This window comes from Spermophilus citellus (assembly GCF_964194105.1).
Source record: "Spermophilus citellus genome assembly, chromosome: 1".
Lineage (NCBI taxonomy): Eukaryota > Metazoa > Chordata > Mammalia > Rodentia > Sciuridae > Spermophilus > Spermophilus citellus.
Genome location: NC_138182.1, coordinates 154,188,455 through 154,260,543, shown reverse-complemented (window position 1 = coordinate 154,260,543; position 72,089 = coordinate 154,188,455). Strand labels below are relative to the sequence as shown.

Below are 72,089 nucleotides of genomic sequence, written 5' to 3'. Positions count from 1 at the left end.
ATCAGCTCTATTATTTTGAATGTCTTGGATATGGTGATGAAGTTCCAGAATATCCAAGCTATTATTACTATTTTGCCAAATACCTAATAAATGGTTTTTAACCTTCTCCCAATCCCAGAGAGAAGCATTGTACTTGGCAGCTGTAACACATACATACTTATAATTAGCATGGCATTTAAGCCTTTCCTTAAATTTTAAGGCTGAAAGTTCATTACCAATGTTTATAACAGTTGCCTCTAAGGCGTTTAATTTAGTCTCAATCTTTTCATCAATATTTACTTGATTACGCAGAGCCTTGGAAGTATTTTGAGCTAAATTATTAAGAAATTTTGCATGCTGAATATTCTGAGACAATGTCAGAGATGCAGAGACAGTTGAGGCAATAAATGAGACCAGTGCTAAAACTCCAACAATTATGACTCCAATAGCATGTTTAGGTCTTGTTAGCTGGGCATGAATTTGCTGCAAGACTTGTAAACCAGCATCAGCATACCATGGCTCTGAAATATTAGGTAATAAAACAAAAGAGGGCTGATGAAGTATCAGCACTCCTTTTCCTCCATTATACCTAGAAACACAATTAGTTAGGTTGCACTTATTACAAGTAACAATATATCTGTCATCTATCCATTTAACTCTTACATTTCCAATAATTAAAACATAAGGAGATTGGACACAGGCTCTTAAGCCATAGCAAGATCCCTCTTTACAGTTCTTGCCGACAAATTTTGGTAAAGGTTTATCTGTAAAATGTAAATATTCTGAGGCAGCAATTAAACGCCAAATATCTCTTTGAACACCTCCTTCACTATAAGTTAAAATATTACTAACAAATCCTGCAGGTGTCATAGCAGAATTTCTTCGTAATTGTCTATTATCAATTTTTGGAGACCAGTCTAAAATATACCCACTAGCTTTAGACACCTTATGTTGTACAGGAAAGGTATTTACACAATCCATCCATTTAGGAAAGGTGCCAATTTCAATTATAGAACTATTTGGACAGTGGGGTACCGGTGGAGGTTTTGTAAAAATGACTGGCTTGTTATGGGAAAGTCCCATCTTAATTACTGATCTAGTATTAGGTTTTAAGTCCCCATAAATAGAATTATTTGTCAGTCTAGGTTTACCAATCGCTGTCTTTTCTTCAAATGATACTTTCAGACAGCCAGCATGTTTATCATGTGACCAACACAAAGGTAATTGGGCACTGTAGCCAGAATAATTAAATCTAGTCACATGATTGGGAGTAATATGAGTATCTGTAAATCCTCCCATCATGAATGAGTCATTAGTAAATACTGGAAAAGATTCTCCAGTCCACACAGCTGGGTGTACCAGGGGTGGATCTGGGAAATATGTCCAATAAGTGTCTACTTGATTCCCTTTTACCTGACAGCCCAGTAGGGCAATTACTGTTGCTACCATCAAGACTGGGGTCCTGTTCTTTCCTAGGCGTCGAAGTATTTGGGAAGCCTGGGTTGTCAATTTCTTCACATCTTTCCACAAAATCAGCTTCTCGGCTGGTTCAATCTGGTCTTTCTTCATCTTTTTCCGATATCTCCTCCTTCTGGGTTGTGGCTCCTCCGGGTCGATCCTCAGTCGCTTGAGTCTGGGTTCTATCTCCTCCATGTCTGATAGCACGTTCAGGCACCCAAATAGGACGGAAAGCACCTTCTGGAAAAATACAAGCATGCCTTTTCCCTGCATTATTATGGGGTCTGGACCCTTCCACTGACCAGTCTGTAAATCTTTCCACAGAACTCTGCCTAAGGGGCCTGTTACTGAGGGAGACATTTGCCTCTCAGCAGCAGTGTGACCTTCTGTGTCACAGTTTAAAAAAATTAAAACAAACAAGGCATGATTAAGGCTATTTTGGGGAGTCACTATCTTATTCCCCCTTTTCAATTTTTGTAATTGAAGCTTAATAGATAAATGAGCTCGTTTTACAATGGCTTGACCTTGGGGGTTATAAGGAATTCCTGTTTTATGATTAATTTGAAACTCTTGGCAAAATTGTTGAAAAGAAGAGCTTACATAAGCTGGAGCATTATCTGTTTTAATCTGCATAGGGCACCCTAAAACGGAAAAAGCTGCTAAGCAATGAGAAATTACATGTTGAATATTTTCCTTAGTACGTGCTGTGGCAAAAATAAATCTAGAATAAGTGTCCACTATGACATGCACATAACATTGCTTACCAAATTGAGGAATATGAGTTACATCCATTTGCCATATCTGATTTGGTTTTAATCCACGGGGATTTACCCCTGATGGCAGAGATGGAGTGTGAATAACACACTTAGGACATTGGCTTACAATCTGACGAGCTTGTTCTCTGGTAATATTAAATTTTTTACGTAAGCTAGAAGCATTTTAATGATGCAAGGAATGGGAACCTAGTGCACAGTCATATGAAGACATCTGTTGACAAAAAGCTACTAATTTATCAATTTTATCATTACCTGTAACTAAAGGTCCAGGAAGGTTAATATGGGCACGGATGTGTCCAATGAAACATGGGAACTTTCGCATTAGCACTGTCTTTTATAAATTATGAAATAATTCAAATAACTCCTGTGATGAAGTAAACCCAATAACTGAGGTTTCAATATTTTTGGTAACTCCGACTGCATATAAGCTGTCAGAATAAATATTAATAGGCTCATTTGAAAAATAATCTAAGGCACAAATCAGAGCTTGAATCTCTGCCCTTTGGGCAGAAGTATAAGAAGTTTGTATTACCTCTGTGTGAACACGGCTGAAGAAACCTGCCTTACCATTGTTGGAACCATCCATGAACACCGATAAGGCTTCCTCTATTGGATGAGAACATACAATCTTTGGAAAAATAAGTGATGTTAATGATGCAAATTGTACAATCTTATCATGAGGATAATGGCTATCTATTTGGCCAGGGAAATCTGCAAAAGCTATCTGCCAGGAGCTAGAAGTTTGAAAAAGCCAATTAGTCTGTTGAACAGAAAATGGAATAATTGTGATATCAGGCTCAGATCCAATTAATTGTAAAATCCTATTTCTACCTTTAATTACTAATTGAGCTATAGAATCATGAAAATGAATTAATGTTTTTTGAGGGGAGTGAGATAAATAAATCCATTCAATAACTCCTAATCTTTGCCATATGGCTCCTGTTGGGGTATGCTCAGTTGGAAATATTAATAAATACATTATTTCTTTAGGATCTATTCTAGTAAGCTGTGCATTTTTAATTGCAATTTCCACTTTCCTTAAGGCTGCCTTGGCCTCCAAAGTTAGTTGACGTGGAGAGGTTGGAGAAGGATTTCCTTGTAATATCTGAAATAAAGGACTTAACTCAGAAGTAGTTAGCTTTAAAGATGGTCTTAGCCAGTTAATATCTCCTAATAGTTTTTGAAAATCATTAAGGGTACGTAACTCCTTAACTCTTATCTGAAGATTTTGAGGACGGATTGTACTCCCTTGAATTATCTGACCTAGATATTGAAAAGGAGATACCTTTTGAATTTTTTGAGGAGCTATACATAAACCCATTGCTGTAAGTGAAGTCTCTAACTGAGTAAAAATTTCTGAAAGTACTTCTGGATTAGCATGAGCCAATAATATATCATCCATAAAATGAATAATATAGGCATCAGGGAAGCTATTTCTTATGGGATCTATCGCTTGATCAACATATTTTTTGGCACAGTGTAGGACTATTACGCATTCCCTGAGGAAGCACCCTCCAGCAGTATCTTTTAACAGGTTCCTTAAAATTAATTGCTGGGACAGTGAAAGCAAATCTTTCCCAATCTTCAGGATGTAACCTTATAGAGAAAAAACAGTCTTTTAAATCTATTACCATCAAGCTATAATCTGAAGGAATGGCTGTGGGGGAGGGAAGTCCTGGCTGTAATGATCCCATAGGCTGAATTGCCTGATTTATTGCCCTTAAATCCTGTAGCAATCTCCAATTTCCTGACTTTTTCTTAATAACAAAAATATGTGTATTCCAAGGGCTAAGTGTTGGTTCAATATGACCAGCCTGAAGTTGTTCCTCAACTAATCTATGAATTATTTTAAGCTTTTCCCCTGAGATGGGCCACTGAGAAATCCATATAGGCTCCTCTGTGAGCCACGTGATTTTTTCAGCTGTCTTAGGGATCAGGGAAGTACTCAGGGCCCCTAGTAAAAATTTTGGTCTGGAGTATTTACTAATCTTTGTCGTGGAGACTGGCTTGTAAACAGATATTCTTCCTGAAAGGTCTCCTTATCATCTCCAGGAAAATACTTCTGATTAACTTCCTCAACTGATCTTATAGAATTTGGAGTAACTAATAACAGTCCCATTTTGGCTAATATATCTCTCTTAAAAGCCTTGAAAATCATTAGGGGTTTGTACGGAAACTGTGGTTCCGCTCTGGTAAAATTAAAGATGGCGGCCCCCATGGTCGGCACGGAAACTGTTTGTTTTGCTCCGGTAAATCTAAAGATGGCGGCCCCCATGACCGGCATGATGATGTCACACTGTGCGACCTCCCCTGGAATTCCTGGGCTCCCGCTAGGAGGAAATGCCGGCGGCGGTGAGAAAGCGGGCTGATCCGCGCCATCTGAATTCTCCGCATGGGGATGCGAGTCTAAGTTCACATTTCTAACTTTGGTCTCTAAAAACATCGTTACTGGCGTTTCTATGCCCTGTCTTCTGTTTCTTTCTGCCTGTTCATTACAAAAATCAGTCCAATAAGTTTTCCAAAGCAAGTAATCTCCCCCGCTCAGACAAGATCTGTCTAAAAAAATCCAATCACTAGGAGGAAGGGGTTGTGAGCAAATATTTTCTATCAGACTCTGAACAAAAGGCGAATTTGGGCCGTAAGTTTCATATGCATTTTTCAATTCCTTGATAGTTTTAAAAGGGATTACAGCATGAACTCTAACTCTCTGATCTTGTTCATTAGTTTGCTCAAAAACTGGAAAGAGGTGAAAACCAGTAGTATCCTCTCCCATTTCTTGAGCCTTCCTAATACCTTGCTGAACTGGGGTAAGAAAAGTCATCTTTAATTCAGCATACCTGTTAATTTTGGTCCTTCTAGCAGGTACCGGCCGAATTTGAAAAGCTTGGGCAGGTGGTGCTAAATGCAGTCTATTAAAATTTCTCTCTAAGTCCTGAGTTTCCATGTCTAATTCTTCTTCCTCAGATTGTGAGCTGCAGTCAGACTCTGCACTATCGCCATTTGGAATTTGGGTTTCTAACCCTGAGCCCCTTTAGGAGTTTCTTCCGTATTTTCCTCTCCAGGAAGATTGTTTACCACTTCCGGAGGGCTCTCTAAGATTAGAGATGCTTCTTCTGTATCATGCTGTTCTGTACAATCTGTCTGCGGGCTAGCTTGCACAATTCTAACCTTTGTCTTGGCTTTTAGCGCTTTTGTTTTTAAACGGCTCAAAGGAAAGGGAATTAACTTAGCCTCAGGCTGATTTTCCATTTGAATAGACTTAATAGCTCTTTGAATGCCTTCTAAAAGGTCTTCAGGAGGCCACGAACTTTGGCCCATATATTCAAAAAGACAGACTTCTAGGGCTGTCCAAGTTTTCTGTATATTCTCTATACCTCCAGGTATTTCAGTAGAAAGACAGACTCTCTGTAACTTCCTTCCTAATTTTTCCCAAGTAAGTAAATTTGGAGACTCTTGGTCACAAAACCAAGGACAATATTCACCTACAATCTTTAAGAATTGTAATAACTGAGTTTTCTTTATCTGTTTTCCTTTCTGATTAATTATACTGTCTAAAATAGTCAGATACATTTCCTTATCCAAAGAAGTAGAATTTCCCATTTTAAGTAATTTAACGTCTCTTTCCTTCAATATCTCCCGGTACTTTTGTGACCCAAATGTCACCTCTTCCTTATCTTTATCTTTATTCCTTATCTTCCTTTATCTTTATTTCTTTTTCCTTATCTTCCTTTTTATTCTTTATTTCCTCTTTATTCTTTTCCTTATCTTTTTAGCGCGCGCTCCCACTCAATCTAACTAATTCAGAATGCCCCCCTCGTGGGCGCCAATTCTACCACGCAGCCTGCGCAGTGGTTTCATTAATGAGGTTCTAGGCATTAAGTTAGTTAGAAGAGATCAAAATAAAACACACAAACCAGTACCTTATTTTACATTGCTAGGTCCGAGACAGCTCGCCTCCCTGTTTCCCACCTCCAGCCGCCCAGCAGGGCAGCGAGGATTACTCTGGGCTAGCAGGAGAGAGAGAGAGCGAACATGCCGGGGAGTAGCCTTTTATTTGGGGGACAAGAGATTCAGGGGAGAATTCCATCCAATGAAGGTTGAGGGGGGGCTGCACTCCAAGGTCAGGGCCAGTGATTGGGTCTCCAGGGTCAGTGGTCACCCACACCCCCACACGGATGGGCTCTCTCATCAGGAAAGGGTCGGGATAGCTCCGACACAGCCAGAGCGCCTCAGGCCCTTAACGGGAGTCACCCAATCACGTGTCAGAATGGCTCCCCACAGTAAGATGCTGCCTAACTTTCTGCAACTATTTAACATTTGTTTTCTTAAACTGGTGACAAAATATGTGCATTTGAGACCAAGCTATTGCATATATATTCTTACTAAGTCACTTAACTGGCTCAAGAATATCTTAATGTGATTATTTTAATATGAAATCTTGATTGATGTTATGCAAAGTCTTCTCTACTTCTATGAATGTCTGAATCAATTATCATACCAGTTTATACCTTTTCCTACTCCTCAAAGGCAGAAGAATGAAACTAAGGGTTAATGATCTGGTGTCAGTGTGGGAGAGACAAAAGGGTACCTGGGTTGTAAAAGACTGGATGGCAATACCCAGGCCACAAAAGAAAGCACAGTTAGCTGTTATTACAAGGAAAGAAAGATCTATTTTAGATAGATTTTCAATTTTAAAATAAATTCTTGCAATTTGGAATTTCTTTTGAAATCTCACTATTTTTAAATGTTGTCATCAAATTTAATTTTTAGTTATGTGTTCCTAAGTAGGTCAGTAGACTTGAAATAAACTGTGAGTCATTAGTTTACGACTCCTATTCTATAATCAGAAATAGGAACGGAAATGGCAGTAGGGTGTCCTACAAGAGAAATGAGAGAAATCAGGGAATTTAAATAAGGACCAATGTTATATTACACAAAGTGGTAACATCAAATGGACATTGAATAATAGCATTATAAAAATCTGTCTTGTTCATAAGTAGTGTTCAATTTATACTTTTGTAACTAGGTCCATACATTAGTAAACTGATTAAAAAGAACATGCTATATTAAATATTAAAAGTTCAACACCACATGTATTTCCTTATTTATTAATGAGAATGCAATTCATTCAATCTGAATTTTTAAAATGAAGTCCCTTCTACCCCACCGTCTTGTGTTCCAGACAATCAACTCTCAACATTGTAGACACTTAGAATATAAATATATTCTCTGCTAGTTCTTCAAGTATATCCTTGACAATATCTGCTTTGAAAAGAATAATAAATATGTATAAGAAAAAAACAAAATTATCAATAGACAGTGTCAGTATGCCACAAAATTGTTTTGCTAACACCATGTGACCCACATTAAACCTTCTAGTAAAATAAAGTAAAACTGTTGACAAAGCATGCCCTAAAAACTAAAGTTTTTTTTTTCTTTCATTCCTATAACCCTTTACCAACTTTGAATGTGTACAACTTGATATTTAGTTCTAAAATGAATTCCATTTGTTCTTTGGCCAAATACATACATTAAGGTCTCTGATTTTGTTTCAAATTTCAATTAGCATAAAATATTTCAAATGTAGATGTTTTGAGTTTTACAAATAATATGGTGCACCATCAATTAATTTTCCAGAAGAGATCTTGATTTTGCTCTGCAGATGTCAGCTGAAAGCCTGAGTAGATAAATGAACTTAAATTAAATGAAATGCTTCCAAACCCAGCTATAGAATTTGTGCTATCTTTTTTAGAGTTGAAAAAAAAATTGGAATTCTATTTTAGAATTATTTAAAACTTAGACTTGCAGTTTGGGGTATAAATCCATAGCTAGATAAGCATTTTTTAAGTTTTTTTTTCCTCTTCTAGTCTGTGAAAAATAATCTTTCTTTTAAATTTGTCCAGGAAACACAAGCCAGAAACAGCTTCAGATATGTGATAACTTATAAACTGAAATGCATTCAGTTTCTAAGTATTATTTTGAAAGAGTAAAATGGTATATAAATTAATACTATTATATTGAAAAATCATATATGAAAAAGAATGATAAAATGGCACAGACATTGTTATCCCAATATAAAGCTGCACTGTTCTACAGAAGGATTGCTAGAAAGATAACCTGGAATCAGCAACTCTGGTTGTGCCACTAAATGAGTGTTTATTCTTGAATGAGTCTGGGCTTCAAAAGTGCCCTACATAAAATGAGAAAATTAATAGATTATATAAGATAGAACTGAATTATTTTCATACATATTTATTAGCTATGCATAATATATACCTATATTTGTATGATAGTTATATCATTTTACTATTATATATATATATATATATATATATATATATATATATATATATATATTATTAACTCCTCATCCTGAACTTCTATATCATATCATATCATATTTGGTCTCACCAGGGAGACAGAGTACACTTGCCTAATACCTGAAATGAAAATCTCCAATGCTTTCCAAGTGACTCATCTCAAGTGACTTAGATTGCTTTAAGAAGTCAGAAGTTTTTTTTCAACTTTTCAACATTTTTAAACATTTTCTACTTATTTTATGGAGTATTGTAGTGCTTTACTGCTCTCTGAAGTACAGTGCAGTTATTTAATCAAATACACACACACACACAACACACACACACACACAGGATCAATTCCAGACTTTTCTTTAGGGTGAAAATGGGGGAAGTTCTAAAAGACTATGAAACTAGTTTTCAATGTATTGTTATAATGGAATAAAGAACAAGCTCTTTAATTTTTTTCTAATATCATCAAACAACAGCTTGGCCAGAAAGTCCCCAGTCAACCATACATATTAACAATCGAAAGGTCCAGGGCATTCAGAGGCATCCAAAATTCCCCCAAGCAATTCATTTAGTCATGAGTCACAATGCTTGGATAATGCAAAGTCATTTTCAAATATGTGAACCACTGGAGAGGAAGCTGGATGTCAACATCATCTGTTTCTCAGTACAGACAAAATATCATTTTACTAGTTTTTCATTGGGAAAAATCTCTTTCTTATGTTTCATCTGGAAAAATCTCTTTCCTATTTCTTTCCTCAGCCTATGTTTGCTCATCTAACATTTCAGTCTCCTGGTTACTTAAGGATGGAGATAGATATATATATATATATATATATATATATATATATATATATATATATATATATATATATATATAATTATCAAAATTTTCTTGTTATGGATATCTTAAAGAATACAACAAATAAAGATAGTTCATTCTTTTTGTTTTTTGTTTCTTCTTAGTTTATCCTTTTAATTTGTTTTGTTTTGTTTTTGCTCTATTCTTCAGTAAGGGTCCCTTTCCCTGGCTCCCACTTAATCTTTGTGATCACAGTATGCTTCCTCATTATCACACAGGCTGTCACAGTGAGAAACCCAAGAACTTATTTCCTTTGTACACCAAGTTAAATGAGAAAACCAGAGTAAGGGAAATGCCAAATGTACAGTACTTCATAGTAGAGAGAGAAAAGACATTCATAAATCTATTTAAAGCATACTTTTGTCATATTGAATTATTTCTTAAAAGGTTAGTCACTACAGTCATCATATAACTATTTACTTTTATTTTCTTCTAACCTTTGTATCATAAATTTCAGCATGCAGGATTATATGAATTGGATCCTGAATCTTTTTTTTTTTCCAAAGGGACCTTGACAATAATACCTTTGTATTCAGGTCATAAGGTACTAGAATCATGTTTCATTCTTTCTAAAGAAGACTGTTATGTAATATACAGTTATGACCCAACACAGGGATGGACACCACTGTACATTCTTGGTGTATACTATTAGCTGACCATTAATGCTTCTTGGAATCTCTTCTGTGAATTTCTAATTGGTAACAGCAATATCTCACTGAAGATATGCCAAGTGCTTGCCAAATACCTTGGGATACCCATTCCTAAATTATCTTGTAGCTTCTTTATGGAAACCTTTGGAATATCAGGCTGGGAATTCTGTCACTTGAGGAAGCACAAGTTTTTGTTATTCTTCTAGGCAGCTCCTGGCTGAGCCCAGCTCCTGGCATTCTATAAATGTTCAGCAAAGGAATGAATGTGCTGTAGCAGAAGTGGGTCTATTCATGTTTCCAAATGTTGTATAATTATGTAATTTCAAGTATTTTTTGCTTCAATAAAAACGTTTTAATGAAAAAATCTGCATTTCATTTTTTATCCAATCTGATAAGCAAACCATATTTTGTGCACTACTGAACTATTTGTATGAATATATTCTGAGCTAATTATTTCCTGTAAAATAATCAGTTTACTAATTTTGATACTGACAACAATTCTGTTGTAGGCATATGATTCAGAAAAAATAAAGAAAATGAAAATATTTGCCAGCTGAACAAACTTAAAAATATTAGCAGCTCTTATTCTTCCTTATAGTGACAGTTATTAGTAGAGATTTTTGGTTGGATTATTTGATTATAGCATCTATAGGTGACTTCCACAAACTACTTTTTCCCTAAAAAAAAAAAAATTCTGACGACTAAGAAGCAAAAACAAAAATAAGATATCTGGTAAAAGTAAGTCATTTCTAATGACTATAGTATTTTCCCAAGTGGTGTTGAGAAACTGGTATTTTGGTGTAAGATTATTGTATCATATTGTAAATATTTTATATGTTGCTATAGGACCATTTTGATTAAATCTTTTAGAATTCTACTTTGAGCAATAAGGTTATCAGTGAAAAAAATGCAATTTCAGTTCTTTAGCTGCAAATGATAATCTTACTTTAAGATCCACCAGAGAAGATGAAAGAGAAAGAGAACAGTGGGTTCCTACTGGACTAAATTATCAAAAATATCAATAGCATAGCACAGAATTCCTGGCATTTTATATTTTGTTAATACATAAGAGGTATTTGCATGATTTCTGTACCTATTAAATGTCATTTGAATTTGTTATTGGTCAAAATATCATTATCTAAAGCTAGGAAGTTCTAAATCTAAACTCAGTTGCTTGTTGATGCAGATTAATTAATTTCTGGCAACTTTAACTAAAATTGGTCTTAAACTGTAAAAATGTGATGTGTAACCGATGAGATTCTGCAATCTGTATTTGGGGTAAAAATGGGAGTTCATAACCCACTTGATTCTAAAGTATGAAATATGATATGTCAAGAGCTTTGTAATGTTGTGAACAACCAATAAAAAAAAATTAAAAAAAAGACACAAACAAATATTGTCATTTGGTATATTTGTATGGAATGCAGAATAATCCTGGCTGTTGGGCACACACTAGATTAGGGCACTCTCACCAGGACGTCATATCAGACCTCAGAAGCATGTTTTCTTATCAATGAACCTGGTGTTGACCAAGGCTTCACATTGTGATTATTTTCTTGCCTTGCTGAATGCTTGTCTTCACTTAATTCATCCATGGATTGTGAAAACATAAGGGACTAAATTAAAATTAAAAATATTTTTGTAGCCAAATTCTTCAAACTTATTTTTGCTACAATGTATTTTTACCCAGTTTTTTTAATGGTTTCGAGTAAGGTTTTAGAGGAGAGAGAAAAAGGAGAAACAGAGGTATTTCCTACCTTTTCTCTTTCCAACAAGAAACATGATATGCTGGCATACTGGTCTTTGAAACAGGCAACAATAAATAGCTTGTTACCTACATGATAATTCTAGTGTTCTAGCCTCAAGTCTTTTCCCTTATTCTTTTATTTATTACTGGCCTATTGAGCTGGCATTACAACTATCAGTAGCCATAATTTGGAAGCTGTGGCCTGAGGCTATGACCATATTGTCAACCACATCAGGGGCTGATTGATTATGATCAATCACAAGGAAGCACCTAATCTAAACTATTTCTGTCAAGCTAAACTACATCTAAATTATTTCTAGGAGACAAGAAACTGTAACTTTTTAAAGATTTATGAGATTCCTGATTCAATAACCTTTCTCAGCAACTCAAGTATCTACTCATGCTTGCTGTCTAAAACTGCATTAAATATATTTGCCATTTACTTTAACTTCACAATTAATTATTTTAATATATGTGAAAAGTCTCTGAATAGCTGGACTTACAACTGTTTTATGCAGATTAACTCAATAGAAAATGTTCTTATTGATCAGTCTTCCCCTTTTTTCCTGAAAGGTCAAAGATATAAGGGGTTTTCTGAGGTTTACTATGTATTTTCTGCCATTCATTAGAAAAGTGAGTCTTAAAAGCATAAAGATCATAGAACAAAAGCATATAGTGAATATAACTCATGGTAAGAATTCATGATTTTTTCCTGTAGCTCTTGAATATAGCAGTATAAGCCTTTGTCCTACTTGCTGAATTTCAGCCTTGAAATTTTAAAAAAAAAGTAGTGAAAAATCAAGTTCTTTCCCTGGCTAGTGTGTTTGAAGTAATCACTTTCCTCTAGAAAGCATCATGTTAAATTAATATTGTTTAAAAACTGATTCTTAGATTAATTAAAAATTAATAGATCAAGTAGACTAACTCTGAGCTAAACATCACAGTCTTACTTTATCATAGCCTTGTTCTTTTGAACAACTCTAATCTCCATCCTTTGCACAGATTTCAACATAGCATATTCAGAAAATTTATGCTTTTTATTAGGTTTATGCAGATAGGAATAAATCGGTCTTTGCTCTCATGAAATTTACCCATGGGGAAGAATATGAGCAACAATGACATATTTTGATCACTGCTCTAAGAGAATCATGTATCACTTGTGAAAAGAATATAAGAACAGCCAAGTCAATCTAAGTGAAAATACAAAGAGTGAAAAATTGTGCCCAATTGGAAAATACTTTCAAACTGAAATTGAGGAGTGAATAAAAATGATATATGTAGAGAAGGAAGAAGCCAATATGCCAGTGTCACAGAAGTGCCCTAAGGCTTTATCATTCCTACAAAGAAATTCTGGGAGCTTTGCAAAGAGTTTTCAACTCAGTGGAGATAACCAACAATTGGAAGGTGTATTGGACAAAGACATCCTGCAAGCTGTTGTACAGGAATTCATGTAAAAGTCATATGTGTATGAATGTCTTCTCAGGTACAAGGTCCTTTACAGGATCACATTCTACAATGGAATTCAAACAAGAGGGATTAGCAAGAAATACTACTGTGTCTGAGGGTAACCAAGTTTGACCCTGTAGGTTAGAATGGCAGAGGGCCAGAGTGTACCTATAGGAGTCCTCTTGTTAGGGAAAGAAATACAGTAGCAGTGTTTCTGATGGCATAAAATACCTCCTATGTAGTGTCTCAATAGTCAAAAACATTTAACTAGGACACATGCTTTATGAAGAAGTTTTACAGCTGTGTTGCTCATAGGTCAAAATAGAAACTATACGGAAATGTTTTTAGCATAAGACTAATTTTAAAGCAAGTAAGCCATTTTCAGAAAACACTTGGAGTGAATATTTCCATTTTCAAAGTTGTTTTTAAAATTGCTTTTCCATATGTGTCTTTGAGTTGATTCAATACTCCAAAACAATCTATTTGAATGACTGTAATGAACTCAATTCCCTGAAGTCTACTGATGATATATGTTGGCTTATATTTTCACTGGGGACTCTACTGGGGAATAGTCTGATTCAAATTCTTCTGCAAGTCCATGGCATTCAATGAAGTTAGTTTGGCATAGGGAAAACATCTTACTTTAAAACAGAGTTTTACATTGAAAGATGAACTCAACTGAATTTCTGAGAAATGGTGTTTTTGTGTTAATCATAAAACTGCAAAGAGTTTAATGCTTTAATATCCAAAAACATAATGTATTTGTAAAAAATGACACAAAAATTAAATATTCTAATTATGTGCATGTATGTGGAATATGTAGTATGCAAGATATGTGCATGTAGGTGGAATATGTAGTATGCAAAAATATGAATTATTTGTAAAGAATTATATAAAAATTAAGTTTTCTGAGAATCTTCAAAATGTATATATGAACCCCAAATTAGAAAACACTGCTATAGGTAATTATGTGGTTAACAAGTATTTCAAATGAAAATTCTTAATTCCAAGAAAATATAAAAAAGTTATACAATTGATTTCATATACTTGAACATTTTTTTTTTGTAGTCATTCAGTTCAACTTGATAAGATTGTAAGATTTTTCAAAGAGTTACATATATTCTCCACAAAAAGATAAAGATATGTGAGCCTTGGGTTCTATCCCCAGCGCCGCATACACACACACACACACAGAATAAAGTCTGTATTGAATAAATAAAACTTATTTTGAATAAGTAAACTGTATTCAATAAATTTCTATAGAATAAAAATTTTAAAACTAGCTGTGAACTGAATTGAATATGCAGTGAATTATTATGTTTGTTGTAAATCTTTTTTCTTTTTTTTTTTTTTTTTTGGTACCTGGTATTGAACTCAGGGACTCTACCACAGAGCCACATGCCCAGTCCTATAATGTATTTTATTTAGAGACACGGTCTCAGTGAATTGCTCAGTGCCTCACTTTTCTGGAGGCTGGCATTGGACTTGGACTTGTGATCCTCCTGCCTCAACCTCTTGGAGCTGCTCAGCTTACCAGTGTGTGTCACTGTTCCCTGCTGGAAGTCATTCTGGTGAAGATGTTTGTTTGCAAAAATATTGGACATCTTTAAAATCATTATAATGGTCATGACATTTCAGGACATTGCATGCAGATAGGAATAGATGCTAATCACATGGAAGTTCTCATTCCAAGTGTTTATCCTGTTTAATACACAGCAGCAGTTTCTCTGTTCAATGATAACATAAGCCCTATTATATTAAAACAAATTAATATATATAATGTTGTTACAAAATAGGACAATTATATTAGTATTAAATGAACTAGGGGACATGCATGCTTAGGAAATAATTGAGTTAAATATTTCATTGTAATTTATATAATTAATAATAACTAAAATAATTGCCAGGAGCAAAAAGATTCAAATATAAATGTTTTAACATATTTTTTACAAAACTTATGACAAAGAGATCAAAGTTCAAACCAATTAATCTCCTAAAGTTAAATATTTGATTTTAGGCAAAAAATCTCCCTCTACATTTATTAAAGTCTTTTTATTTGTGAAATGAAAAAAAAAATACTGTAAATGTATTTGTAGATACATATGTGTAAAGGCATATGTGTACATAAGCACAGACAACAAGAATAGAAAAATATAGTGCAAATTTTAACTATCATTAGCTCAGGGAATTGTAATTGAAAAGGAATTATAACATATGACATTATATATATTATATGTTTATATATTATATTATATATACACGCACACACATATATATGTATACAGATATACATATATATGTATATATATTTTTGTTTAGAGTTATTATAATGAGTATACTTGAATTTTATTTTTTAAAAAATACTGTTATTGTATAAATTTGATAAAACCACAATTGTATATTTAAGCTCTCTTTCCCGTTAAATGTTTATTACAAAAAAAAAATAAATCATACTAAACAACAACAACAACAACAAAATAGGGTTTAATATAAAACAGCAGAATACATCAGTCACTAGAAAGGCAATTTGTAAATCAATGGAAATGTAACTGATGTGACACAGCAATCTGTATACGGGGTAAAAATGGGAGTTCATAACCCACTTGAATCAATCTGTGAAATATGGTATATTAAGAACTATGTAATGTTTTGAACAACCAACAATAAAATTAAAAAAAAAAAAAACTGGCTGGCTAAATACAGAAAAGTAAGCAATGGGGTAAACTTTCCATTGTAAAGATTGGGCTGTATCTTTAAGTGTTGAGAAAACAACAAATCAATTTATATAAACAAAGTGAGGAAGAGTACATATGAATATACTTGTGCAACTACTAGCATAACTACATGTTTACTTTTATAAATATAGAAATTTAAAATATTCTTATCAGTCTATCCATCTAACTGCTAGAAAAATCCTTAAGAAATTAATTCTGATTGTTTGGTAGTACAACTGAGGCTCCACTTTGTGTAATGCTTGCTTTTGTGTTTTGTTTTAACATGTTGAAAATTAGAAAACAAAGAATAATAATTCCACTTAAAAAACTCATAACTACTTGGATATTATAAATAAAATATAGGAATTACAAAAATATAACGAATTTTACATAATGAAGTATTTTTTAAAATATATTTTGACTTGAAGTATGTTTTCAATAGTAATTTAACATCATATAAAACTGTTTCTATGTTAAAAGTTTGTTGTTGTTTTGTTTTCTTTGTGATGCTGGGAATTGAACCTCAAGGCTTACCACTGAGCTACATCTGCAGACCCAGTTAAAAGTTTTTTAAAGGAGATTTTGAGTTGTACATTGATTATTTTATTATAAATGTACAACATATTCTTTTTGTTGCATGTAAGAGTAATTATGAAGTTTCAAAGTGCCCTCTGTATTCTTAAATCTTGTAATTATTCATTCTTCACAAAATGCTTTAAAAACCATAGACCACAGGGGGCTTTCAAAGAAGAAACTATAAAAAGGTCCCAATCCATCATGGATTTAATGTGTTCTCTTAAACTCATGAATATATATTTTATTTGTGTCCATTAAATTACCCTTTCACTATTTTGCAAGACTATTCTTAAATCACAAATTATCTATATAGTTTTCCTCCTATTTCCCTTAATATGACTTTCAAAGAATTATACATTTAATCTTAATCCAATAATGCCATTACACTTTATGGTTTCATTTTTAGAGCTTTAAAAAAATAAAATGAGTGTTTAAAGTTAGTAAGCATTTGCAATTCTCAGAGGAAAAAGTTGAAATAATGAAACTGGACCATGTGATAATAACCTAAATGATCCTTGTTGTGTTTGGGAATCTTGATGTTCATTATCACCTAAACTTTCCACTTGCAGTTGCAGTACTTGGAAAGGTCTTGACATTCAAGCACTGTCATCATGCCCACCCTGAAATGCATGAGTTGGTATTCTAACCTTTCATGAGAATCAAAAAAACTCCCAGTAATCAACAGAGGATATGAAACTTTTTCTTAACAGTATTAACCACAAGGCTTCAGAGTGATAAATCAAGAGATATGAAACAAATACTTAAAAAACAGTCTAATGGGAGTTCGCCCTTGCTTTCGTTTCATCTAAATTTTCTTTTACATTGGTGTTCACACGTCCTATGATTTTTTAGAGTTCTAATAGCTTTTTAGCATACACATATTACATTGAAATACTACCTTGTATGCATAAATATATTAGTTTCAATAATTTCATAAATAAAATAGCCTCTCACACGCACATAAGTACTTAATTCTATCTCATTTGAAAAGGGATAGGCCACTCTGGAGCTACTTTTAAACATTAGGCTATACTTCAGAACTCTATCCCTTCACTTCAAGGAAGGGTATGTATATATAAAAGGAAGAAAGTGGTGGAATGAGTTCTTTTTTAGTTATATATGACAGTGGAATGCATTATGATTCTTATTACACATATAGAGCACAATTTTTCATATCTCTGGTTGTATACAAAGTATATTCACACCAATTCGTGTCTTCATACATGTACTTTGAATAATAATCATCACATTCCATCATCATATATGACTCCATGCCCCCTCCCTTCCCCTGAAACACCTCTGCCCTATCTAGCACACATGAGGCACTGGGTTTGATCCCCAGCACCACATTAAAGATAATAATAATAATAATAATAATAATAATAATAAGAAGAAGAAGAAGAAGAAGAAGAAGAAGAAGAAGAAGAAGTAGTAGTAGTAATAGTAGTAGTCTGTTTAAAAAAACTAAACAAACTAACCAAAACAAAGCATGCTATTAACTTCACCAGTAGTCAGAGTCTGACACTATTTTTCTCTGGGATACAACACCAAAGGATCAGCACTGTACTTTATGTGTAAATGATTATGGAAGAAAAGCAGATAACATAAAGCATAAGAGAAGAGTATTGGAAAATTACTCAAAGAATCCCCAAGTTTTACTGTTCAAAATGTCTAAGCCAGGTGTGGTGGGATGTGCCTGTATGCCAGGTACTCCATTGGCTGAGGCTGAAGAACTGCTTGGGCACAGGAGTTCAAGGGGATCTTGGGCAACATAGACTCTTTCTCAAAAAAGCAAAGCCAAGCAAAGCAAAACATCTGTAAATGCCTATATAAACCCACTGTTCATCATTATTAATTCTACCTGGATCTTACCTTATTGAAAGTACACTAGTTCAACCATGTCTCTGATTTCATGCTTAATTGCTTTTTTATTTTTAATTTTGAATCGTGAAACATTAACCAGAATCTAGCAAACTAAAATATTCATTCAGCATACTGTTAAAGTATTTCTTTTGTTTTCCATGGTTAGGCGTTACTTACTCATAGCATTTGGTTTTAAACTTATGCATCTATCTCTGTAATGTGTGTTTCTAAAATTGAAAAGTAATTTCTCCAAGTTTGTTTTCAGAACCAAATAATACTCAACTTTGTCATCTCAAAAAAGTGTTCTTACTACATGCACTTGTAAAGTTGCTCTTTGATAAGAATATATCATATTTAGAGTCAAAATTTAAATATAAAACATTTGAATTTAAAAAATGACAGTTACTTGCCCTCCAAATGTACACATTCTATCTTATTTTGTTGAAATTTTCAAACACAAAGAGTTGAATGTTGAATAACCATGATCTTATTATAAAAATGGACTTTAACTGTGTGAAGTATAATACAATACAAAAAATTATCTGCAGGTTTAATCAGGAAAGGGGAAATCCTTGCAGGAAAGGATCTCAATACCAAAACAAATAAAACAAAACACCTTAGCCTCCTGTCTATTACAGTACATAAAGGAAGTTATTTTTAACTCTGGGCTTGGAACACCGTCTTTTTTTTAGGAATTCTTTCTATTATATTTAATTGATCCCCTGAACCTGTCATGCTCAGTGCTTCTGTACTACATCTCCATTAACCTATGAGTAAATTAATCAAAAAGTTTAGTTGGCCTTTGCAATTTTAGTGTTTTACTTCTCTTAAAAGAATCTGCAGTTAAAAGTGTACCTTCTCAAATTGATACTGTGTTTATATAGGATAAAACTAATTCCCTGCCCAACCATATTCCCACTTAGTTTTCCAACTTCATATTCCAATTCTCCACAATGGACTCCATTTTTCCATACCTTTACTGTGCACCTAATCATTTCCTTGTGTCAGTTTCCCCTAATGAGGCAATGATATTTCCTTCTGTTTGGTTCCCTCTCTCACTTTCACTTTCTCCTTTTTTTGCCCAACAATGCCTTGCTGTTTTTAAAGTTCAGTTCAAAATGCTAAGCCCTCTAGAGGGACAATTCACACCTTTAATTTACTGCTAGAATTGTATACACCTCTGTTTCTACCATGAAGCCTATGCATCTAAGTAGTGAGATCCTCACTTTTGTGCTGACAGTATCTGACACTCAGCATACATACATTCAGTAAATAAACATAACTGCTTATCTGCTTATGGGTTTTATGACTGAATTTGGCCTTCTGGTCACTTGTCACTTCTAAGCAAGAGATCATTTCTTATACTTTTTCCTTGAGAATAAAAAGCCTATGATAATAAAAGGGAAATGTTGACTTAATTCATGAAGTTGGCATCTGTGACTTTGTGGTAAAGTGTTAAGCCATATTATCTCAGTCAGTCTTTTCTCTCAGTAGTAGGCCTCTTGGTCTACAGATGGGACTTAATTGCTCCTTAAATATGTTTAACATTTATGTTTCAACGATATTATCCACTAGTCATTTAGCACTTCTGTTGTAGCTTTGTTATCCTAAACTCATCAATTTTACTATGAATTCTTATTACTCTAGCACAGAAAAATATAAAAATCTGTAGTTTGTTCATGAGTAGACATAAATAAGTGCCAGGTTCAACAGCTTGCTTTTATTAGAAAAGGATGAGTTAAAATAGTAAGTACACAAACAAAAATTCATGATTGTGAACAGGGTAACCGTTATAAAATAATGGAAACATATATTAATTTGGAGATTTTACTGAGTCTCCTTCCTGTCTAGCAAAAATGTTTAGTTATGTGTTCCATTGTGCCAAGGACAGACTAGTCCTTTCCAGTCACTTACCCTCTGACAGCATGAATAAGTCTCAATGATGGATAGGCAGTTCGCACTTTCAGTTTATTCTTAAGGATTAATGCATTAACCCATTCCACATGCTTCTCTCCTTCTTTGACCATGAAAGCAGGAATCCAAAGGACACTGTCATTCAGCATGGAAAGTCTATGCACAAATTTTTCTCTGTCACTCTCATTCCGAAAGCCTCCAAATGCTCTTTGCACAACTGATGGATTCATGGTAATAAAATCTGATTTAGTTCCCACATCTGCAGCAAACTCCACCACAGGAGCTAGGTTACACCTGAAGAAGAAAAAAAATAATGGACAAATGACAAATAAATATGAAACATTCACTCATAAAATGACATACATGAAAAGAAGAATGAGGAACAAGCGTGTTTTTTTTTTCTTTTCCTCTTCTTTTTTCAACAGGTGAAGGAAAAATTCCAAAGATAATCTGCCTGGTAAAATTATGTTTTCAGTAAGTCACCATACTTTCAAAAATATTGCTACCAATAAGCATGTACACTACTATTATAAGACTCAAATTGCCACTTGTATTCAATCTGTTGTCTAAGAATATTTTTACTGTTATTTTCATTAAACTATATGATAGAATTCAACCATTTTTGGATGAGGTCAGGAATAGAATTATCTATATATTTAAGGATGAACCGCAGTAAAGGTGATTAGGAAACATGCCCAAGGCCATGGAGATTATGAAAGAAAAGGACAATCAGGTTTGGAATGGCTCCAGGACTGGAGTTTTAACTGGCTTTGTTTGTACATATGATTTCTTTAGAAATGAGGGAAAAATATCTATATAGTCATCTTCACACAAACCTTCATATAGAAGAAAGTCTGCTTTGTCTTTCTTACCTAGGTTTTAGTCTCAAACACCCCACATTAAAGCAAGGCCAGGTTATACTAAGCCATTCTGTCATGACTGTCCCCAATTCTAAACAGTTACTAAACAAAGGGTTTTAAATACCTACAATATTAGATTAATGTCTGTACGTCAGATCTTTTGATGGAATAGGTTACCAAAATGTTAACTAACTACTTGATAAGACTGTTTGACACATAAAGAACAGGAATAGAAGTTGATTTACATGTAGTCTTGCATTAGGTAGTAAACAAATTACAAGAAATAAAGATGTAAATCATGTTGAAGATTTACATTCTCAGTATACCAGATGAACAAGAACACACACACACACACACACACACACACACACACCATATATTATGACTGCTTAAACATTGATAAAATCCTCAGTGTTATAATTGAATACAAACACCACATTTTGTGAAAATAATGATGTGACTTAACAAAAGAGGAAATTTTTCCACAAACCCAGGTTTGTTTACATTACAGGCAAGGGTGGGAAGAATACTGTCAGATACTTTCTAGGGAAATCCACAGAATGAAAAACAGTCAAACTCATTTTACAAAACAGATCTTGTGCTGAGAAATATGTCAGACTATGTCATTACAGACTTAGGTCAAAACAGAAGTGGAATTAATTGTCAAATACACTACACCTGCAAAGTCACTTAGATTTCAGGGGAGTGGGAAATGGGGGGAAGTATACCAATGAGTGGTATAAGGTGTTTAAATCAAATAAAAGTGTTAAATATACACTTAGAATTTTATCCAACCTTGAGTACAACTTTTAGGAATAAAAAGTGTCCGATTACATTTCTGTCCTTAGTCATCTCTAGTAGCAACATTTGGGTCACCTATGTTGCCATCCATATATGTGTGACATCAGGTAAATTTCTTACCTGAGATTATAATTATTCTTTTCTGTTTATTGGGATATAATTGAAAAATAAAATATTTCTTGGAATTTTTTTGCTTTAAGTGAGACTAACACTGAAATGCTATAGAAAAAAATTAAATGCAATAGTGAATTTCCCCTCAAATTTCCTTTCCCTGTGTTAATAGTGCTTGCTAGAATAAAGTGATCCTTTTTACATCATCCTTTTTCTTTTATAATCTATCTTGATTGTAAATCTTTGAAATGCATGAAGGAATGTTAAAAGGCATGTCAAAGAAGATAATTTTGAGATACAGTATGAGAAAGCCCAGCCTTTATGACATTTAGTAAGCCATTTTAGTGGAATTTAGTTTCAGTCTCCTAGAAATTGGGGCTTTAGTAGCTGATGGAGCTTAACTGCAAATATCTTAATTATTAAAGAAGGCAAATTTTATTCCATAGGCAGTATGGAAATTTTAATAATTCTTTGACATGGTAAACTGCATTTAAAAAAGAAGAATGTGGCTCAAGTGTTCAGGAGAATAAAGCCATCCAATTAAATCTTCATAATGTAATGATTCACATATAAAACAACTAAAATGTTTTGTTATGATTGCAAAAAGAATTGTAGCCAAGTTTTCTTGAGCCCTTATTATGTGCCTTTGCAAGCAGTATCACATATAATTCTCACAAAACTCATGAGAGAGAAGTATTGTTGTTATACTTTACAACTGATGAGAAAGCTGAGTTGCAGGAAAATTACACAAGATTACATAGCTTGTAATTACTACAGGGAGATTTTTAAGTCCATATTTTTAAGCCTTGTGTATCAATCAATGGTAATGAAGAGAAAGTGTCAGAGCAAAAATATACAGAATATGGCCCCAAATATGTGGCTATAAATTCTATCACCTTATGGATTCTAACATCTGCTTTGAAAGCCTGGTTGGTAAAGGTGAAGGTTATCCTTCCTCACTTTCCTATAAGCACCCATCCCCAAAGTTGGGGTGTTGGATGAGAAATATATTAAGTAAGACTGAGGAGAGAAGACTGCCTATTAAGTTTAATATTAAAGCAAACAGATTGGAATATGTCCTCTTTTTTCTTTGTCTTCTTAAGATTTCTGTTATTAAAAGTGTGTCCATCATGAAAAACTACAAATGAGCAAATGTTACTGCTGGAGGGCAATTCCTTTACCATTGGAACTCAGATATTTCTAAAAACGATGAGGCTACTGTAAGTTTTATCTCAGATAAGAGGATACTAGAAAATCATTAGTAGTTTTAATTAACTTCAATGTAATATCAAATACAAGTATCTTCTATTATATAAAGCAATGTATTAAGTAAGGTCTAATTTATCAGTTTTCCAAAAACAACAAAACCTTCTTTCCTATACGATCACTACTAACTCCAGCACACCAACAGACAAGAATCTGGGGATGAGGGAAAATCATTACAGTTGGATTGTTTCATTGCTAATTCACATTTTTTATCAAGCTCAAGCTTCACTTTTATCAGCTTTCTCCTTGGAGCCTACTTAGTTTTGAGTGGTTGACTAATTACAAGTCAGGACTTGTTTTTCAGGAAAGGATAAAAAAATAGAGGGATAGGCAAAAGGAAACACGGGAGGAGTGAATGGGGAAAATGTAAGACATCATAAAGACAATTCAGAAAGTATTTTTCCTCTCAATTAAAAGTAGAGTTTAACAGCCTCTGGCAATCAACACATGATTACATGCACTAAGCAATGTAGAAAATAGAGCTCTAACTTTTGTTCTCAGACAACATAGAAAATAACAGAAAATTCTGAAATGACAACAAAATGCAGGTCCTAATAGTGCAGGCAGCTACTTTTTCTAATTCACTATTGTAGTCTCATTATGCAGGTGTTCAATAATAATTTTGAGTGAGTTAACTTCCTTATTTATTAAATTCCATAAGCCCCTGAGGGTAGTGACTCATATGTGGATTCCCAGCAGCTGGGGAGGCTGAGACAGAAGGATTGCAAGTGCGAAGTCAGCCTCAGCAACTTAGTGAGACTCTATGCAAATTAGTGAAAGTCTATCTTAAAATTAAAAAATAAAAAAAGGGATGGGGATGTTTATCAGTGGTTATATATCTGTGGGTTCAATCCCCAGTACAAAAAAATCATAATCAGCAATATCAATGAAACCTAATAAGTAAAACCTGAAAGCTACAATGTCAAATTTTATTCCAAAATTGATCAATTATTAAACTGTTCTTTATTTAATTTGTATTCTCTTTCTTAAATTTCAGTGCTGTATATTTCTCCTGTTTCTATTCTTAGCTCTTCTGTATGCTTGTAACCAATAGTCAAAAATAAATTCTGGCTAATTTGAAAGAAAAGTGATTTGTTGTAAGGGTGGTTGCACAAAAGAAATCACTAAAGAGATCACATTAACAAACCATTTTTAGGTGTGGATGTGGTTGACTCTGCCATTTCCCTATGTCTAGGACTCTGTTGGGTCTTGCTGTCCCTGAACCTTTCTCTCACTATCTAAGGCCATAAACAGGAATATCTTGTTGGACTACAGTTAGCCACATTCCATTCCCTTGTTGCCTAAACAAGGAAGAGAAAATATCTGTTCCATTTTTTTTTTCTTTTGCAATGGGCAAAAGTGTTCCTTCCCAGTGTTTGTGGATTCTGCTCAACTAACAATTATGATTGATCAGTCGGTTGTCAAATAGCCAAAAAAAAGGCAGAAATGTTCAGTTAATCATTAGTTATCCTCAATTTTAAGATGCTGATGTTTGCTTGAGTTTCAGTTAGCAGCCATTCCTTCTGTCTCAGTCCACACCTTGCCTCTTGGCAAGTTCACCTACTCCCTTGCCTTCAGTCATCATGGTTACGAAACCCTCTGTCTCCAACTGTGCTCTTTTACCTTAGATCCAGTAAGTTACTGAACTCAATAATTGCTCCAAAGATATTTCAAAACAGCAAGTCCACACTAGAAACCATACCTGTAGTGTTCTCTGTTCTCTTCCATAAATCCCCTATTTATTTATTTTTTTTTTATTTTCTAACACTGTGTCAACCGTCACCTCTGCTGTCAACAGAAATGAAACATCTGCAAGGCTTCTTATACTTCACCTTTTATTCCTCATACCTACTGGTCACCGCATTCTGTCTCATGTTCCCCATCCCTCCATTCAAATAGGAGCCGTTTTACTTGATCTCATTGACACTGTTTCATTTTAATAACATCTTACCTACATTTTTCTATAATCTAAATTGTTTTACAATCTGTAATCACATAGTCCTCTATTCAGTCATGAACATTGCTGCTTATGAGCATTATGGTCCATAAGACTGAAAGATTATGAAATTTTAAATCTGATATTTCAGGATATACCTCAGTCTGCTTTGTAATATATACATGTTTTAAGGTTGAACATCCCCTAGCATGGTCAACAGTAATTCTTTGGACCTTCAGAGCCAAGTACTCAATCTCAGAATATAGAATGTAAAAACAGCTTTTTTTTTTTTTTTTACAAGGTGCTGTCTTGCCTTCATTGACACAATGATAACACAATGCATATTTATCTCTGCCATTGCATTTATCACATTGTATATTAGTTACATGGTATGTCAGTTTCTCCTAATAGACTGCAGTTTCCTTAGACCATATCTACTTTCTTTTCATGTCTCCAATCCCTGACAGTTCACATCTAGTGTATACTAGTAATGTTATGTTTGGTTGTGAGGTGTTCCTTAAAAGCTTATGTGTGAGACAATGCAAGAAGGCTTAGAGGAGAAATGACTGGGTTATGAAACTCTTAACCCAATCAGTGAATTCATCCCCCAATGGGGATTAACTGAGTGGTAACAGAAGGTGGGTAGGGTGTGGCTGAAGGAGGTGAGCATTGGGGATGTGGTTTTGGGGTATATATTTTGTACCTGGCAAGTGGATTCTCTCACTCTGCTGCCTATCATGTGAGCTTCTTCCCTCTGCCACACTCTTTAGCCATAATGTGCAGCCTCACCTCAGGCCACAAGGAATGGCGAGCCGTCTATCTATGAACTAAGACCTCTGAAACTCTGAGCCACAAAATAAACCTTCCTCCTTTAAAAGTGTTCTGGTTGGGCTTTTTAGTCACAGAAGCAAAAAAGCTGACTAAAACATTAAAGTAATTAAAATATTTGTCAAAATGAATGTTTTTTTGATAAATTTAGGGTTAATTTTTCCACAATTTTCTATCATGTATTGCACCTAAATTTACTTTTAAAGAGTAAACTGAGCCTGGTGCAGTAGCACACACCTGTAATCCCAAAGGCTCAGGAGGCTGAGGCAGGATGATTGCAAGTTCAAAGCCAGCCTTAGCAACTTAGTGAGGAACTAAGCAACTCAGTGATACCCTGAATCTAAATAAAATACAAACAAGGGCTAGGCATGTAGCTCAGTGGTTGATTGCTCCCGAGTTCAATCTCCTGTACCAAAAAAAAAAAAAAAAAAAGCAGTAACTGAAAAATATTGACATAGTTTAAATTAATGAATATGAAATGCATTCTTTGTATGTGGCTGGAAGATCAAACCTAGGGCTTTGTGCATACCAGACAAGCAATTTATCACTGAACTACATCTGCAGAACATGAAAATAAACTATATTTTTAAAAAAATTTATACAAACACATGCACACACACGCACACACACACACGAATATATATACAGAATTGCCCCCAATATCAATTATTCAGTCAACTTCAGGTATAATATATTTTTTAAAAGTTAAATCTGTATTAAACATGTACAGACTTCTCATCATTACTATTTCTAAAACAACACATTATAACTATTTATCTGGAATTTCCATTGTATTACGTGCTATAAATAATATAGACATGATTTAAAGCATATAGGAGAATGTACATAGTTTACATGCAAATTCCATATTACTTTATATAAGGGAAATGAGAAAGTAGAGAGTTTGGTATCCACAGACAGTCCCAGAGTCAACACCTCATAGATACTGAGGGATGATTGTGTATATTCACGAGGACATACACGTGCGCGCGCGCACACACACACACACACACACACACAATCATTTAATCCTCATGTCACCACAATAGAGTAAAACCATCATCAATATTTTACAAATGAGTAAATTAAGGCTCAATATATGCAGGATGGATGAGAGTCCAAAGTCATTTGGTACAAACCAATGTGTTAAAAATGTTGTTCACATGTGCAACATAGCTGGAGCTCAAAACCAAGCAGTCTAATTCATGATTCTACACTCAAGCATTTTTAACACCTGGAATAAATAACCAAATAAATATGTAGATATAAACAAAACGTGTTTTATTTTGTATGTCTTGAACTTCATAATTTTCCTAAGCATTGTCAGAAATTTTTCACTATGCTGAATGAGTTATCAAAAAAACTACAGTCTATAAACACAATGGGGTACTATATAGCAATTAAAAAAGAACAAAATCATGAATTCACAGAAAAATGAATGAAACTGGAAGTCATCATATTAAGCAAGATAGATGAGACATAGAAAAACAAGTATCACAACATGGGGCAGGGAAGGGGAGAAGATGATCTAATATTAGAAGAATAAGTTTTAGGGAAGAGGAAGTGGACTGGGGCTAGATAAGATGAAAGGGTTAGGAGGGTAGTAGGGAATATGACATGAATATACCATAATATATGCACATTTGGAACTATCTCAGTGAAAACCATTAATTTGTACAATTAACATGTTAAACATATAATAATAAAATTATTTGCAAATGTAGCTAAAAACATAAAATAATTCATTCTAAAAATAATTAAATATGATCTATTAAATTCTCCATTTATCTTAGGCCATTAAAAACTAAAATGTGGTTGTGTCTTCTTTTTTACAAAAGTCAATATGGATGTATATGGTAGCAAGACCAATATTTATTTGAATCATATTCCTTGAAATATCATATTCCTTGAAATAGCATATAATATTAATATCAATTGAATCGAGTGAATCCTTCCTTGGTAATTACAAATTGGAATCATTTTTATTTTTCTGAAGGGGTACAAGAGAAAACTCTCGAAGTTTTTGAGAAATCCTTGTTTATTGTCTCAGGCAAAGTTTCATGATTAGGATATAGAAAACTAGGGGTTCTCAGGATATATTTTGATATACTTTTGCAATAATTGTGTCATTTAACTGGACCACTCCTTGATCTGTCCTTGCTGAGCAGTTTCTACTGTTTCACAAAAGGAAGAACTAACTGATTCAGTACAAAATTTATATACTTAAAAATTATGTTGTACATTAAGGGCTGGGGTTGTAGCTCAGTAGTAGTGCACTTGCCTAGCACATATGAGGCACTGTGTTCAAACCTCAGCACCACCTAAAAAATAAATAAATGAATAAAGGTACTGTGTTCATCTACAACTAAATATATGTATTTTAAAATATGTTTTACATTAAAAAGCAAGAAACAAAATGAATACAATATTATGATTGGTACTTTAATCACCCATGCTAGAAAAAAAAAGGCAGAAAATCTGTAATTTTTCCTTTTGTAATTCATGATATTAAGAAATTATGTAATGGGGTCATTGCAGGGCTTATAATAAAGATATTTTTGAGTTCTATAATTTATAGCAATTATACCTTCAATGATGTCACAGCAACATTGTTTTGCCATTTAATTTTATTATTTAAGAAATTTTTTAAAAACATAAAACTGTTTTGGTTTGCCATTCTTAAAAATAAACTTTTCTTCTTTTTGAAAGTACAAATCAAAGTTAAGAAATGTTGTCTAACTTAGTATGTATGATTTGTTTAACAATGAGTTTTGCAAAGAAAGTACACTGCTCAGAAGATTTGGCATTCTGATACCAATCAAGCATTCAGAAAATTATCATAAGTGTATAAAAATGAAGACTTCAATTTCTGATATCACAAGGTAGACCATGGCAACTTCAAATTAATTGCCTTGAACTTATTCTAATGAGATCATTCTCAATCTCTGTTTTAAACTGTCACACATTAACCTGGTTCCCAGAACTGTCTATTCTCCACACTGACTTATTAGAGACATCTGAAAATTTATTTTAGGAATTCACCTGTATGTATTCTCTCTTTCTATTTTCTCTGCTGACCTGAAATGTACCCATGTTTCTTTGAAATATTCTTACAATATTTCCCTAATTAATTTTCCAACAATTAGCTAGACCCATTGATGGACTATGGATTATTTGGGGACTCATAGGTCAGATTTTGAAAGGATGAAAAAGAATAGAAAATGGCAATATTCTCTTCATATAATTTTAAGAAAATTCGCTTCACATGTCTATGTGTGTTTCTGAAGAGAGTAATAATAGTAGTGGAAGCAGTAACAGAAGTTGATAATGATATAAAAATACATTTTTACTATGTATCTTTGTTCAAACATTTAAAGACATTGAGTTTTCAGTTCATTATCTCAAGAACCCTTTATCAATTCTCTGTTTCAGAGATGGCATTGGGTTGTTAAAATTCACAGTTGATCATGTTATTCTTACCAAAAATCTTAAGCAGCTTCAGTTAAGACTCCTAATCAAAACTCATAACTTGTCCCTGTCCATCCCATAATTTCTTCTCTATACGTCCATTGCTTGTCTTAAATTCAAATGACATTAGATTATTCCATGAATTTTTAAAACTCCATGTCATTGTGTGTGTCTGAAATAACCTAACATACTGTAACCATTAACCTGAAAAATATTTGTTTTTAAACATCAAAAATTAAAATCTATTATTACTACACTTTTTATTTATTCTCAGGAAGATCTAATTGCTTACATTGCTCTAGTGTAAAATACTTACTTATATCTTTATTCTACAAAGTAAAACATACTGGCAAATTTACTTACATGGATAGGCTTGATATCTGTAATAAATTAAGAGCTAAATATAACCAGATTTGGAGTTATCCTGTGTTTCTGTATGTGTGTGGGTGTGTGAATTGGAAATCTGTTCATAGTAATTTGATCTTTCAGTCTTTCAGGAGTACTACTGATACTCCTAACCAAGTCTTAGAAATACTCAGGTCCCTGGGTAACACAACTCTACAAAATGTATAATTTTGCATGGATGGGCCCAATTTTAAAGAAACACCAGCCTTTTTTGGGTTTGTGATAAAAAAAAAAATACCAAAGAAAACAAAGCTATCACCAGGACTGGGTCCCAAGGCTGTCATCTGGTAAGCTTTGAACTGTTTTCTTGTTCTATGTACAATTGCTTCAATTTTTATTTTTAACATGTTGGTTCTTTTAAAAATGTTAAAGGTATTTCTTTAGGAAAACCACTACTGTATTGTGTGTTTGAGGAGGTAAGCTAAGAAAAACACCAAAGGTAAATAAATTGGTCTTAAGCTGAAAATAGCTTTTAATCTGCTTCAGAAGTTACACTAACTAAAATGGACTAAAATTTTAAAAAACAAGTATGTGATGATGGAATTATTTAAATTTAAATCTACAATGTAATTGCTTGAACTGATGTAAACATTTTAGATAAATGGTGTTTTCCTTAAGCAGGCACAGGACCATTCATAACAAGTTAGAGACTAAAGAAATTTTGAAGAAAATTACTCTGTTTTTCACAAACAACCGTAATATAAAATTTACTCATAAGAATTGGCACGTAGGGATGATAAATGGGCAAAAGAAACTATGATATTAAAATCTCCTCCAGTTGTTAGAATGACTGCCCACTATTCATCAAACTCTAACAGCTTTAACTTGAAATTCATATTAAAAAACTGCATTTTTACTTAATCAATGTAGTATTCTTTTTTATGTCAAATATCACATAAAATCTGGAGATATGCTTAAATGTCTATTATATAATAAAATTGCCTCAGATTTGGAAATCTTCTCATCAGATAATTAAAGAGTAGAACAAAAATAGCTTTAATATAAAAAGTGCCAAATTAAATGTTCTAATATTAATATTTTTTTTAATTACTTGTAGATAATCAGGTCTGAAGAATCTGAGAAAGTAAAGGGCAAGCCATGTGTTTAAAAATAAAGTGAGTTAAACCCTAACAGTTTTGATATATTGCTAATGATCTTAATCTTTGAGGTTAAAATTCTTGAAATGCACATGCCCACAATATTGGGTTAAGATGATGTGCATAAAAAATGAAGGCAGGGACCAGCATAAATCGAGAACATTCTTGAAAGGGAATGACTTTTCCCTTCCGTAATAGAACTACCTTTGCACTTAGTTTAATTCAGTTTTGTAATGAATTCCTTCTGTGTCACTGCCAACAATATTTTCTCCTATTTCTATTACTACTGTCACTATACTATATTGTTATTCTTCTTTACATGTCTGTTTCCTCCTTCAAGCTACAAACTACAAGTAAATAGAACATATAATTTACCTTTCTATCCCTATTACCTACTGACGTTGCCCAGAAGTTGCTTCCCTGCTGGCTGTTCATGACTGTTCATTGAATGAATGAAATACTTGTTGAATTAATGTAATAAAGAATTAATAGAACTTATGATTCTATTTTAAAACTTCAAGTAAATGATTTTTAATGTTTTACAATACCTTATTTAGAGGTTAAACATTTATGTCAAATGTGAGATCACTACTCAAAAAGTAATTATAAAATAATTTTGAATATTTTTCCAAAAAATTTATGAATCCTAGTACAACATTTAACCTCAAATCCCTATACAGTCACCACATTTTTACTTGACTGTGATGCTTATTCTTATCATTCGTGTAACTTAGTAAGCATGAGGATTATTACTTAATCACTACCTTGTGCCAGGTACTACACATGTCTGAGTTATTCAAATTTTAAGGAATATTTGTATAATCAAATATTAGTAGTCACATTTCACTAATGAAGAAGAAAACCCCTTCAGATTACAAATCTTTAGAGCTGGGATTGAAACATACTTTGAATCAAAATACTGAACCCAAAACTGATCAGGCAGAATTGCCTTTTCAAATTATTGAGTATTCAAGATATAGATTTTCCCTCATGAAAATAAAATAAAATAAAAACAGTAGCAACAACTCCAATGTCAGCACTTAGGAGGGACTATGGAAACCTACAGTTTACAAAATCTCACAAATTAAGTATTTTTGTGTTTTAGAATGACATGCTAAATTTCACTCAGTCTTGTAGCTGGAAGATAAACACAATTCTCTTTATAGTCAGAATAATGTCACACTTCCCATTCTTCATATTTTTAAATTTAAAAAGTTAATTAATTTGCTTTCATCCTCTATCTTAAAACACTCTGAGTATTCACTCTATAAGAATCACCTGGGTGTGCAGGTGTGTGTGTGTGTGTGTGTGCGCGCACACACACACACACACACTCACATACACGTTGAAAAGAAGCCTACCCCCAAAACAAGGTAAGTTAATTTTTTAAATATAAAACTCTTGTAATATTCTTTTGAAGGATAAGATAATCACTGATAATACTTGGCACCATAAGACTGCATATGTATGTACTTTCAGGTTTTTTATGTGTGTATGTGTGCATGTGTGTGATGTGGAGCTATATACACATATATAAAGCAAATTTATATATATATATATATATATATATATATATATATATACACATACATACATATATAACACATTACACATAATAACATAAATACATACATATGTTTCCTGTAATAACATCAGTCATATAATATTTAAAGATCATATTCTGTACTTCCAGGAATTTGGGGGGTTACCAGTAAAGTAGATATAGGAACTGGGAGGTCTTATCTCCCAGAAAAATGTCAGGGTCTTTCCTCCAAAGCTATACCGAATGAGGCTGATGTAAAACAGTTTCTCTCTTTTGATATTTGCACTTACTGTTTCTCCTTTATATCTCTTGTACAACCTGTGACTTCACAAGGCTCTGGCCTTATCATATTTCCAGGCAACTCTATGACTCACTTAAAAATAGGTTTGCTTTTCTTTGGCTAAGCATTGATACTCGTGGCCTGATTTACATCTTAACACTTGCTTACTCTCATTAGGAGGAAGGGAAATACTCCTGGACCAAAGGAAACAAAAGGCCAGGCTACAGGACATAGAACTAAGTGGAAAACGTTATTTCCACAAGTTCACTGATGAGAAGGAAATTTATTCATAAAATATGGCAACCAAAAGGGAAAATATATAGCAATTGAAGCTGACAATACCCAGTCCAAAGGCATTTATGAAATTATAAGAAAACAGAATCATAGAGTTTCAGAGTCAGAAAAGTATTTATTTATAAGACCATTTAGTTCAACTGCCTTATTTGGGAGATCAGACTGGGAAACTGAAACCCAAAGTGCTTTACATCTTTTATTCAAAGATAACTATACTTACCTGCAATACTAACAGGAGAATAAGGTTCCTTAACTATCAAATGACTATTGTTTTTTGACTATACATCATGGGAATGACGTTTGCATCTCCTCTGTGCTCAAATTAGAAATATAATTGCCACACTCTGAATATACTGAAAGTTAATCCTAAATAGCAGAAGGGAGATTTTTTTTTACTGAATAATAAATTTCTGCTGTTTATATTAGACTCCTTTACCCATATTATCTCGTTTTTAACACTACAAACTACACACACGCACACACACACACAAACACACAAACACAAATAGAAGATATTGATCACTTTCATCATATTATAAGAGATGAATTTGGGGCTTAGAGCAGGTGTTATCCATTTAAGATTGAATTCATATTAAATGAAATAGCTAGCACTTAAACAATAGATTTAATTTTTTATCATACCTTTTGATTAAGGTATGATGTGATAAGGTAAAGGTCATAAGTTTCCTTCTTATTCATCTTTAGGATGTTCTGATGTGTTTTTGATGTACAGTACAAACTCGCTGGACAAAAGAAGTTCACATATAATAGTCCAGAGACCACAACTGGAGAAATTGTTCAACATTATAACTTTCAGTGCGGTTTTTGGACTTTATCTTCCTTTGATTCTTTCACATTTGGTTTATTAGCCTACACTTTGGAGAATTACTGGTACCTCCTTAAATTATCAGATGTTACATTGGTATTGCCTCTTCTTTCATGATAAGCTATTAAAATTTGGAATAGGGCTGGGGTTGTAGCTCAGTGGTAGAGTGCTTGCCTTACACATGGGAGGTATTGGGTTGAGGTACTGGGTTTTATATTTATGTGATGTTCATCTTCAACATCACATAAATATAAAAATAAAGGTATTGTGTCCATCTACAACTAAAAAAATATTTTTAAAAAACAAATTTGGAATATAGCCTGAGAAAATTCTTGCTTTATTTTCTATGTTTCAGAGTCATTGTACAACAAAAAGCCTCTCGATTGAAAAAAAAAAAAAAAACTTTTTTCTTTATAAATGAAAGACATAAGTGCTTTTTAATTTTTATTTGAAAATAAAGTATTGGATTTTCAGTTGGGGAAAAGAATGCTGTTTTTTTTTTTTTAAAGAGAGAGTGAGAGAGAGAGAGAGGGAGAGAGAGATAATTTTTTTTTTAATATTTATTTTTTAGTTTTCGGCGGATACAACATCTTTGTTTGTATGTGGTGCTGAGGATCAAACCCGGACCGCACGCATGCCAGGCGAGTGCACCACCACTTGAGCCACATACCCAGCCCAAGAATGCTGTTTTGTCATTCTTTCACCAGCTTACTGGGTACACTGAAGGAAAGCATAGGAAATCCTGTTCTGTGGAATAATGCATTAGATTTGCCTAAGCATAGCTACCTTAGAGAAAACAAGTAGAACCAATGTGGATTATTCAAAAGTAATTTTCTGTTTATTGTCTGTAAAACAACATGTCAGTGTTTTTCAAAGCAGCATATTCATACACATGGCCATTTGCATGTCCCATGTACCATACCAATTCATATCACTTCTGCCTTCTTGACTTCTACTTGTCTTTCAAGTCCCATTCCCACCATCACTATCTTAGTTTACCCTTCATTATCATCACATTTCAGCTGTTTTAGGTAATATAGGTTGGTCAATCGTAATACAAATACAAACACAAATCTGAAACATTCCAAAGTCTGCAGATTTTTGAGTGCCAACATGATGCCCCAAGTGATGAGTAACAATCAAAATGCAGGTGTATGAAAATATTGTTTAACATTAATTACTTTCAGACCATGTCTGTAAGGTGTATATGAAACATGAGTGAATGTCTTGCTTAGACTTGGGTCCCATCCAAAAAGTATGTCATTATGAATATGCAAACCTCCAAAACCCAATAAAAAATTCCAAACACTTCAAATCCCATGTGTTTTGCATAATAGATATTCAATCTGTACCACCTAATCTCCCTATCTTTAATCTATTGCCTCAAAGATTGCCTGGAAATTCAAGTTTAATCATACCAGTTCTTTACTTAATGGCACCCACAGTAATTGAAAAATTAAATTCAGCCTTCTTTTTTGTGATTAATAATTAACACTTTAATGTTAGTTACCAAGAAAATCACAACATAAACTGTTATGTAACACATTGATGATGTTCATAGAACTTTTAGTGAGCAGTTGGAGCATTTGAGTACAACAAACAAATAGTAAGCACAATGGATTGACCTACCTCTACAAACTCACTTGCTTCCACTGACCCATGCACTCTTCTATTCTAGCATGCTGAAACTACTCTTTATGTCTTTGGACCTAGAAAAGCTACTTGTACCCATGTCCTGGTCCCTCCACACATCATAACTACAATTTTTAATATGCTTCACTTGTTCTTCTTTCCTTTCTACATTCATCTTCTCAGTCTTCATGGTATAATTCAAGCACTGCTTCTCCCAAAGAAACCATCCTTGACTATACAGGTTAGGTTTCCTCTTTGCCTCATCACACAGTACTAGTTCTATAAATGTCTCTAATATTGCAATTTGTATATTCTCTGGTCATTAGTTTTTCTCCTTCCCTGGATATGAGCACCTCAAAAGAAGAGACTTGCTCTCTATAATTGTATCACTACTTCTTGGTACACTGAAATGCAAGAAAATTCTAAGAAAAATAAAAGCATACACACATATTCAAGACATGTGCATATATATATATATATATATATATATATATATATACACACACACATGTATATATACATATATGTATGTATATATATCTTCCAAGCTATGTACACACACACACACACACACACACACACACACACATATAGGGAGAGAGAGAAAGAGAGCATGCTCACGAGCGCACTTGGAAAAAATATATATATGTATATAGATAGATAGATAGATGATTACTACAAATGCCATACAAATTCTTAACATCACATAATAATTCTTCATCTTCCACATTCACCATAACTTGCCATTTCCTTTCCCAGGTTGTTCTTTCATAGGACCCAAATAGTAATGTGGTCCCAAACTTTGTCTTATCCTAAGACCATGGAAACAATTTGCATTAAAATTTGTCTTTGTGTTTACTGGTTACAATGCCTCATATTTCCTCTTCTTCTTATATTGAATAATCACTCTGAAGAATATCACTAAACTGTCACTTTCTTGTTGTGCAATGCTTTTATACATGTGCATACAAATGGATACATATATATATACAATATTATTTAGTCAAATTATATATATACACACCACATATATATATAACTGGAAATCATGAGTAAAGCAACAGAATTATTGATTGTTAATGTTCTTAATAGGTAGCATCAACTTGATTTTTAGAAAAAGTTTATGAATCTGCATTTTAAAGCATTTCACTGATGTGTGAATATCAATGCAATAATGTGCTGGACATTAAAAATTTTTAAAACTTCTTGCTGGATTGACAAATGGAAAAATTGTCTATTTATATTTATTTGGAAATGAGAGAACAATATTTTAAAATTTTAAATAGTTTAGTCCTTTTTTGGCCATTTTTATAGTTATCTCAGAGATAAAAACTTTTCTTATCTAAGGAATGACATGTTAGAAAAAATAATAGCTGTGTATAACATCAAAATTCATAATAATTTTTTGTATTTATCTTCAAGTTAAATTTTAGTAGCCAAGAATTATCAGAATAAAATTTAAATTCTGGTTTGTACATAGGACATAAGTTTTATTGTTAAAGTCAATAGACAATAACAATATAATTAATTTTTTAAAGCTTACAGAATTTCATAGATCAAAATAATGAACAAACTATTAAGCAAAATCATGCACAGCAAATATTATAAGTAATATTACTATTCCTAAAATATAAAGTTGGTATTAAAATTAATTAAAAAATGAAAAATATTTCTCATGTCTGGTGCCTCTCTACGAAAAAACTTCATTGTTATATACTATTCAAATTAAAATATATATATATATATATATATATATATATATATATATATATATATATATTCTCTGTGAAAGCATAAGGGAAAGAATTAAAGACAATCTTAAGAACACATAGGAAAAAGGTCATTTTTACCATCTCCCAGAAAAGAATCTGTTTTGTTGTAAAACTGTTAGCATTCATAAGTCAAAATTATGATTTAAAGTTTGCCATAAATTATCCACCTGTGTAGAATAAAAAATTTATTTGAGTTATAAAAATGTGTTGTATCAGTCAAGGATAGTGGATTCCTCCATCTTTTTCTTTTGTGAAACATATCATCCCTTATCATAGGACTATAGATCATCATAAAATAATACATCTTTACCATATTACTTTAGTTTCCAAAGAATACATATCTTCACTACATTTACATCTAATTTTATATACTCAGATTTTATAGATACTGCTATCATTTGAGCAACATTGTTTTTGTCTTTGTGTATCATGTTGCTTCCTATGTTATTCAGATTCACTTATATTCAGTCATTTTGCATGAAGTTGATACACATTTCATAAATTTGGGGAAAGTTTTTCTTTTTTATTTGTATTAGATGAGGATTTGCATATCTTATCAATGGGCTTCCCTTTTAGCCATGACCGCTGGGCAATATAGCATTGAATTTCGTTTTCACCTATAATTAATTCAAAAAATATATGCTTTAGTCAAATGTTTTCTCTGAGAGGCAGAAGTTAATCCAAAAGGATGGATTAAAGAAAAGAATAGAAGCAAGAACAGTGGAGTAGACAAAGGCGAATGAAGGGAAGAGGGAAGAAGTGAATCCATCTGACCTAACTTTCCTGTGGATATATGAAATATATGAATATACCACTGTGAATCTCACAAGCTTGTACATCCACAAGACACTAATTAAAAAAAAGAAAGAAAAAGAAACTATAAGTAGCACAAATGTCAGTAGAGTGGGGTGGGGGGAGACGGAGAGGCAGGAAAGGAGGGACAAAAGAAGTTCTAGGTCTGAATAAGAACAAATTATATTTCATGATTTCAAACTTATGTCAAAATGAATCCTACTGTTATGTATAGCTAAATATAGTCAATGAAAATATATGTTTTAATATGATTCATCATTAGATTTATAGTTTACACTTTATGTGTTTATATGAGTATGTGCTATATAATTTATATTGATATCCTTTATATATTCTAACTGATACCTTATGAATACACTATGTTATTGATAGGATTGTTAATATTAACCTCATTTTAAAGGAAAAATCATATTTATTTAATATTATATTTCTAGTCATTGTTAGGAATCCAAGTTTTGATTCCCAATATCTGAAACATTTTACTATATTAGTATTTAAATTTGTGCATTTTCTGGCAAGGGTTTGAATTACATTTATATCTGACTCCTTTTAAATTTTAATTTTGGAATTCAGTAAACTATAAAGTCTAAGACAAGAAATACATGAATACAATCCAATTTGTATCAAATCCTACGTTAATTCCTTCAGTCATTTATTCATTCAACTTATAAATGCTATATACTCTAGTGTATCAATCTTGTTCAGTCCTAAAGTTACAGGGTAAGTAAATCAGACATACTATGAAATGAAAAAGGAAAAGATGGGGAGGTAATTCAGTAGTAGAGAGCTAGCCTAGCACATATATAGCCCTCAGTAAAAATCCTAAACAATTAAAAAATGAATGAGTAGAAGAAAGAAAGTGTTTTAGGATAGAGGGAAGATGCAGAAAAGGTAGAATGATGGAAGAAGAAGTAAAAAGAAGTTAACAAAACTAAATAGAAAAATCTGACTAATTATCCAGAATAGATACATGAAAGTGTTCTGAAGCTTTTCATTGACAATTTCTGAGTCAATTACATCAGACTCACTATTTTTAAAATATCTGTTAAGACAACATGAGGAGTGTGAGGAGTGATATTTGATGGCCACAGAATATTAGTTACTAACTGCAATAGTTAATTATCCTCTACCCCAGAATCCACCACATGATGCAAAGTCAGCACAGTGCAGGATTAGATTCACTTGTGACAGAGTCTAGACATTTATTTTTTATGAAAAGCCAGCATTTAAATGCTGCTTGATATTTCCTATAATCTCCAGTTAGTCCCGAGATGGGAAAGAACCCACACTACACTTTCAAAAAAAAAAAAAAAAGTGTGTGAAATCAGACTAGAATGATTTCACTTGCATAAAGTAAAAATACCAACAAATGTAAACTACATTGCTTGGGAAAGTATATAATGAAAGAAAGGGAGCAAGGCAGGGAATTCTGAGGGCTAGTACTATATTTGTTCCTGTTCCTGGTCACATTCTTAAAGATAACAATGTGAAAATGGGTACTATCCTTATTATCGGTTCAAAGTTTAAATTGTGGTATTAGTAAAACAATACACAAGGAAACAGAAGAGAATCAAGAAAGAAATGTACATTAGTGTGGACTACTGATTTATGACCAAAATCATTACATTGCAGTGGTGCAAAGAACATTCTTTATAATTTATAGTGGTATTTTGATTGACTATCTTTTGGAAAAAAATGATAATTTTATATCAAAATAAAAAATTTATAACTTTGAGAAAAACGCTTGTAAAGAGGTAATAGGGAAATAGAATGAAAATTTATTATCTACCATTTCTCAGGGATCTATATTAGCAAATATATGAATAATTTTGTTCTCATCAGAAAACCATTATTATTAAACTTGTGGAATCTGGAATATAGACACAAATACTAGAATAACATTTTTGTGGATACAGATTGAAGTTAATTATATGAAAAACTTGAAAGATAGCTACAGAAAAATTTTAAAATATTTTAAAGGTTTTTTTTGCAGAATTCAAAACATTTATTACCATTAAAGAAAGTAATTCTTTCATGGAAGTTGTACAGTGTTACAAAGTGAAAAAATAACCAAAGAAAGGACTCAGTGGCACTTTGAACAGATTACAAAGCTTCTAAGTCTGTTTTCCTTTACCCATCATAATATATAAATGATATATGCTGCCTTGCAAACTCCAAATTAGTGAAATGTCACAGCACATTTTTGGATAAATAAGTATACATGATGGGGTGAACATTCATCAGGCTTTGGGGTGTAATTCTATCATTCTGTGATCTCTGTGAATATTGTAATAATGTAAGTAAAGAGGAAGAGTGCATACAATCATCTCAGTTTCTAATTCAGAAAATAAACTATAGAAAGACTAAACACCATCTATTATCACCTAAAATAAACCTGGTTAGACTCCAGGTGTTTATAATGAGTGATGATTTTTCTATGCAAGCACAGCATTGATACTCATACTGTCTGTCTGTCTCTCTATTACTTCTATTACTATGTTTTATCTTCTATCATCTATCTGCCTCCATATATGTAACTCTAATATTTCACAAATCAGATAATCCAAATACAAAGTTTAGGAAAAAATATTGATTGGACAATTTTTCTAAAAATTGCTAATTTCTATTAACTTAATGACACTCTAGTGCTATCTTTAGTTTTGTTTATATGACACTAAAAATATTTTTATTTAAGTTAAATTTGGCTCAAAAATGGCACTCTTCAGAGTTTTTCAAAAATTGTATAAAAAATTGTTCTATATATGTAATAAGAATTGTGATGCATTCTGCTGTCATGTATTTAAAAAATAAAACCAATAAAAAAGAAGTAATGTATGAAGACACAAATTGGGTGTCAACATACTTTATATACAGAAATGTGAAAATTATCGTATATATGTGTAATAAGAATTGTAATGCAAAAAACAAAAAACAAAGTACATCTGTAAAGACATGAATTGGTGTGAACATACTTTATATACAAAGATTTGAAAATCTTTGTGTATCTATATGTGTAATAAGAATTGTAATGCATTCCACTGTCATGTATTTAAAAAAATAAAATCAATTTTAAAAAATAAATAAAATAAAATGTTCAAGAAAACTAAAACTAAATTTTAAAAAATCTAAAAGTACACTCAATTATTCTAAAGTACCACTAGAGAAGAAATAACCATAAACTTGGGGCTCTATTGAATATTACTTAGTACATTTTAAAAGTTAAACAGTTAGTAGTTGACTATTCCTATAAGCTGTGTATATGTTTGCTGTGTTCTGCTTGGTATGTGGCAGGACAGTTTTTGGCACTATCATAATATTTTAAAGTTATCAATGATATCTTCTTGAAATGCATTACTTGTAATATCCAAAAATTAGTAATCTATCTAGAGCTATCCTGGAATATCTAAAAAGACTAGGTAAAATTCCGACTTTCAGGATTCCTGTGCTGTACTGAAATCATATTTACTTTGTTTTCCTAACATTTTATAAATCCTTCAGCATTATTTGAAGTAACAGAACTGTTCACAGACAAATATTTTAAGTTCGATGTGTGTTTTCAGAGATATTATTTTAGTGATTATTCCAGATCCCACTCAGCTCCATTCTCCCTTTAAAAAGGAATATAACGATATTCAGGTATGAAATCAGGCCCTTCTCATGATTGGCCTCTGGTTGTCACACAAGAAGTTTTATTGTATTAATAGTAGAATGCAAAAAGCTATGGGGACTGCCAAATTTACTAATGTTGTAAGGAGTAGCAAAAGTTAGTGTTTGGTCCTTTACAATTTTAACAATTCATATTTTAGCTTATTTTGTCTATACACATAATTTTTATTAATGTTAGAAGTATAGCATTGGTCAACCAAATATATGTATTTTTGTTTCTTTTAAAAAATAAAAAGAACTAACAGGCCTAAAATTTACTTTTCTGTACTTAACTATATCAGATACACAGATTTTGTTTTAGAATAGAAGAGATTAACCCTGAGAGGAAAAAGAGAATATTGAAGATGAAATTGTGCATGGCACTGACTTCTTCTGTAAAGATCATGATCTGTGCTTACTCTCATGGTGAGGAATCTCATCTTGTAGAAGGAAATCGTGGTTTCCTACAGTTACAATGAAGTGCAACTGCAGCATTCAAAATTTTCATCAATTTTTGAAGAAATGGATCTGGGAAATAAAATCAAAATAATATGTCCTCTCATGATTCCATTTCCTCTTTTTCTCAAGCAGGTGGGATATTACATATAACTGATACATTAATGCTAGATTAAGTCAAAATTTTGCTTCTCTGGAGGCATACCACAGAATCATTGACTTCTTAAAAACTTTATCATCCTTTGTAAACTACCCTTATCAGAGAAGATTTCAGGCCAAGAAATAAGATATATTCAATTTGAGTCATTGATTTTTCTCCTATCTGAGCTTCCTTAGATGCTGCAGGGCATTTTTTTTTTTTATTGAGGAAACACATGCAGATGTCTTGAGGTTTGCATATATTTAAAAAACATTGATCACAGTTTCCTTAATACTGCTGTGTGCATTATGATTTTGGAAATTTTTACTAAGAAATATGTATTTCTTCTTTCTTTATTACCGAGTACCAGTATACATTAGATTTAGATTTTGGAAACCAGTTAAATATTTAGTTAGTCATTACACAGTCAAAATTAGGTTTTAATTGATTTTCCTATTTTCATGGTTTGTTTCACAGTTTTAACTCTAAGAATCAAGTAATTATATGATAAGGAATACCTTTTGTTTAATATCCCACTGAAACAACAATTTAATGTAACTCATTAATGATACAAGCAGTCACTGAGAGAGTTCCTTTTATAGGAAATGAATTGCATTTCCATGTGCTGTCTGAACGTCTACAAAAACATCCAAGCAATTTTCACAGGCTTATCTTTAATATTTTTTTCAGGATATTAAAAATAGTTTTCAAAACTACACTTAAAAAGATAATAGTGCAATTGTTATGCCCCATGTCCCTTTTCCCAATAGGAAAAAAAAAAATGTTTGGAGCAAGATTGACTCCCATTCACAGACAACAATGTATTCTGGTACACTTGTAAAGAAGATTACATTGTGTTTATTTAAATCTCCCCCCCAAAAAAGTCAAGCTAAAAATCTAATTAATGTTGAATAAAGATTTTATCTAAAAATAGTGATTACATTTGTCAAGTTAGAGGTTAGCTTGAACATAGTCTCTGGATGAATCTGATCCTAGAGGAGTAACTGTAAGCAGACCCAACACAATTTATATCTCCCTCAAAAATTTTTTTTTCTAATAGAAAAAGTAGGAAACAAGTAAACAAACTGGGAACACAATGAACAAACAATAAACATAGATTGAAAAAACCAACTCTGTGTATTGCCAAGCAGAAACACAAACAATACATTTCCAAGAAGGTAAGATATTTGAAATATTATAAATGTTATTACTAAGAGCATGTGATAATTTTAATGTGCTCAATGTGGATAAGAAAGTTTTTCAAGCAAGAATGACATGACGTTTTGATTAAATTTTAAAGCAAATTCTGGACTGTTGAGTCTCTAGGAGACATATGCCAAAATAACAATTAACAAACAACAAAGTCCACATGCATTTAGGCAAGGAAAAACTATTGGGTACACAAATTATGAACCAGAATGTAATGGAAAGGGCAAAAACTGTTAGGACGGATGGGAGACTGGCATGATTATAAGTTATTGAAGACCCTGTGTCCACAATCTAGTGATGTATTTGTTGATATTCATAAAGAAGATTAGAATTTTATTTTTTCAAGGGTTAGCAGAACCCCCAGATCATTAAAATAGAGCACAATAGAACTAGGTTAATAGAAAATAATAATACTAGGGAAAAAGTTATAAATAAGAAAATATCTATATGTTGAACACATATACATATCTGAAGGATTATCTATTATTAAAATATTGCTAACTGGATCTTTGGTCTCTGCTTACATGCTCATATTTAAATAACTCATGGTCTTGATTCCTACTTTTCAATTACAAATTAGTATTTCTGGGATGAAATCAGCTTAATTTTTCTCTTGGAAAAAATGTGGGTAACATTGAATTCTATTTTAGTCTTTCCCTATTATAATTCAGATATTCATATGTCTGTTAATGAATCTTTTCAAAGGATATAACTAACAACTAGTTTAGGCAGTGGGAGAATTTGGCTTATCATTAAGATTACCAGACACAGCAGCAAATTTTCTGGTTCACTAGTTTGAAAGATGTTACATTCACAGGAGTGTTCTAATTAATAAAATGAAAGAAGTGGTGTCACATTCTCTTTGGCAAGAAGTGACAGTCTTTATTAAGAGGTGACAAAGTTTTGATTGACATGCATTTTTTCTCATTTTTTTCTCCATGTAGAATGATAACTCTTAAGTACTAGTTAAATTTTGCCCGAAAACAACAATTGATAACCAAGTGTTAAGACTTTGCTTATTACATCATTCAGTGGAAAGAGGCACAAATTTTTCAGGGTATGAATACTGATAAAAGCTACCAAATATGTCCACTACTTAGTACTATAGGATATAATAAATAATCATACAGATCCAAAATACAAATAATAAAATAAAACCCAAAGGAGTGATTTCCCCAACTAGCTATTAAAAGTGAGGATGGTATTTCTGCAGAGATTTTTTTTTCAAAAAATGAACATTTTTTCAAAAATATTTTCTAGAAAGTCACATTTTTTTTTCTTGGCAAAAATCAGCACCAATTTGTAGTCCCCAAAGAAGTACAGAAATTCCTCAAAAACCTAGGTGTAGAACCACAATTTGAACCAGCTCTACCACTCCTCGGTATGTATCCAAAGATTTTCAAATCAGCATACTACTTTGATGCTATCACATCAATGTTTATAGCTGAACAATTCACAAAGCAAAGCTATGGTTCCAACCTAGGAACCTAGGTGCCCTTCAATAAATGAATGAATATAGTATGTGTATATGTGTGTGTGTGTGTGTGTGTGTGTGTGTGTGTGTGTGTGTGATTTTTATGACATTTGCCAGTAAATGGATGGATCTGGAGATTACCATGCCAACTGAAATAAGATAATCCCTAAAAAACAAAGGTTGAATGTTTTCACTGATATGTGGAAGCTAACCCACAATAAGGGTAAGGAGAGGAAGTTCAATATTTTAAGAGGAAGTTCAATATTTTAAGAAAGTGGGATGAGGTGAAGGGAGAGGGGAATAGGAAAGACAGTGGAATTAATCTGACAAAATTTTCCTACGTACATATATAAATACATTACAGTGAATCTCACCATTGTGCACACCTGTAAGAATGGGGTCCTATTAAAATAAGATATATGCTATGCTTGTACAATCACATTAAAATGGAATCTACTTTCATGTATAACTAAAAGAACCAATAAAAAAGAAAACTCAGCAAAAAACTTGGGCTACATATCCTTAGTGTACACTTTTTTCTAGAAAATCTCAAATTCTATTTTTGAAGAATGGTGAAAAAGTAAAAAAAAATAAAGAAGAAAGAAATGGTATAAAATATACAAATATGTCGTGTACTTTTCCAGGTACTGAATCTAAAATGAAGCCATGCAAATAATGTTTTTTTTTTCTCTTATATTTTAGTTGAGGAGGCAAGCAATGAAGTGGTAACCGTGGAATGGAAAAGTTCCAAAGATCAAGTGGAAGGTCACAGATGGTGATGGTGGCAGACTGTTTCATATAATGCAGGCAAGGAAAATTTTGGCTTCAGGCAAGTATGCAACCAGGTTGATCAGTTAATGGACTACTTCAAGGTTCCAAGCAAGAGTTGTGTTAGGGCAGTAGTAGAATTCATGAGAAATCATTAGATTCAGGATATATTTTGAAGGTAACATCTGTACAATTGGCTAACATATTGTCAATGACACTCAGCAGAGAAAAGGATCAAGTCTATCTTAATGATAATTATAATTTCTTCTATGCACATTTAACATAAAAATAACTAAAGATATTGTATGTGCCTGGGATGTGCAGGTGTGTATATGAATATAAACCATGAAAGAAATCCATATAAGCTATTTCCCACATCATAATAATTTAAGTGCTAACTTCCCCCAAATATGCCTTTTTACACTTGACCTTTTACTCTGATCTAAAGTTTCTAGTTTCATGTAAAGCTAAGATTTATATAACAAAATCATTAACAATGTAATATAGGTTCTAGTACAGTGTAGATTTGCAGAAATACATATGAAAATGTACAAAAATATTCCAAAGCCATAAGTATATATTAAAACTCTAAGAAAGCTATGGTTTATTTATAAACTGTGGTCTTCATAACACTTATTACAAACTACAAAAATAAGTTTACTATCAATTGAGACTATAAGTATTTCCTGTGACATATATTCATATATAGTAACTATCATTTTAGTCCATGGTAGGCCTTTTTTTTCTCTTGGAAGATAAATCTTTTGGAAAACCCTAGCAAGAAAAGACACTAGCTGATCAACTATTTCAATATTATTCTTGAATTTTTCAAAGTGTTTTTTTTCATACTGCTTTATTTTTGTTAGTTATGCAAGCAAAGATTTTTACCTTTAAAAGTTTGATTATATAAGTAGTAGACTCATGGAGTCTGAAAGAAGGCAAAGCATATATATTTCATACAAAGTGTGGTGTTGAAATGTCACTGTGGATTCAATGAGGTTACCACAAAGGAAGTGGTAAAGGTATTCTTCACCTTGTCCTTCTAAAGCATTCGTCTTGTTTCCTGTGTTGACAGAGACCAGTTACCCAGGTATCAACAACACACCCTCACATCCACCCACTAGTTAGCAGATTAAAGACACAGGAGCCACAGAGTGTAGAGTTAAAACAAGTAGATCAGTGTAGTGAGTATTTACTGGAGCATGATTGCTGTAGGAATAAAGAGTATTTCAAAATTAGAGTGGAGTTTATTAATTTAAAGCAGAATATAGGTTTTTTTAATCCTAGAAAGACACTAGATAATTAAAGGAAGAACACATATATATGTTTGTATTATCCCAGTGCCTAGAACCTCAGTATTTTGCTGGAGGAGCCCCTAGAGTAGCTTAATAGTGATATAAATCTGCAGTTGTCCACAATAGAGGACCTTGATAACAGGTAGTCTGCTGTTCCTGTTTACCAGCAAAAGAGAAAACAAAAATCCTTAATTTTAGAATAAAAGAAGTGGCCTGTATGATTCAGGGAATCAGAATTTTATTTACAGATGGATGAGGGCCCAAGAGTCTCCAAATCTACAGATTGGTCAAAGCCAACTACAGGAGAGTGAGCTACAGTGCAGAATGTGTAGTTTCTAGGAAACAGATGCAGGAAAAAATGAATATGAAAGACTGTCTTACAAAATAAGGACAGTTACTGGTGATTCTTAGGGCATTCCAGAAAGAATATAGGAATCCATTCACTAGACATTTAAATGAAATGAAAGATAGGTAACTGGGCTGGGGATGTGGGTCAAGCGGTAGCACGCTCGCCTGGCATGTGTGCAGCCCGGGTTCGATCCTCAGCACCACATACAAACAAAGATGTGTCTGCCGAAAACTAAAAACTAAAAAATAAATATTAAAACATTCTCTCTCTCTTTCTCTCTCTCTCTCAAAAAAAAAAAAAAAAAGACAGGTAACTCAGTAATTTTTGAATTGGAATAATGCAAAGAACTCAGCCAATAGAAATTGAAGTAAAGGAGTCTGAGTAGAAAATAATATTAATAAACTGATATTAAAGGATAACTTCCATCAGGCCCTTCTCATTGCCCACAAATAATAAGAGTCTTCATTCTAGAGTCAGAAGTAGGGTTGCATCTAAAAGCTTAGCTAGGCCTCATTGTCAAAGCTTAAACAGACACAGGAGCAAGAAGTGAGCCACATTTTGAGAGTTTTCATCCAGTAATAATCACATTTTAAAATACCATTCTTTATTTTACAACAATTTCTAATGTACCTTAAAATTTTGCTTATTTATTCTAGCTGCCCTGATATTTTCTTCATTTCAGAAATCTAGAAGTCTTACATTTTTGTCACTTACCACAAAGACATGTATGTTTGAAACTCATTTGTTCTACTTCCATTTTCATTTCCTCATCTAATATTCTTTCTCCTTTTTGTATACAATTTCTTTTTGCATATTTACATGTTGATGGAATTTTTCTCAGAGTCTACTCAATTTAAGAGTCTATATGTTTAAAGGTCACACTCATTACAAATCAGTATCTGACCAGGCAATCGACAGAGAAGACAATAAAATAAAATGTTTACAGCCATGTTTGTTATTGTAAATTGTGCTCACCTGATAATGCTCAATGGGATTGTTTCACAGCTACTACTGTTTTATTTTTTAAGTAGTAGCCTAATTATGGTCGATGCATATGTAATTAATAACTATATTTTTAAGTAAAAAAATACAATTTTTTAAGAGTTTTCACATCATATTTTTAAAGGGATTCAAATATTTGTCAATTTGTCAGCTCAGCATATTTTACTACATATCTATATACCACACTCTTGCATATATGTATATGTTTCACTCAATAATTTTTTAAAAGTATTTATTTTTTTAGTTGTAGTTGGACACAATGCTTTTATTTTATTTACTTATTTTTATGTGGTGCTGAGGATTGAACCTAGGGCCTCGCACATGCTAGGTGAGCACTCTACCACTGAGCCAAAACCTCAGCCCCTCACTCAATAATTTTTATGAACAACTAAAACAAGTCAAAACCCATACAGATATAACAACTGAAAATTAAAAATTACTAATAGTTATGATGTATTATAATTACTTTTCTACTGTTAATTTTTTTCAGCTAATAAAAAGTAAACCATAATTAATCCAATATTTAATAAACACCAATGAAGACCAAACAGACATGTTCAATTATGTGAGAAATCTCAAAAGCTAAAATATGCTAACATACACAAATACTGCAAATAATGAATAAGAAACAATTTCACTTGGATATCAAATATAAACCTGATAATGACTATATCCTTAGAATCCGCTAAATAAAAAAGTAAAAACAGCTTACATCTATCTCATCACTGCAGAGCAATGTTCATAATCTTTATACAATAAATGAACTTATACAAAACTAATGAATACAAATATGAGTGATTAAGAAACCATTGTTATGTTAGTTTTAAATTTAAAAAAATGGTTACTTGCTTCCTGTCTCCCCAAGCTGTTGTGAATCATTGCTACAATGAGATCACCTCATTGAATATTAAAATGAGTACAGTCATTTTAATATTCTATCCAAGGTAAATATAGGTTAGGATACAATACACAAAATAATATTTTAGATAAATGTTTGAGTTCTCAGTAATACTTAATATTAAATTCCAACTTTTCATCATTTTTTTATTCTTAAGTAAAATGAGGAAGCTCACCTTATTACAAAATCATGACTGTCAATCTCCTTTCCACATTCACTGTCTAGCAGAATGCCAGAATTTCCAACAACTGCACAAGTCTTAAACCTTCGGTTTTTCATTGGCGAAACTTCAGGTAGGAGGCTATGTAGATCGTGAGAAATATTTAATGTCCGGCGCCTGTCAAGCACGTAGTGAATGACATCACCAGGCTTAAAACTGCTCTTGACTACTGAGACATCTTGTTCAGCATCTAAGAACCGAAGAATATTCTTCCTGCATGTGAAATACAAGCAAGATTTAACATTAATGACAACATATCCAAGAACTGGTTATATAATTTGCAAAGTAACATGTGAAATGTCAACAGGTATACTACTAACCTTAAATTATTAGTGGTAATCAAACCAACCAGTTAAGTAGATTTTATAGGAATTGGAGTATATTTCTTAAAATCCTTCATGCAGAAAATTACAATGGCTTTGTAAAGATGTATAGTATATACACCCATTTTTGGAGCAAAAAAAAATACTTCATTTATCAAAATATGCTTAAAAAACCAAACTATTAAATACAGCAGTCACTTAATTTTACAAAATGAAATATTCTACTAGTTTTTTCCTAAATAGTCATTTATTTTGTTTAATGTTGTTTGGCTATGAAGAATAGAAATAACTTGAATGTACTTTTATTTCGATCATAGATTGTACTTAAGAAGAATAAACTTTACAGAAAACATATGTAGTTATCCAAGACACTTATATTTTACAATATTTGAAGAAAAATTAAAACTATAGCACTAAATTTATATGAAAAAGTTCTTCTAAGCTTAGGACCCCAGGAAGTAAAATGGATAAAGGAGAAGATGAATTGACATAGCACCGGATTATATATGGCAGAGGTAGCTTATTTTTCCTTATTTGACCTTTCCTCCCATCTGCCTTTTAGTATTGAACCTTCAAACTTTCACATGTCATGGATGGTCATCCAGAACATCTCCAAGTTTTTAAATCCATGTACAGCTTGGTTTGGTCATAAGAGTTAAGTTTCCTAGAAGTGGGGTATGAGTGGATCATGGACATGATCATATAAGAGAGAAAGAAACTTCCCTTCCAATTTGTTTGGCCACTGAATTTTGAGGAAATCTTTTTTATGGAAGCTTAGCTTATCCAATACCTAATCTATAAATTAGTCACAATATGAGATGTTATACAAACATAAATTATATGCATATGCTAAATATTTAGAAGATAGAAAATGAAAAAAAAAAATGCATACAGATCACTTCCTAGAAATTGGCAAACCTTGGCATGAGCAGACAGTGCATCATCTGCCTGTCATAATTTGAAAGTTTAGCCTTATATCTAATAAATTTGTTGCCTTGGAAAACTGATTAAAAGAGTCTATTTGTTGCACTGTGCTGGTTTCTCCTTTTAGAAAAGCATTAAAAGAGATGAAGTCAGGCTAAGTCATAGCTAAGTTAGAAGCTGGGATGATAGGGAATGTATCTGGGTGTGTATTCTATGAGAGTCTAGTAATTTGTACCTCCCAAATGTTTCTGTATCCCAATTATTGAGAGATGTGACTATAAATTGAAGACATCTCAACAACACAAAGGGTATTGCCTTTCCATGTAAGACTATAGACTCAAATGAAGTAAGGATGGCTATCATTAAATTGAGGAAAAGGAGAGAGAGTTCAGAAGAATTAGAGGAGAGTAAAAGCATAAGAACCAGGCTCAGCAGATATTTGGTGTTATTTATTGCCGCAGTCTGGCTGGGTACAGAATCACGAGCCACTCAAGCAGGAACAAAACTTTATTTTTGAAAATGCCGCCAATACCCCATACACATCTGCCAAGCAAGCCGGTTCACCCAAGCAGGCGGGACTACCGGAACCGGAACCGGGGCCCGGATCTCCCCTGGAATTCCCTCCTACTGTCCTTCCCCAACCAATGGGAACTCTCCAGGAGTCCCGTAACATGAGTCCCATAGCAGGCCAAGGTGAACAGCAGGAGTCCAATTTCCATATGAATGTAAATCTTAACATAATCATATCATCTCAATGGCTAGCTGGCGTCACCTTACAACCAAAAGTGCCATGCATCATATTATTTGGTTGTGGCGCCTAGCAATTTATACCTGAAACTAACTAGAAGAAATCACTATAGGACTCTAGTAAATTTTTTAGAAAATTCTATTGTCAAAAAAAAATTATGAACCTGGTCTTCAATAATTTGACATTATTTGATCCATGGACTACAAAGCATATACTAACAAGAAAGTATCAGAAAATTTCACTCCTATGTTGCATATTGGAGAGTATTATAAATTTGCATTTTCAAGTGATAAAAAAAATGTTAACAACTAGCACCTAACACCAAAAGTGAAATCACAAAGAAGCTTTTATACATACTTATTAACTAACATTTATTTGTCTTTTTGGAAAAGTAAGTAAATACTTTGACACCTGGATTTCAACAAAAATGTTCTCATTTCCTGTGAAAATGACAGGGCAGCCTCTAAAATAAAGACTGCACGGATGTGGGGAAATCATCTAACTAGGTGATGCTATCATTTTCCTTTGAACATACTTAAGTAGGTTGCTGTAGATGTATTTGAAGATGTATTCGCACAAGTACTGACATGTTTGCAAGCTTGAGTTGAGTAGGTTAGAAGTTCAGACAAGAAATTCTTTATCATGGAAATCCAAAAGGGAAAATTCTTTTTATTGCATCAAAAAAGATGACACATATCTATCAAGTAGTAGAAAGAGGGACTTTCCAATATTGGTACATTTTCCATGTATTAAAAAATTAGCAAAAAAAAAAAAAAAACTGTACACATCTTCTAAATTATTAAGTATAATTAAACATCTTTGTTTTATTGGAAACATAAAACATCTTGGAAAAAATTATACAAAAATCAGACTATAAGAGTTGAGCAAAGTTAAAATGTTATTTTAACTCACAATTGGAAGAAAAGAGTGTTTAATGATATAAAAAAAATATTAAGTGCAAGTGGTAATATATCCTTCCAATTTGTATCATAGGGGCAGCAGTGTTTTATTCCCTTAATGATAGCAGTAAAAATAGTAAAAGTGCTTTTCAAAGCAATAAAAACTCAATTCATATAGATTAATCAAAGAATAAACATGTAAAAGTTACTTAGATAAAATTCAAAACAATTTTTTGGGGGGTATAGAATTGACCTTTTTAAACCAAAAAAAAAAAAAAAAAAAAAAAAAGGAAAGGAAACCTTAAATAACTGCAGCTTGTTCTTATACTGACTCACACTTTTAACTTTTAATTTTTATTTTAGGGCTTTAAGCAATGCAGAGAAAAAAATTGATATAGATTCCTGATATAACTGTGTGAAAGACTAAAGAATCACTAGGAGTGAGTAATATCATGACTTAAGTGCTTAATACTCTTCAGAAACAGGAGAGGTTAGTTTATTTCTTCCCTGTAGCAGGCTGAAGGCATTTTTTAGATTATAGATGCAATGGACCATAACGAGCTCTGTGGATTTGCTAAGTCGAGTTGTTGTTCAGACTATAAATATGTGAGGAGAAAAAAGACAAATAAAAATAAATAAATAGGGCTGGGGATGTGGCTCAAGCGGTAGCGCGCTCGCCTGGCAAGCGTGCGGCCCGGGTTCGATCCTCAGCACCACATACCAACAAAGATGTTGTGTCCGCTGAGAACTAAAAAATAAATATTAAAAATTCTCTCTCTCTCTCTCTCTCTCTCTCTCCTCTCTCACTCTCTCTTTAAAATAAATAAATAAATAAATAAATAAATAAATAAATAGAACTTGTATTTACATATATTAGCTAAATGTCATTGGAAGCATTAAAATTTCTTGTATTAAGGTAAATGAAGCAGCACTCTAAGTATCACCAAGGAGATATATATGCTTTTGTTCAGACAAAATTGATATGAGTTTAACAGCAGGGTAAACAAAATTACTTCAGAGCAAAGAAAAAAGAAAACTCAATTAACATCTGAGCATTAAAGAAACATGAATCAAAAAAAAGAAAAAAGAAAATGTTTAATAGGCTGTACCAGTACAAGTTTTCCTAATATGTGGTCAAGTTACTATCAGGTATTCAAAGCATGGGTTGTGCTTTCTGTGGAGGCCTTCAAAGAACAACAGGAGATTCCTCTTAGGTTTTCTGTGGTCATTTGGTGATCCTTATGAAACCTCTTTAGATAAGTAAACATCTAGATTCAGCAACTGTTTTAATGTTAAAGATAACTGAAAAAAATCTGAAACCATGTTTCACTTTCAGTTGGACTAAAAATCTTAGTCATAAAAACTATCTTTCGTTAAGCAATGTTGGCTTAAGATGAAGGGTTGGTTTAGACTGTTAAACTGGCAGGAATAGATTATATACTGAAACTTTTCAACTGAATTTTCAACTAGAAGTTCCCTTTCAGCATCACCCATCATTGAAATAGCAGCTGCAGAGTTCTGGAGCATTAATTTACTAAACCTTGTTTTCACTTGTGAAATGTTAAATATAGCTAACCTATCACCAGATGCCATTCTTTTTTTTTTTTTTTCTATAGGTTTCTTGTCAACAACCATGCATGCTCTAGCATCTAAAATTTAGAATAAATGGCATAAACCCCATCAGAAAGTATTTTTTGACAAAACTTTCAGATGGAACACATCACAAGTTGAAAATAATATATATTATATATCATAATACACATATCAAGAATCAGTTTTTGTATACTCTAGCCAGTGACTCCATGCATACCAGCCCCCCAAATAAAAATCACTGAATGAATTCAATCAGTAATGCAACAGTTCAGTAAAAAGAAAAAAAAAAACCTTAAAAAAGGATTAATGGTTTATTATGCCTACAAAGATAATTAGAACACACATTTTTTCAAAGGATTATTTCTACAAGAAAATTTGCCTCAGAGGTCTAAAAGAACATTCTGTAAATAGTTGATACTTCTGAACTTAAGGTCTAGCTGTTATAGGGAAGATATTCCAGTATAAAAAGTAATATTATAAACAATTACAACCAAATAAAATGCAAAATTGTCCCCAAAACCTTGAAGAAAAGCATTTTTTTTTATTTATTGGATGTTCACAACATTACAAAGCTCTTGACAAATCATATTTCATACATTAGAATCAAGTGGGTTATGAACTCCCATTTTTACCCCAAATAGAGATTGCAGAATCACATCGGTTACACATCACATTTTTACATACTGCCATATTAGTGACTGTTGTATTCTGCTACCTTTCCTATCCTCTACTATCCCCCCTCCCCTCCCCTCCCATCTTCTCTCTCTACCCCATCTACTGTAATTAATTTCCCTCCATGTTTGTTATCCCATTCCCCTCATAACCTCTTATATATAATTTTGTATAACAATGAGGGTCTCCCTCCATTTCCATGTGATTTCCTTTTTTTTCTCCCTTTCCCTCCCGCCTCATGTCTCTGTTTAATGTTAAAATTTTCTTCCTGCTCTTCCTCCCTGTTCTGTTCTTAGTTGCTCTCATTATATCAAAGAAGACATTTGGTATTTGTGTTTTAGGGATTGGCTAGCTTCACTAAGCATAATCTGCTCTAGTGCCATCCATTTCCCTGCAAATTCCATGATTTTGTCATTTTTTAGTGCTGCGTAATACTCCATGGTGTATAAATGCCACATTTTTTTTATCCATTCATCTATTGAAGGGCATCTGGGTTGATTCCACAGTCTAGCAATTGTGAATTGTGCTGCTATGAACATCGATGTGGCAGTATCCCTGTAGTGTGCTCTTTTAAGGTTTTTAGGAAATAGTCCGAGAAGGGCAATAGCTGGGTCAAATGGTGGTTCCATTCCCAGCTTTCCCAGGAATCTCCAAACTGCTTTCCAAATTGGCCGCACCCGTTTGCAGTCCCACCAGCAGTGTACAAGAGTACCCTTTTCCCCACATCCTCGCCAGCACTCGTTGTTGTTTGACTTCGTCATGGCTGCCAATCTTACTGGGGTGAGGTGGTATCTTAGGGTGGTTTTGATTTGCATTTCCTTGACTGCTAGAGATGGTGAGCATTTTTTCATGTACTTGTTGATTGATTGTATGTCCTCCTCTGTGAAGTGTTTGTTCATGTCCTTGGCCCATTTGTTGATTGGGTTGTTTGTTTTCTTATTGTCTAATTTTTTGAGTTCTTTGTATACTCTGGATATTAGGGCTCTATCTGAAGTGTGAGGAGTAAAAATTTGTTCCCATGATGTGGGCTCCCTATTTACCTCTCTTATTGTTTCTCTTGCTGAGAAAAAACTTTTCAGTTTAAGAAAGTCCCATTTGTTGATTCTTGTTATTAACTCTTGTGCTATGGGTGTCCCGTTAAGGAATTTTGAGCCCGTCCCCACAATCTGTAGATCGGAGCCAACTTTTTCTTCTATCAGACGGAGAGTCTCTGATTTGATATCTAGCTCCTTTATCCACTTTGAGTTGACTTTTGTGCATGGCGAGAGTAGGGGATTCAGTTTCATTTTGTTGCATATGGATTTCCAGTTTTCCCAACACCATTTGTTGAAGATGCTATCCTTTCTCCATTGCATGTTTTTAGCTCCTTTATCAAATATAAGATAGTTGTAGCTTTGTGGATTAGTCTCTGTGTCCTCTATTCTGTACCATTGGTCCACCCGCCTGTTCTGGTACCAGTACCATGCTGTTTTTATTACTATTGCTTTGTAATATACTTTGAAATCTGGTATCACTATACCACCTGATTCACACTTCCTGCTTAGAATTGTTTTTGTTATTCTGGGTCTTTTATTTTTCCATATGAATTTCATGATTGCTTTATCTATTTCTACAAGAAATGCCATTGGGATTTTGATTGGCATTGCATTGAACCTATAGAGAACTTTTGGTAATATCGCCATTTTGATGATGTTAGTTCTGCCTATCCATGAACAAGGTATATTTTTTCATCTTCTAAGATCCTCTTCTATTTCTTTCTTTAGGGTTCTTTAGTTTTCATTGTATAGGTCTTTCACCTCTTTTGTTAGGTTGATTCCCAAGTATTTTATTGTTTTTGAGGATATTGTGAATGGAGTGTTTTTCCTCATTTCTATTTCAGAAGTTTTGTCGCTGATATACAGAAATGCCTTTGATTTATGTGTGTTGATTTTATATCCTGCCACTTTGCTGAATTCATTTATTAGTTCTAGTAGCTTTTTTGTAGACCCTTTTGGGTCTTCTAGGTATAGAATCATGTCATCTGCAAATAGTGATAATTTAAGTTCTTCTTTTCCTATTTTTATGCCTTTAATTTCTTTCGTCTGTCTAATTGCTCTGGCCAGTGTTTTGAAAACTATATTGAATAGAAGTGGTGATAGGGGGCATCCCTGTCTTGTTCCAGATTTTAGAGGGAATGCCTTCAATTTTTCTCCATTCAGAATGATGCTAGCCTGAGGCTTAGCATAGATAGCTTTTACAATGTCGAGGTAAGTTCCTGTTATCCCTAGTTTTTCTAATGTTTTGAACATAAAGGGATGCTGTACTTTGTCAAATGCTTTTTCTGCATCTATCGAGATGATCATATGGTTCTTATCTTTAAGTCTATTAATGTGGTGAATAACATTTATGGATTTCCGTATATTGAACCATCCTTGCATCCCAGGGATGAATCCTACTTGATCATGGTGCACAATTTTTTTGATGTGCCTTTGTATCCGATTCACCAGAATTTTATTGAGGATTTTTGCATCTAGGTTCATTAGAGATATTGGTCTGTAGTTTTCTTTCTTTCAGGTGTCTTTGTCTGTTTTCGGAATCAGGGTGATGTTGGCCTCGTAGAATGAATTTGGAAGTTCTCCCTCTTTTTCTATTTCCTGAAATAGCTTGAAAAGTATTGGTATTAGTTCCTCTTTAAAGGTTTTGTAAAACTCTGCTGTGTACCCATCCAGTCCTGGGCTTTTCTTAGTTGGTAATCTTTTGATGGTTTCTTCTATTTCCTCAATTGATATTGGTCTGTTTAGGTTGTCTATATCCTCCTGTCTCAATCTGGGTAGATCATATGACTTAAGGAATTTATCGATGTCTTCACTATCTTCTATTTTATTGGAACATAGGTTTTCAAAATAATTTCTAATTGTTTTCTGTATTTCTGAAGCGTCTGTTGTAATATTGCCTTTTTCATCCCGTATGTTAGTAATTTGAGTTCTCTCTCTTCTTCTCTTCGTTAGTATGGCTAGGGGTCTGTCGATCTTATTTATTTTTTCAAAGAACCAACTTTTTGTTTTGTTAATTTTTCAATAGTTTCTTTTGTTTCAATTTCATTGATTTCTGCTCTGATTTTAATTAATTCTTGCCTTCTGCTACATTTGCTATTGTTTTGCTCTTCCTTTTCTAGGGCTTTGAGATGAAGTGTGAGCTCATTTATTTGTTGGTTTTTCCTTTTTTTGAGGAATGACCTCCAGGCGATGAATTTCCCTCTCAAAACTGCTTTCATTGTGTCCCATAGATTCCGATATGTTGTGTCTGTATTTTCATTTATCTCTAAGAATTTTTTGATTTCCTCCTTTATGTCTTCTGTAACCCATTGATCATTCAGTAACGTATTGTTCATTGTCCATGTGATGAAGGATTTTTCCTTCCTTCTTTTATCATTGATTTCCAGTTTCCTTCCATTATGATCTGATAAAGTGCATGGTATTATCTCAACCCCTTTATATTTACTGAGGGTTGCCCTATGGCATAATATATGATCTATTTTTGAGAAGGTTCCATGAGCTGCTGAGAAAAAAGTATATCCACTTGATGATGGTTGATATATTCTATATATGTCAGTTAAGTCTAGGTTATTGATTGTGATATTGAGGTCAATAGTTTCTTTATTCAACTTTTGTTTGGAGGATCTGTCCAATGGTGAGAGAGGTGTGTTGAAGTCACCCATGATTATTGTGTTGTGGTCTATTCGATTCTTGAACTTGAGGAGAGTTTGTTTTATGAACGTCGCAGCGCCATTATTTGGTGCATAAATATTGATAATTGTTATGTCTTGTTGGTCAATGGTTCCTTTTAACAGTATATAATGTCCTTCCTTATCCCTTTTGATTAACTTAGTCTTGAAGTCGATTTTATTCGATATGAGAATGGCCACCCCTGCTTGCTTACGAGGAGCGTGAGCGTGGTATATTTTTTTCAACCTTTTACCTTGAGCCTGTGTATGTCTTTTCCAATCAGATGTGTCTCCTGGAGGCAGCATATTGTTGGATTTGTTTTTTTAATCCATGTTACCAGCCTATGTCGCTTTATTGGAGAGTTTAAGCCATTAACGTTTAGAGTTACTATTGATATATGGTTTGTACTTCCTGCCATGTTTGATTATTTATCTCTTTTTTTTTTCCCCCTAATTTCGATTGTTTCTCCATGATTAGCTTTCCCCCCGTCCTCTGTCTTTACCGAGGCACTTCCCACTGATGGTTTTGGTTATCGTTTTCCATTTCTTCCTCGTGTAGAGTTTTGCTCAAGACGCCTTGCAATGCTGGTTTTCTGGCTACAAATTCTTTTAGCTTTTGTTTGTCATGGAAGATTTTTATTTCGTTGTCATATCTGAAGCTTAATTTTGCTGGATACAGAATTCTTGGTTGGCATCCATTGTCTTTCAGTGTTTGAAATACGTTGTTCTAGGATCTTCTTGCTTTCAGCGTCTGTGATAAAAAATCCGTTGTCAACCTTATTGCTTTACCCCTAAATGTAATCTGCCTCTTTTCTCTTGTAGCTTTTAATATTATCTCTTTGTTCTCTATATTGGATAGCTTCATAACAATGTGTCTTGGCGTTGGTCTACTGTGATTTTGTGTGCTCGGTGTCCTGTATGCATCTACAATTTGTATATCTGTTTCCTTTTTTATTTCTGGGAAGTTTTCTGTAATTATTTCCTTCAGCACGTTACTCATTCCCTTGGCATGAATCTCTGTGCCTTCCTCTATCCTGATGACTCGTAAGTTTGATTTTTTTAAATTATCCCAAATCTCTTGGATGTCTTTCTCGTGATTTTTTACCAGTCTATCTGAGTTGGCTAGACTCTTTTCAAGATGATATATTTTGTCTTCATTATCTGACGTTCTGGCTTCTACTTGCTCCACTCTGTTAGTGATACTCTCGATTGAGTTTTTAATTTGTTTTATCGTTTCCTTCATTTCTAGAATTATTGTTTGATTTTTTTATAATCTCTATCTCCTGATAAAGATGCTTAACTTCTTCTTTTATCTGTTTATGTAATTCCTTTTCAATGTGCTCTTTAAGGTTCCTTTCCATCTGTCTAAGGTGTTCCTTGAGTTCTTTATATGGCCATTTTTCTGATGACTCCAGGTCCTCCTGAATATTTAGGCTGTCTTTCATTGTTTGTACTCCTTTTCTTCCTTGCTTTTTTATGCTCATGATACTTCTTGTTCTGTTTGACTGCTGAGTTACTGTTTACTCTTATAAATTTATTTGATGCTTGGGAGGAGAGGTATTAGAAGGGAAGGGAAGAAGTGATTAAATAGAGTGAGTGTAGGCAGGTGGAATTCAAGAGAGGGGGAATAAGAAAATTGAAAAGAAATGAAAAGACAAAAGAAAAAAAGTGAAAAGAAAGAAAGAAAAAACGAAAAAATAAAAATTTTAAAACAAACAAAAATTATAATGATAATAGAAAAATGGAAATTGGAGTTTAAAAAAAATAATAATAATAGAATAAAAAGAATTAAAAAAATTGAAACCATTAGTAAGAAAGTTAAAGAACAACAACAACATCAACTACAAAAAGTGAGAATAAAAAATAAAAAAAATACTAATAATAATCGTTAAAAAAAATATTAATAATAATAAATGCAGTCATAGAGCTCGATTAACTTCTCTTCCAGTAGGTGGAGCTATGCCCACTGGGCCAGGCTTCTCCTCGTGATAGGTGGGAACCAATCACTGTGCCTCAGCTCTTCTTCCCAGACTGTGTGAGTCTCCAGTCCTGAGTGTCTAGGTCCTTCTCTTGTGGTTCCTCAATCCAGGCCCCACTCACCTGTGACGCTTACCACATTACTGGCTACACGCCGGGTCTGCTGCTCCTGGGAGCCCTGTTTTCACTGATGCCTGGGCACACCCTTTCTGTTTGCCTCCCTCGGACCCTAAGTTTGTAGGTCTTGGAGCTGAGGACCCCCAGCAAATTTGTTTGCCCTTAGGTAGCAACTCCCCTGGTAGCTGGTGCAAGGGACCTCTGTTGTCAGCCCTGGTGGGAGCGGTAGCCGGGGATTCTGTGCTTCTAGTCCCACTTCACTCCTGATTCCCTGGGTCTGGCTATGGTGCTCAGTTGGCTTTTACCTCTGTGAGATCAGGTGGGCCGACTAGTTATTTCAGCAGGATCGTTAGTGCTGAGTCACGAGAAGCAGGCGATCCGGGGCTTAAATGCAGCCAATTCGTGCTCAGTGTGTGTTTTCTGAGGGGCCCAAAGTGTACGCCCTAGCTCCACGTCAGCTCAGCATTGCCTAGTAATCCTGAGCAAATAGGCTTTAGATAATTTACAGCTCCCTATGCCCTCGCAGTTGAAGAGGTCAGAGACTTGATCCCTCTGCGTCTGCCGTCATGTTAGACCTACTCAATGATATTCATGTTACCCTTACAGTTTCCTGGAATAAGCAAGATCTTGGGGTTATACAAACTGCTGCTTCTGTTTCCAGTCCAGTTTTCTAGAACTGAAATCCTGCTGCCTTCGCCTCCACCTCTGGTCCGCGCTCTTTGGCGCTGCGCTTGTCTGCGACCTTAGCAGCGCCGCTGCGGGGGGCCCAAGCGGCTGGCGCCGCGGGGGGCCCAAGCGGCTGCCGCCGCGCCTGACCCCTCGCAGAGGGATGCCGAATGACCCCAGAGCAGGCTATGCCCCAAGGTGCAGCAGGGAACCGGCGACCGAGGCACTTGAGGCCGTGGACCTGCCTTCGGAGGACAGGGTTCGGCACGCAGCCCAGTTCCAGTCTCTAGCTTCAGTAGTGGACCGTGTAGACAGGGCCATCAAGACAGCGTGCAGAAAGCAAATGGCGGCTCCCGCGGAGTGGATTTTCGGCCCCAAAACTACAGCCCCGCCAACAATTCCAATCCACTAACTCTCCCTGTATAGACAATATTCAAAAAAAAAAAAAAAAAAAGGGCGGGGGTGTACTGAGCTTTCTTTGCCTCAGGTATTTACAATCCACTGCTGATTGCCCATTCAGCTTCTCTGCCGGGAGCGAAGTGAAAGAGGAAGCAGATGGGCGCAAAGCGCCTGCGGTTTTGAGCAGGAAAGCGTCCGGGAGCCAAGCGTCCCTTTTTTAATCTCTTTGTTTTTTCTGCTGCTTGGCCAGGTGGTCCACTACAGATTAAAGGTGAAAGGAGCTCTAACAAGCTGGGCGAAGTCTCTATTAAAGCCGCTGTTCTGAGCACCAGGCTCAGCACTTCAGCTACCCCCTTACGCAGCGGCCATCTTCCTCCGAAGAAAAGCATTTTTATTTAATTTATACACTAGACCATGTTTTGACACTTGACACAGAATATTGGGTAAATAATATTCTATTATTTCAGCACAAAAAGTGCCATGATGTTGTCCATAAATATGCATGATAATTGTTCATATTTTTAGTATCAAAACATAAACTTCCTAGAAATTTGTTTTATAACAAGACTGGTTCAATATGAACCTGTCAGACAAGATAGAATTTGAGTCTTTATTTTGTTACTAATATGCTTCATGACCTACAATTACCTATACAGATCACTCAATATGAAAACTAGGAAAAAGGTGGTATAATCCTTTTCTTAAAGCAAATATATGCATGCACTACCAAATTATTTTTGACAGGTAAGCAAATATAAATTTGCTATCATGTTTAGTTAACCCATATGCCTTACCTGTTTGGAAAACTTGATATATATTATACTAAGAATTTAAAATATTCTATAAATTGTTGAAGTCCTAAGCTCTTCTCATAATTAACTAAACTCATACATTTCTACATATCTATATTTGGCATTTGTATTTCTTTAGAATTTATTTGATATATAAAAATGAGAAAAATATGAAAAAAGTCAAACCACAAGAATTGGATATAATCAAATAAATCATCTCTCAGTACAAAGTTCACAGATGCATTCACAACATCTAACGCAACTCAAAAATATAAATGTAACTCTCATGAATTTGTAAAGTGGGCAATAAGTGTATTTCTTAGGTCAGTTTATGTTTAACACCTTTACCTTGAATATCTTAATAAGAACAAAATCTATAGTGTCATATGAACATTTATAAGATTCACTTTTTATAGATATTAGGAAGGCATAGCTGAATGTACTAATCAAACTAGTGTCAACTCTTTAATTCACTTGCTAGATTTTAATTTACCCAACATTATTTAGCTTGGCTATATATGTTAATTAAACTATTATAATTTTCTTATTTTACTTAACTTTCTTTCACTATTTTGCTTTACCTGATTTGTATAGTCTAACCTAGTTGGCTTTCTTCTTGCTAAACCATTCAATGAAAGTTCTCTTTCCAGATATGCTTATTCATCAATCAGTTTTCTTCCTTTTTATTTAACCATATTTATGGTTTTTCCCAATGTGCCTCCAAGAAATATCAATCTTTTTAATTATATCTAGTCTTATGGTCTTCTGCTACCTCATTTCTCATAATTATCTCACTTGTTGCAGAATATCTAAATTCAAATAGGAGCTGGCGGTCTGAGGCAGAAAGGAAAACAGTATGCAGGGATCATGAGAGAACAGAGCCAAGGACATAAATATGTCAAACTGTAGGCATCGTGTTCCTCACCACTTCAACAAAACAGCTCTCAGGAAGAATGCAGGTGCTTGGAATCTCTTAATCTTTAATATTGGCTTGAAATTAATTTCCCTATCCAAGTGAAAACAAATTGTCCTTAAAAGCCATGATCTCACCAGGGGACATCAATTAATAAAGTCATTAGTCTCTACACATCTCCTCACTTTATAGTAGATCAAGAAAATATACAAAGCTCCCCCTAAACTAAAAGCAACCAAACTTATATCACTGGGCAGTACTGTAAATTGATTCCTATTTCCTTTCCAGTCACTTCCAAACCTTTAACACAAAGTTGCCTAACTTTTTCTGCATTTTCCTGCCATCATTTTTTAAACTTCCAGACATCTTTCAAGTATATTTCAACTTACAGTGAGTGTCTTTGCTGAAATGCATTCTATGAATGGCTATACATACTTCCAGGATAGTTGTAATAGACTGGCCCCTAACCTTGTTTACGGTCCACCTTGTGTGTAGTTAGGAACCAAGAAGTGAGTAGGCAGAAACCTGGGTAGATAAACCAACCCATTTTCTTCTAATGAAGAAGCTACACTTACAAAGTATTTGCATTAATATTCAGCCATTGTGTAATAAACATTTGATACTAGAAAAATTCAGTGGTTTTATTATGTAAAGGATGTATTCTTTAGAAATTTTAGAGTTATGATTTACTGAAATACTCTAATTTAGACTTCATCTAACAGAAATGTAATGAAAAGATAAAGTAATATCCATAATTAGGAGATTTCTTACTAGTAACAGGATTATAATAGAAGAAAATAACTTAATGGATACATGTAGGCACTAAGCTTGATTTCAAGTCTATTTTGGCTAAAATACCATGTATTATAAAAAATAAAACAGAATCTAGAAGTTTATTTTCTGGTTTTTATCCATTTTATACTCATACAGATGTAACCATTTAAAAGATAAAGTCAGATCTATTTTTAATGATCACCAAAATAGGAGTTGAGTAGTCTCTATTTTCACATCTTGATGAGAAAACACAGGATCAAATGAGGTCTAAATAGAGATCAGTATTCTCAAAATATATGTCCATCCTCAGTAATTAAGCATATTAAGTACTTGTACCTTATTGACTATTTTGTTCCATTAATATAAAGACATATATATTTGAAACTTACATATTTACCTTTAAATTTATGACTATTTAATTATTTTATTTTATGGTTTCAAGTTCTTCAATGAACAGCATTAAATATAGCTGTATCACTCTTTTGTTAAAGTAGTCATACTTACACTATAAATCAAGTGTTCATATTAGTTTGCAAGCCCAACCTATTTGAGAACATGATGTGAAATTGTGCCTTATTAAAGAAACTCACCTTATCTCCAGGACCAAAGAGGAATTGATTTTCCAACCTTCCACAGAGTGCTGGAAGATTGTCGTTCCAGCCTTTCGAATGATTTTATCAGAACTATTCACAAGTGATCGGCTCAAACACAATTCACCATCCCTGAAACAAAACAAAAATGACAGTTTTATGAAAGTTAGAATTTTGTCTAAGTCGCACAATACCTAATTTAAAGTTAGAATTTTGTCTAAGTCGAACAGTACCTAATTTGATTAATCATAGTGGTGAAAAATTAGATATAATTTTTTCTGCAGTTTTGAAGGAAAGTATAAGCATGATGAAAGATGTTACAAGAATAACTGTGAGAAACAAGTGGTTCTCTGTATTAAAAAGTAATTTATAAAGCATTATTGAAATGCTAATTTAAAAAATTGGTACCAAAACATTTTCTCAACAATAAGATAATTTCCTGATAGTAGGTAATGGTTGAAAGACAGGGATTGTAGTAGGAAGAAACCCATCAGTAAGCATAACTTTTGATAATTTCTGCTGTGTCAAAAAAAAAAAAAAAACTATCTCCTTTCAATCAGTATCGTCAGCTAGTATCACATGGGGCATGGTGTGTTGATTATCTGGAGGTAATGATGATGGCGAGAGACAGCACTGTTATCAGTTATATCATTTAGACATAGCTAAACAACTTATTTTTCAATATGCTATTCTCTTGGCACTTTATATATGTATCAGATTCAGAGAAAAAGCCAATTATTATGGAACATAAAAAAGACATAGCCAACTCAGTATGTAAATTTATTTATTTACATGTCACTTTTAAAATTTCTTAGAATCTCAAAAGCAGAGTTAAAAAGTAACATAACTATTTGTTCAATCACAAAGTCTAAATTTGTGTTTTATTATGTAGGCAATCCTCTCCTCCTATCAATGGAAACATTGCTTGTGTAACAGCTGTTGGATGAATTCCATAATTGGATGCTGATAGTTTGGTATTTTGGTTTGCATTCTTTTTTAAACATGTAGTTTAAATTTGAAGCATCTCAAAGCATCAGATGAAGCCACTCCTTGTGAAATTTGGAACTCTATAAAAATTAATATTTAAACTCTCCTACTGATGAAAATGATACATTTGCATGCCTGAGCATGGCTAATAATAACCATTTTACAGAGGTCATTTAGGATGCAAGGAAACAGGAGTGTTTTCTTCACTACTCCGTGGCCCAGAAGTCAGTCTTCATATTGCATGTTTAATGATAATAATTGCATGTAAATGATAATGTGAACATGTACAGAAGTTAACTTTTACATTTTTGAAGATGTGCCTTTAAGAGCATAAGCATAAATTATCTTTTTTTTTTTTTTTTTTTTTTTTGTGGAAGGAGGGATCTTTCCAATCTTCCTCATTAACAATTACCCTGTCTATATCATCTTTCTTAGTTGCCCTCTGCAGAGAATTACTGCTCAAGAAGAATAATGCTACATAGTTTTCTAAGATTATAATAATTATTTCTGATACTAACTTATCTTCATAGAAGTACAGATACACATGGTTGCACTTTTTACATCTATAGGAGACTGTTGCACTGACATGTGGATGCATTTTTATCTGTACAATGATTGTTAGGAGGTACTTACTTACATGGAGCCTTTTCAGGACCACCAAAATTTCAGGAGCAATTTTAAAAGTTTAGATTAGTTGTATATGAATAAAATGTTATCATCTTGCTCTGTTTGAATTATGTATATTTAACTAATGATAGGCCAAACATCAGATGTTAGTGACTGGGAAAGAAATTTGAATGGGATTATCTACAAGTAGTGACACTTTTCCCTTATAGTCAACAGAATTCATGTGGGAGATGGCCAAGCTCAGTGTAGTCTGAGATTCTAGGGCAAATTTTTTGTGTATAAAGTTCAATAAGTCCCAAGAGATTTTTCACATGTGGCCTTGGTAGCATTCTGTCTTAGAAAAGACTTCCTTCCTGTGAATGTAAGGCATGAGGGATGTCACCACCCACTGCTTATTTCGTATTCCAGATTGGACATGACTTTTGAACAGCTGCACCACAAACATGTTTTGCATAGGACTATCTACCAAAATATTTAATATGTGCTTTTAAAGGCAAAATAGAAAACACATCAGATAAATCACTCATAAAGCAATGTATTATACATTATTCTTGCTTATAACTGAAAAAAAACCAGGAAGACAGTCATCTCTAAGATTAAACTAATCATTATTTTGTTACCTAGGATCTAAAATATTTTTTTCTCTTTTGATATGAATTTACAGGCTTTACCACAATTTATCCATTTTCGTTCTGCAGTTCATAACAAATATGATTTAATTCTTTTCTGGAAACTTGATCCCCAAAGACCTACATTCAAGCCTGATGAAACTCTTCATAACTTGGTTTCAAAATGAATATTTTCCCTTAGGGCTAGGCTAAACTTCCTCCCTAATTTAAAGTTTTAAAAGTCATTTAAAAGAAAAGAACTCACATCAAACTAAGATTGAACACAAACAGCAGGCAATTTGGGGTTTTTATTTATTACATAGGTACCAAACAACTGAAAATAAAGATGAGATGTTCTACTTTAACTTATTGCTTATGGGTTTGGCAGAATTGCAAATGTAACATGGGAAGTAAGTGCAAATTCTGGAATTCCTAATTTACAAGAGTATATTCTACCCTAGAATAAATTGAAACTACCTTGGCTGACAACAGTAATACTCTGAATACTTGTTTTCACCATCAATTTTATCACCAATTTCACAATATGTTTGATAACTTAGTAATATAACCTCAGTAATAAGCCTATTATAAAGGAAATCTCCAGATAATAAACATAAGTTAAAGTGTCATTTGTGGTCAACCAGGAAAATAATGTGTAGCAAGTTTTAAGTATAACAATCAAACATCTATATCACATTAAAGTTTGTTACAGTTTTTGTCACATTAAATGAGCATATCATGTATTTTACCTGTGGGAGTCATATTACCCCACAACTTTCAGTGCCATTAAGGTGTGTGTGTGGGGGGGGGGGGGCGCAGTAGAAGCCTGTCAAGACTAGAATACTAATATAACCAATGCCTTTTGACTTAAACTTTATTAAGTTATAACAATCACATGAGTTCTTTGCAATTCTTTGAGTTAATCAATCACATAAGTTCTTTTATCACTTGACCTATTCTAGAATAATTCCTTATTAAAAACATACTCCTAGTGTTCCTTTGGACATATGAAAACGTGGATATTTAATCAAAAATTGTGCTGGTCTTCTTTTTCCCTCTGCAGAGAATGACTGCTCAAGGAGAGTAATGCTACATTATCTCTAGATGGGACTCCGTTAAAAGAGGAAAGGGGTCAAATAGATGCTTGCCTGTGGGTGGCGGGGCGGGGGAATGGAAGCAGGAAACCTAAATATATATTTGGTGGGATGTTGTAATATTAAAGGGCTATGGGAGTCCTGTAACTGCAACTACTGCCCACCTGCAAGGGACGCAGTGCCCCCCAAAGGCCAGAAACTGACTGTTACTTTACTTTGAAATTAAGTACTGATCTGAGCTTTTGGCACCATCATCCAGTTTAGTTTAAACTCATTAAAAAAATAAAATAAAATAAAATAAAGCCCGACCTCCCCTCAAGGCTTGAGTAGAGTCAAAGACATTATTAGATAGTCTGATGAGTCAACTCCGCTACCAGAAGCACTCTTTGGGATTTGAAAGAAAACCACGAGTTTGTATCACGAGCTTTTCTACTGAACGTTTCATTCTGGGGAAAAGGCAATGGGCGCTCAGGGACACTAACTACCGTTCTGGAATTGCTCAGAGCTACGTCTGGGGCAGGAAGCCAAGGCGGCACAGCAGCCCGGACACTTAGGGGCAGGGGTAAGAGAGTGACGCCTGTGGCCAGCTTTTTGCCTTGCCCCAAGGGACTGAAATTGCAGGTTTTAATTGAGGACCGACTGGGTTGCCGCCAAGCACTGAAAGTGATTTTTTTGTTGTTGTTGTTTTAAAAGAAGGGAGTCTGATCCCTGCAAAAACAGATTTCCCCCGTTTTCTCGCTCATTCTCCTACCCTGGATGCTAGCTCACTGGGGATCGATCTAATGCGCACCACTCTTCCTGTTTGGTTAACTCAAGTGCCCGCCCCATGCCTTCTCAAAGAACTGAACCCTCAGCTCTGCTTGGAAAGGGTGCGGAGAAGAGCTCAGTCCCGCTAGCCCAACCGCTGCGCCGGTGCCCGCCTCTTCTTCCTCAGCGCCCAGGGCTGCGTCCACTGCCCTCCGCATCCAGTAAAGGGCCACAGAAGAAACGTTTCCTGTGTCATATGAACTGTAATGGGTCTGTCAATTCCCCTAAAAGGACTGATAGCGCGCTCCTTCTTCTCGCCTGCAGTTTAGGGCGGCTCAGAAAGGATGCTTCCCTAGGATCTGGCGCCCCCCTTCCTACATCCACCCCTCCCACTCCTGCTCTCCAGGGTTGCCATCCAAGGTCCCAAACCCTCAGAGTCCTTGCTGGGCTTGGCCGCTTTGTCTCCACACAGACTTATCTTCAGAGCCCACCAACGTGGAAAGGAACAAAGAGCCTCGACCTTCACACTCCAGGCTCCGCCTATTATCAGAGCCCCCACGCGCGGGATCACCACCTTGCTAAAGACCTCTTTGTCTGCCTGGCAAGCACAGGTCACCAGAGATTGCTCACCCTGCCGCCCAGTCCTAAGACACCAAAGTCCTCCTTTCTGACAACTGTCATGACTGAATTTTCAAACCACCCACTCCTGTGTAAAGGATCTCAGAGGGTTCTTTAATTTTTTTTCTTTCCCCGAATGAACAGATCCTGAACAGATTTGTTGATGTATAACAACCATTCAGCCCATTCTTTATTTGCTTTTCTTTTTTTCCAGTCTCTTTTGGCTGTACTACTGTTATCCCGGTTTTTATAGAATAGCAATGCCTTCTGTAAGGATAAATGTGCGTTTTGCACTTAAATACTCGTTAATTAGGGAGGAACAGGAATATTAAATGGGCTGCATGAAGTTTAAAAGTATATTTTGGCAGTGCTATAAACACACACACACACACACACACACACACACACACACACACACACAGGCAAGTTCTCATTCTTCGTTTCAATAGTGTCAGAGAAAATAAAAACCAGAAGGGAATCTCTGCTAGAGTAGAGTTTCCCACAGTGGACGCCTCCGGACTAGGGAGGATTTCCGAAACAAGACTTTGAACAGAGTTGACAACCAGGTTCACATCCTCAGAAAATCGCTTCCAAGCTCTGTCCCCAACACAAAGTTGCACCACCCCCTGGGTTAACTTCAAAGGCACAGAGCCCAGGAGGAGGGAGGAAGGAAGTGTGATATTTAGAGAACTTAATGGGGTGGGGAGATTCTGAACTCAATTAGAGACAAACTAAAGAAATAACAGAAATATTGCCTGTTAAGATGAAGTACCCAGTTTCCTTCTAAAACTCTATCCAGGACGCTTATGCGTTTTACGTGGTGGTGCTGGATTTACTAATTCAAATTAAAATGCACAAATCTGTCCAATGTCAATAAAAAAAAAAAGGAAAGAAAAAGAAAAAAAAAGAAAAGATGGATTTCCTCCTTAGTGGGCTTTAAACTTCATCTTTTCAGGAAATCAGCTTTCTCTAGTATCTCCCTAGAGTGACAGGGCAGAGAAAGAAGGAAGGACAACCGTTTGGTGAATAAAGATATCTCGCTTGAGTTTTGCCCACGGATTAAAAGGACAAGGACACGTTCTTTGTTGACACTTCTGCAGTGACTTCTCCTTTGGCGTGCAAACAACCGGCACGGATAACAATTGTCACTACCGCACAGGGCAAGTTGAACTCCTACTGGGAACAGCGTAGAGAAGCACACACACACCTCAACAACAGCCTTTGTTATTTAAATCACGAGAGAAGCCACACACAAGCTCAAATACTCACAGTATCACAACCATCACTCTATGCACATTTCATTTATGGCTTGACTTTGAGTCATATCCTGAAATGAAGCTTTGAATTTACCCAATGAGTTGCGTCTCCTGGTGCTCCTCAGTTCTTGCTATTTCTTTTGTCTTATAAAAGATCAGGAGCAGACTTATAGTGCAGATCGTCCACCTCTTCCTAATGGAGCGCATCTTGGGTGCCCGCGAAAGCCCTGGTTGCTCCCGCACCTTCTCTCGATATAAAGGCTCCGTTTTGGAGAATTAGACCGGTGGTGGTGGGGGGGGGGGTCTGAAAAATGCGAGGAGAGCGTGGAGCCTGGATCCTAGGATCAGGTTCGCTAAGGTCCTCTGCGACGGAGCTGCCTCTGGTCCTCCAGCGCTACCAGGAGCCCTCCCGCGCGGTTAGCGCCAGCCCGGCCAGGGTCGCTCCGCGCCCGCCTCCCTGGGGCTCAGGTTTCTTTTTAGATGTGACACCTTGTGCATTGGAGGTGGCGGCCGCTTCTGCAGCTGGGTTCGGGGGCGTCACTGGCCCTTCCCTCTTGCTAGCAGGGAAATGATGAGCAAAACCAGCCAATCACTGGGCTGAGTGGGCGGAGGCTGCAGTTGCCTAGCGTTGCGGGAGGCTACTTGGATAGTATTGTCGCGGGCTCTGTCTGCACTGTGCCTGGAGAGGAAGCTCACGGTCGTCTGCGCGCGCGCGCTCTCGTACACACACACACACACACACACACACACACACACACACACACATACGCGCACTATATCCTAGGACACCAAAGCGTCAGCTCTCTGGACCCGGAAGCTAGTGTGTTGGCATTTACATGGAGAACAGATTAGGAAAGCGTCCAGCCCAGGAATGCTGTGAATAGAGCTGGGCGAGGGGAGGGGGAATTTGCCAGAGGGATAGCTTCTTCCAAGCGTCTTTGCTAAACATGCACACTCTCACTGGCAATACACGCCCTTTGAGGTAGTGTGGAACCGAGCAGTAAAGAGGAACAAAGAGGACGGACGCTTATTATTCCATGCACAGCTCGATGTAGAAATCACAAATACAAACGACTCAATTAGATCACTCAGAATAAGTGGTGGACGAAGACCCTGGTTCAAGATCTTCAAGAAACAAGTGATGACAGAGCTGTCATTAGAAACTTTATAGATATTTATGTGACTCTCCCATTGTCATTTGGAAACTCTTCACGAAGAAGTCAAGGAAACTCCAATACCACTTAAACTTCACTGCGGAGAAAGAGACATCTGAAAAAAAGTAGCTACCACGGACCTGTCTTAAAATCAAGCACACCTACAAACACATTCAGAGTCTCAGGAAAGAGGAAAGCTAGGAAGGAAAGAAGGAAGGGCAAGATCCTCTCT

General features: G+C 34.1%; 1 protein-coding gene across 1 annotated transcript; it reads right to left on the bottom strand.

Moving 5' to 3' along the window:
- Positions 1-20,286: 20,286 nt before the first annotated feature.
- On the bottom strand, positions 20,287-71,234 carry LOC308657466 (CMP-N-acetylneuraminate-poly-alpha-2,8-sialyltransferase-like; the record flags this gene model as incomplete). The annotated part of the gene is made up of 4 exons (XM_081309191.1): positions 70,798-71,234; positions 64,767-64,898; positions 49,633-49,890; positions 20,287-20,584 (listed from the first exon to the last, which is right to left on the bottom strand). Exons 1-4 carry the CDS (start codon positions 70,908-70,910, stop codon positions 20,287-20,289), a joined length of 801 nt encoding a protein of 266 aa, XP_081165317.1. The 5' UTR covers positions 70,911-71,234.
- Between the last annotated feature and the right edge of the window lie 855 nt (positions 71,235-72,089).